A 55,839-nucleotide genomic window follows, 5' to 3' on the forward strand; every position below is an offset into this window, starting at 1 on the left:
AAACAGAAGAAGATATTATTCCTTTTTCGCCTTCGCTTATAACGAACTAATTACTATTTTTATAAAATTAAAGACATCGACTTAAAGACGATATCGTTTAATTAAAAGCGGAGAATATAATACTTTAATATTTTAACGTTTAAGTAAAAGATATTATAATATTACTCGAATGAAAGAGAGTCGTATTAATAAAAAAGGTCTTAAGACTTAAAAATAATTTTAGCGTAGTGAAAGATTTAATTTCTATATATAGAAGATTTAGATAATAACTAGTTTAGCTAATTAAATTATTAAAGCGTTTAAATTAAATTTTAATTCTATATTAATATCTAATAAAATTTATTTAATAGTTTTAAAATATTAATATATATTCTTATTAATATAGCTAATAATTAGAATATTAATTAAAAAGATATAATCTTTAATTCTAATATTTAAAATAATATAGCGATAAACGAGTAGTATTAAAGCGAATTAAGTATATATTATATTAAATAGAGAAGTATTAATAGCTAGATTAATTAGAATTTCAAATTAATAAAGTTAAATATTAATTCTATATTAATATTATTATATACTCTTAAATATATAACTACTAACTATAACGCTAATTAGAAAGAATTAATCTTTAATTTAAAATATCGAGAATAATATAATAATATATTATTAAAATAATATAAGTTATTAAAGTAATATAAGTTTCTATTATAGCGAGAAAATAGGATTTATATATTAAATATTAATTTCATTTTATTTCTAACATTTTATTCAATTACGTATCTCTTTCAATTTCTCTTTAAATATCTTAATCTTAAGATATTAACTAGACCTTTATCCAGCGTAAGCTCAGCTTTCTTAATCGACGATACTTAATATAAGATATTAATAAGTATATTTCAACGTAAAGATAGTAATAAACCTTACTTTCTTTTTAATATTAATAATAAAAAATAATAAATATAATAATAGATAAAGATAGTATAGGCTATATAAAATTAATTTAAATCTAATAACAATTATTAATCTATTTATTAAGACTTAGAAATTAGAAAATTCTAGAAGTAAATATAATTTAACGAATATACGCTTATCGGTTTCGAGGAGCTATATATTATTTATTATTACTACGATAAGATTCTAATTTACTTATTTATAGATTATAAAATAAGCGATATAATAATATATATTAAGTTTAAGGAATATATTAAGAAATCTAATTTAAGTAGTTTATAATAAACGAATCTAGTTAATAATTATAAAAATTAGATATATTTCTAAATTAGATAATATAAACTATTAATAAATAAAACGATAAATAGAATATCTAGCTTACTATTTACTCTAGAAAAAATAATATTAAGATTCTCTTATAATACTAGAAGATCGAAAGCTTATACGCGAAGACTTTTTAAAATAATTTTATTATTAGATTATAAATATCGATATTTTATTTATAATTATTAATAATTCTAAAATACTATAACTCTTACGCTATCTCGATTTTAATATATAATTAAAATTAATATTTATTATAAAGAATCGATTAATAAGAAAAGCTATAGAGCTAGAGATAGAATTATTAAAGAATTTACTAATCGATAATACTAAAGTCTCTCTAGCTCTAAATTATTAATTATCTTATAACTGTCAATTATTTATAATAATTCTAGCCTTTTTTATTAATATTAATTAATAATAATATAAGATTTTTATAGACTTTAAATATATCGAAGATAAATATATTAGCTAAAAACTTATAAGTATTATTAATTTAATTCTTATAAAATATAAGATTTAATTTTATATACTTAAACTTATAACTAATAACGCTAATAATAATAACACACTCTTTAATAATTTAATTATTTATCTTTCTATTTTCGTAGTAAAAAACCCGCTTAATATTAAAGAATTTAAGTCTCTAGATTATTTATAATATATTCTTTATATAACGTATATTATTTAATTAACCTTAAAAGAACTTCTAGATAATATTAAGATTACTTTAACGAATAAGAAATTCTAAAGAAGCTAAAATAATAAAGAAAATAAAAATTAAATTCGAGTAAATATAGTTAACCTATCGATAACTCTAGTAAAAATATAATATTTCTTATTATTATTCTAATTATTATATTATTAATTATATTAAAATTCGAAAAATTATTATATATATTAATACTAGCGGTTAGCGTAAAGAAATCTTTTTTATACTATAAGCTAAACGACTTTAAAATAAAAACGTTTTAATACTAGATAAATATTAATCTTCTAAAAAAAAGTAATATTATTAAAGACGCCCTCTTAAATTTTTTTAAAATATTAAGACTTATTAGAATTTAACTTATTAAATATTAATTTACGCTTTACTTCTTTATATTAATATTATATACTTTTTAAAGAATAAATTAGCTATCTATTTAAGATTAAATAATAAAAAATAATTATAAATAGAAACTATAGTCTAAATATCTAAATAATTTTTAATTAATTTCTAATAGATTTAATATTTAATTTAGCTTATTAGATCTTTTTATAAATTTATAAAATTAATAAATAGAGAAAAGAAGGCTATAATTTACTATATCTTTAATATTTATAATTATCTATTTAATCATATAGATAAAAAGCTCGAAAAATTAAAAAGAAAGAGAATTTCTTAAAAAAAAGAACTTTTTAAAACTCTTAAGGCGGCTTATAAGAAATTAACTATTTATTATAATTAAACTTAATTAGATTTAGACTATCTATATAAATAAGCTACGCTTCTATATCTAAATTATAATAATATAAAATTAAAGAAATTAAATTAAAAGATTAATACTAGAGAGAAACTATAAACGAAGATCTACTAAAAAGCGCTTAAAAGAATATTTTAAAATTATTAAAATATTAATATAAGTAGTTAATTGCAAAGAGTTAAGCGAATAAATTAATTAAATAAAAATATACTTAATTAAGCGATAGAATTCGAGATTAAAAATTTAGATAATAAGAATAAATATAATTAGCTTTAGTAATATAGATGAAATAATAAGTCTTCTAATTATTATTCTAATTATAATCTTATCTCTAATCTTTATAAAGCTTCTTTTAATAATTTAGCGAACCTTTCAATTCTAAAATAATAAAAGAAATTAAAGTCTAAATACGCTATAGTCGCTCGAATAACTCGTAATATTCTTTATTTTTTCGCGAGGGCTATTATATATAAGCGATGCTTCTTAATAGCTAAAAGATATTATAATACTTAAAAGTATTATTTACTAGCGATATTCTATATTCTAATAATAGTTCTTTATATAAAATATCGAGAAAATAAGCTTAAATAGACTAAACTTAATCTTAAAGAAGATCTTAGTATATTAAATTAAATTAAAAGAGTTAATAATACTTTATATAAAAATTTAGTTAATAATTATAATAATTATATTAATAAAGATAACGAGCTTACGAAAAATACTTCGATAAATTTAATATTTATAAATTTATTAAGATATATCGCTAATACTCTATAATATATAAAGAAATAATCGATAGACTTATAATTAGAGAGAGTTAGTAATAATAGATTTAGTCTTAATAAAGAGATCTAAGATAATTTAAAAAGCGAATTTATCTATAAATAATTAATAAGTTTAATTAGATAAAGATAAACTTAAGATATTTAAAAGAATTATAATAAAATAGAATAGAAGAGTAGCGGAGAATTTAAGAGAAGAATAAATATAAAGTCTATTAAGCTTATTTAACGCGTTAAGATAAATATATAAATAAAGATAATTATAGAATTTTATCCTTATAATATTTAAAGATTTAAAATTTAGAATATTCTTTTATATTATAATTTTAAGAAGAAGAATAGAGACGCTTATAGTTCTAATTATTATTCTAATTATTACTATTAATAAGAAGATAAATAGCTATATTAGATTACTCTTTATATTCCCTCTCTCTTAATAAAGAAGAATAAATATATTCTATATATCTTAATCGAATTATTCTATAAATATAGAAATCCCAATCGAAATATCTTATATATATATTATTTCATAGTATAATATTACAAATATATCATACCGTAGAATATCCCGCCAAGATCCCGAACCCATATTAGAAAAATGAAATGATATTCGACTCTACTTATATTATACCCGGATACGATATAATATCACTTAATATGAAATATCTCATAGAATATATTATATCTTTCCGGCTAGTAAATAGAAGAAAGAGAGAATAATACGTTATTTACTAGCCTAATTATCTATAATAGCTTTATTAATATAAGTATCGACGACTACTTAATAGATATCGATTCGAATAATCTTCTAATTTATTTTTAATTAATAAAGTTTATTATTTTCGATAGCTATATAGATATCGTAGATAAAATACTATAGTAGTCTATCGTAATAAAGAAAGCGATTAAACTTACTAAGATAACTCTATATTATATATCTATAAAAAGTTAGCGATTAATAGAATAGAAGAAATAAATAATATAGATCTATAATATAAGATAAATATTATTTATATAGAGTTATCTCGACTAATAGTTTATATAAAATTATCTTAATTAATAGTTCTATTAACTTATAAAGTAATTTTATTATTACTATATCGATAAATAAAAAAACTCTTACTTAATATAACGTCTATATTAGATATATTATTATATTATAACTATTTATTAAATAAGAAGATAATAGAATAATATAAGAATATATAGATTAAATACTAATATAAAATATTAAATCTCTTATTACTTCGAGTCTTTATTAAGATATTCTTAATCTTAGATAGATTTAATAGATTATTTATATTACTCTTTTAAGCGATAGCGATTTTATCTAAAATAAGATAATTATAAATACGCGAATTATAATATTATAAATTCTTATAAAATAATTTATAACTCTCTAATCTAAATTAATCTTTAGCTTTTTAGATATTAATTTAAAAATAATAATATATAAATTAATACTTTTAAGAACTATAGTTATTTTATAATAAAGCGTCTAATTAATACGATTATAGTAGTTATATCTAGTAAAGTTAATATAAAAAACGCGATTAAGAGAAAGTTATATCGTATTATAGATTAATTTTAAATACTATTTATAATATAGATTTAGCTAAAGATCGATTTTTCGCTCTCTAAAGACGTTAGAATAGATATATAAGTAGTAATCGCTTTCTAGATTTTATATATATATAAGATAATTAAATAATTAATAATAATCTACTATAAGACTATAGAGATTATATTATTATACTAAACGCTATAACGACGAAATTCTTTATAATTATTAGTAAAATTTAAGATCTCTAGCGTTAAAGAATAAAGAATTTAATTAATAATATACTCGCTAGAGTTAATTAAATTATTTATACTTATTTCGACGCCCTTATAATTCTATTCTATATCGTCTACTTCTTAATCGATATCTATTTTAAATATATCGACTTTAGTCTTTCCGCTATCGTAGTATTATCTAACGATCTTATCTTTTTATAACGCTATAAGTAAAGGCCCATAAATTAAATTCATGAAGTTGAATTTTTCATTTTTCTAAATCAAATGGAATTGGATTTTTCTAAGTCAAATCGAATTTTAGCCCTAGCCCTAAGTCAAATCGAACTCTAATCGCTTACTATGCGTTTTTAACCTACTTCTACCACTATAAAATTAATTTAATCTATGTGATATATAGGCATATATATGTGAAGAGAGGCGCGCTAAGGCCTAATTAGAAAGGTGTATTAAGTATAAAGAATTAATCCGTAATAATTGCCTATAAAAAAATCAGAGAAAGATTATATTTTTATAGCAAGAAGTATCGAAATATTAGAAAGAAATGAAGATAACGTATTAGTTAGTAATGTAAATCTCATAATATCTTCTATCGCAGTAAAATCTTTCGAATAATAAAATAGCTATAGACATTAAACGATTTCAATTCGTTTAAATATATATCGTTCGATATTCCTCCTATAGAGGCCTAATTAGCTGTGATCGTCGTAATAGATCCTTCTCTCGTAACGTTATTAATGTACTATATGAATATAGTAGAGATGATAGGCCAAGTTGTAGTAGAGATAATAGGCTAAGTTATAGTAGTGTTCTCCGCTTACTAAGTAATGATTTGATATGAAATCGTGAAGAGCATATAACGTGGGATCTTGGAGAGCTGAGCCGTGTTCTTGGTGCTAAGAGCCTTATTGCCGCTTGGTTTCTCCGCAGTATTCTCCGCATTCGCCTACTATCGTGACTTCTCTTACCCTAACTAAGTGAATTGGTGTAAGACCGTGGAGAGTAGGCCTATTATATCACTGCTACTGATGACTATCTCCGTAGTATTCTCCGTAGTGTTCTCCGCATTCGCCTGCTATCGTGCCTTCTCTTGCCCTAGCTAAGTGAATTAGTGTGGGATCTTGGAGAGCTAAGCCGTGTTTTTGACGATGGTGGCCTTGTTGCCGCTTGGTTTCTCCGCAGTATTCTCCGCATTTGTCTATTGTAGTTCCTCCTCTTACTCCTTAATGCAGTAGGGATGACAGGCTAAGTTGCAGTGGTGTTCTCCGCTTGCTAAGTGATGGTTTAATGTGGAACCGTAGAGAGCATATGACGTGGGATCTTGAAGAGTTAAGCCGTGTTCTTGACGATGGTAGCCTTATTGCCGCTTGGTTTCTTCGTAGTATTCTCCGCATTTGCCTGTTGTAGTTCCTCCTCTTACTCCTTAATATAGTGGGGATGATAGACTAAGTTATAGTAGTGTTCTTCGCTTGCTAAGTAATGATTTAATATGGAACCGTAGAGAGTATATAACGTGGGATCTTAGAGAGCTAAGCCGTGTTCTTAGTGCTGAGGACCTTGTTGCCGCTTGGTTTCTCCGCAGTATTCTCCGCATTCGCCTGCTGTAGCGACTTCTCTTACACTGGCTGAGTGGATTAGTATAAGATCATAAAGAGTAGACCTATTATATTACTACTGCTAATGACTATCTCCGTAGTATTCTCCGCATTCGCCTATTATAGATCCTTCTCTTATTCAACTGAGTGCGAGAATATCGACGCGTTTATAAGTAGTAGTAGATACCTATTAGACTCGCTTACGGCCTCGATTATCAGCAGTAGCGAATTCGCCGAGAGATAGCTTAGAAGCGTTAGTAGAGACTCTAAGAGGCGGGTAAAAGGGGTATATATGCCTAAACCGAACGCGTTTAATGTAACTATAATATTTGAATATCAGTTTAACCCACTTATCGCTAACTTAAGAGAAGTATATAGAGGAGAACATATTCGTTCGGGCTCTTTTTAAGGGTCTTTTAATGCGTTTATAAGTAGTAGTAGATAGCTATTAGACTCGCTTACGGCCTCGATTATCAGCAATAGCGGATTCGCCGAGGGATAACCTAAGGGCGTCAGTAAGGGGCTCTAATTAGGCGAGGGGTATCGAAGACGATTATATTCATATTAATGAAATTAATAGAATTAATAGAATTAGTAGAATTAATAGAATTAATAGAATAATAAAAGAATAACAAATAGGTGAAAGGATTATTATTCGATTTCGAACGCGTCTGGTATAACTACTATAACTATTATATTTAAATATTTATTTAATCCACCAATAGTAGACCAAACTTCATTATTTTTACAGCGTTAAAAAGCGCACACCGAGTTCTATAATTTACGAAATTATAAAGAAACAGCATCCGTAGAGAGCTGATTATTTCAGAGTATAAAACTTCTATATACAAATTTTTAATAAGGGAGCTCGAGAGGGCTAGCGGGCTAACTCAGTTAGTCTAGCCAAAAGGCGTAATAACCCCGAATTGATAATTGGCTACATATATAAATTTAAGATTTTCAAGCTTAGTTCTATCTTATTCTTTTATATATACTAATATCGTAATTATTATAAATCTAATTTATAGAATCTAAATTATATTATATAGATTTTATAGTATATAGATAATATATAATATAGCTAGTAAGCTTTATTAAAGATTTAATAAAATTTAAATAAAAATTAAAAGATAAACTAAAAGAACGTAGACTATCGAAAAGATTATTATTAAAAAAGTCTAATAATAGATCTCGTAATAGAGGATCTTCGATAGCGTCTTCCTCTTATTTAGAAGCTTCTTCTTAATTAAAATCTAATATATATTAAAAAGCTTTAAAATAAAATAAAAAAGAATAAGTAAGAGAGAAAGACGCGTTTTAAAAGATAGTATTATTAAATTAAAAGATATTATCGCTAGCTTAAGAGAAATCTATAAAGGAGAATATATCTATTTAAACTCTTTTTAAGAGTTTTTTAATACGTTTATAAATAGTAGTAGATAGCTATTAAGCTCGCTTACGGCCTTAATTATTAATAATAATAAATTCGTTAAGAAGCGATCTAAAGGCGTTAATAGAGGCTTAAAGAGAGAGAAAAAAGAGATATATATATCTTAGACGTTTAGTAATCTTTAGACGAGAGGTATCGAGAGTAAATATATTTATCTTAGTGAAATTAATAGAATTAATAGAGAGATAGAAGAATAATAATTATATAAATAGATAAAAGAATTATTTAATCTCGAACGCGTTTCGTATAACTATATTTAAATACTACTTCGCTTTACTAATAGTAAATTAAACTTTATAATTTTTATAGCGTTAGAAAGTATAAAGCGAGCTTTATAATTTAAGAAATTAAAAAATAATTATATATATCGTAAGCTAAGTATTAGAACTAATATAGATGTAATATTAATATAGATATATTAAATAAGATAACTAGATATCGAATAGCTATATAGATAGAAGGCATTAGATAGTAATAGATAACTCTATCAAGATACGCTAGGCCCTAATAGACTATAGAACTAAATAATGTATTAAGAAAGATATAGGGTACGGTTATAATACTACCCCCCCCCTCTTATAGAATTATGCCTTCATGATTAATAAGTGGAAGAGTAGTAAAAATAGTATACATACACGCTCGCTTGAAAATTAATGAAATAATAAAGAACTTTTAGTATTTAGAACTTTTAATATTACGATCTTCCTCGACGATAGTATGGATAGCGAGAGCTTACGTCTTAGTCTTCGCGTTAACGTCGTCGCTAGCTAGAGATATAGCGAGTATAGAAATCCTAGTCTAAAAGAAATCGATATAATAATAGACGAGTAGTAAACATAAGTATTTTAATAGATAATAGTAATTCCCGAGTTAATATTTTAGCGTAAAGGATATTAATAGAATAATGCGAGTTGATTAGTTGAGAGGTTCTAAATCAAACTAAGCCGTAGGCGCTAAACTTTAATTTAGCATTAAATTAGTTTAACATAAGCTTCTCCGTAATAAGCCACCTAGTCGACATTAATTATATCCAGCGACGGCGATAGTGAGGTTCGCGTATAATCTGATATGGTCTCGAAATATATTAAGGGTTATATTAATAAGGGGAGACGGCTTAGTAAGTCTAAAATGAGGTTGTTATAAAGTAATATAGGCCTAAGAAATCGGATTGCGAACGCGAAGAAAATAAAGCCGTTATAAAACATCGGACGATTTCAATTCATTCAAAAACGCGATGTCCGAGATATTGCCGAGCTTAGTAAACTGCTTGCGGGTACCGCTTATAGAAATCATCGATCATATCTTAACAATTTTCAAATTCGCCACCGTCCGAGTTATATTATTTAAGGTCCTTATCGAGGCCCTCTTATTTCACTTAGTACTTAAAGCGGTCGTTAATAAATTTAAAGGCGATAATCTCCTCCACCATCCATTCGATCCGGCCCTCGACAGTGACGTACTTCGGTAAAGAATTAATCTATCTAGATAAGAGGTCCATCGATACGAGGCTTAAGAGATTAAAGTAAAATACATTATAAATCTTCATACTCACTGAGAGCTCTAAGCGATATAAAGTTCCCACGAGACCTATCACTTTAAATAGACTATATCTCTTATTATTTAACTTCCATAACGATCGATTCGAAGTAATATTCTTACTGCTAAGAAAGACCATATTATCTACTTTAAAAGTAATCTTCTAGCGTCGCTTATTAGCCTAGATTACTATAGCCTTTTAAATATAATCTATATTACTCCGAATATAGTCGAGAACCTACTACATATACTCGATAATATCTTCCGCTCGAGTAACGTCGAGGCGCTTACGAGTAATATTATAGTTGATAATATTTAAACTAAAACTCATTCGAGGATAGAAGCCCTTATTTATAAAGAATAATAAGATACCCGTGGCTGCGGATATAGCATCATTATCGACGAACTCGATAATAGATAATCATCTAGACTAATCGTCCTATATATAATTATAGTATATTCGAAGATAGCGTTCTATATCCTAGTTAGCCCGTTTAATCTATTCGTCGATTTTAGAGTAAAAGGCTATTAATAACTTAGCCTCAATTCCAAGTCGTTCATAGAAAATCTTTCATATTATCGATATGAATTAGAGGCTCTTATTCGAAATTATCGATACCGATAAATCGTATAAGCGAAAGATCTTCTTAAGTAACATGTTAACCGTCTTTTCGACCGTAGTTCCTTCGTCTATATTAGAGCACGCGATATAGTATCGTTCCTTAATAAGTCGGTCTATCGCTACCCAGATAGCGTTATATTCATCAGATATGAGTAAACCCATCACGAAGTCTATCGAGATATTCTACTATCGCTTTTAAGAGATCAATAGAGGTTATAGCAGACTATATTCCCGATCGCGAGGGGCCTTAGATCTATAACAAGCGTAGTAATTCCGAACGTAGATAATAACGATAGCTTTCATATCTTATTAATAGTATTTCCGCTTAAGTAGCTTATAAGTACGGGCTACGTCGAGATATTCACATAAGGGTTAATTATATACTTCGCGAATAACGTCGATATATAGACCTTCTAATATTCATAAGCGATCCTTATAATAGAGTATTCTATTCTCTATAGAGTACTTATTAAGTATAACTCTATAGAGTTTATTCTTATCTTTTATAATTACCTTACGAATCTTATTATAAAACTCATCCGCCTTATTCTCTTAGACTATTCTATGAAAGATAGAATCGTCGATAGTATATATTCTAACGTCGCTATTATTAAGTTTTAAATAATTAGATATAAGTATTATCTGATACTACTATTTTAAGCGTTTATTCTTAGAGCTATTTAGCTTAAAACCGGCTATATATATAAATACGTCGGCCTTAACATTCTAAGGTCTTAGACGATAGATGATTTTAATATTAAATTCGAATAATATATTTAAATAGCGGGCCTAGCGATAACTTAGATCTCTTTCTTTAGTAAAGTATATTAAGCCTTTATAATCCGTAAAGATCTTAATAGAAATATCGATATATTCCAGCTTAGGACGCTAGTATTTTAAATAGCGAATAATAACTAGTAATTCCTTATTATAGATCTAATAGTTATACTTAGCTAAAGTAAGATTTTTACTATAGAAAGCTATCGAGTATAAGACTTCTTCGTTATTATACTGGAATAGAATATTATTATTAACGTAATTAGAGGAGTCTATTTCGAGTATAGCGTTTTTCGATCTATCGAAATAGTATAGAACCGAAGCTCTTATAACGGCTATCTTTAGTAAATAAAATACTTTCTAATAGGCCGGTGATTAATTAAATATCGCTTTCTTAATTATAAATTTTACTATTAGTTTTACGATCTTCGAGAAGTCTCTTATAAATCGATAATAGAAGTTATAAAAGTTAATAAAGATTTATATCTCCTTTAAATTAATAGAGATAGATTATTTAATAATAGCTTAAATTTTAATAGAGTTTATTCGAAGACTATTAATCGAAATAAGAAGATCTAAAAACTTCGTCTCTTAAATATGAAACTCGTATTTAAGGATATCTACCTATAATCCGGCCTCCCGTAGCTTTTAAAGAATCTTTCGAATATACGTAATATATTCCTTTCTCGATCAACTATAAATAAGAATATCGTTAAGATAGACTTAACAGAAGTCGTTTAGATACTCGAATAGAATATTATTTATATACTGCTAATAGGTGGCTAAGCCATTAATTAGATCGAAGAGGAGTACCCGATACTTATATACGCTTAGAAAGATAACGAATATAGTAAAATTCTTACTATCGGGGTGTATACGCAATTTATTAAATGCGGCTATAATATCTAATCGAGTAAGGTATTTATAACCCTAAATTCTTACAAGAACCTTATCTATCAATAAAATTAAATATCGATTCCTCTTAATAATAGTATTCAGCCATCAATAGTCCATATAAAAGCGTAAGCCCCCGTTTGATTTTTCGGTAAATAGAACAGAGGATACGAATAAAGCATAACTAGGTATTATAAACCCCTTTTTCAGATGCTCGTTCAAATACTTCTTAACCTATTTCAACTTATATTCTGATATAGAATAAACTCGACTCTTCGATAATCCGGCGGTACCGGCCTCTATAAATTTCAATTTATAATTATAAGGGCGGTGTGATAATAGTTCGTCTATCTTCGTTCTATCGAAAATATTCAAATAGTTATAATACTCGATAAGAAGTTTTCGTTTAATATCTTCAGGGCTAACGATCTCGATAACGCTAATTTAAATAAGGCAATTTAATCCATAACACCTCTTATACTTCTTTCCTAAGTTATAAAAATATAGCTTATTAATCGATATATGAGGATTACGTAGTTCCTTCGAAGGAAATAACTTTTTTTATAATAAGTTATAGATCTCGTTCATAATAAGAATAAATAGTCGATTTCCCTTATTACGCGCTAATTAATAGTATAATATAATATTAATTTCGACGATATTAATAGATTATAGATTCATATCTCGTTTTTATCTTACGTTTCGGGAAGTAGATATAGACCTCTTTTCATTAATTAGTTCGCTAGAGACATCTAAGTCGATAGTAGAGTTTAAGTCGTCGTCATATACGGGTTAGAAAGGAGGTTTTTTCTTCAAGATAACCTATAGGGTAGGGGGTTTCGGTTTCAAATCTGGTAAGATAGCGAGATCCTCCGCTATCGAGGTCTTATTACCATTATAATTACAGCGGTCTAGCACGAAAAGAATCTTATCTTTCATCATATCGAGAAGCACCCCATACTTATTCATCCATAATTTTCCCAAAATCATATTATATATAAGAGAGGCGATAAGTATAGAATATATCCTCTCTCGATAGCTATTTACTATTATTATTAAAAGTAGATAGTAGATAATAGGCTTCTTCGCGATTCGGCTATTATAATTCTTTAGAGGTTTAGGTTTCGATAGTAGAATCGGTTCTAATAGCAATTCTTCGCAAACTCTATAAATTAAGAACTTATTAATAACTATATATACTCTAATACACTTACTATCGATAAAGACGTTTTAAAGTAAGTATTTTCGTTCTTATAACGATAGCGTAACTTCTATTCTAAAAGAACGGCGTATTAAAGAATTATTAAGAGTATTTAGTAGGTATACGTTATAGATTTCCCTTACCGTGACTTTAATAGAGGCTATTCGTTTCCCGAATCCTTAGAGGCTTTATAAGCGTCGATTAGTAGATTTATTTTATATTCGTTATCGATAATAAATTCGTAGATTTCTGCTTTTTATAAGGCCTTTTTTCTAGCGTTAGTCTATTTCTATATTAGATAATCGCGTTTTATATAGCTCGTCTTTCTATAATTAAAATATATTAAGTCCCTTAAATCTACATTGATTATCGCTTTCGATATACTCTAAAAGGTACTCGGGGTATAAGCACTCGATTTAGTAGCGAAAGATATATAATTCTTAGTTATAGCGATAATCGTCTTTCTTATCCGAGTTACGATAGTTTTAAAAGTCGTTTTATCGACGATTAAAGCTAGACGTAGTTTATAGTTTACGCGCTATAAGTTATTATTATCTATAAGATATTCCTTAATATCCCTCAAGGATATAGACTTATAACCAGGAAGGGCTATGAAAACGAAGTAAAGTCGAGTATATGTTCGTAGCTTAATATTCAAATTATTCCTCAAATAGATTTCGTTATAGTTAAGTATAGAATCGAGTCTAACGAGTTCTATATAGAACCTATTAAAGAGTTAAGTTATCTATTAGAGGAAATCATATTCGCATCTTACCTTCTCACAACGATCCATCTCTTCATAAATCTCAGCCAGCTGATCCATAACCTCGCTAACTAACGTATAGAGATTTATAATACCTTTACGTCTCCTATTCAAAGTATAAAAGATCACTTCCCCACCTATACGTAACAGAAGATAGGTGATCCAAGACATCTCGATGAGATAGTAATCCTTATTACCCAATAACTTTTCCTCCATTTTAACTAACCAATCCTCCCATACGAGATCCTTATCATCGATAAAGAAGAGAGGATCCAATAGCTTAATAGACTTCTCTTTTCTATAGGTGGGGTATAGAACTTAGACGGGCTTTATTGAGGTTAACGCTTATATCTTAGAAATAGTTTATGAATCCCTAAGCATATCTAACCGCATTATCATTAGCTATTACCGAAGCTCCCTATTCTATTCTTATAGCTCCTCAGCCTTAATACTAACTTACTTTAAGCGTTATTAGACCTTATCCCATTAATTTACTACCTTATCCTTCTCAACCTTAAGATCGATATACCATTTAGCTATATCTCGAAACTGGTCTCGTTAATAGCGGAGATCGCGGAGTATAGTAAGAAATTAATTAGACTTCTCATCGGCCTAATTACATAATTAGTCGACGCTAATAACCTACTATAAGTTCGTAATAGCCGCGATATCCTCCGCTATATCGTCAGGTAGTAAGAACTATCATCGATCGAATATCTAAGTAAGAAGGTTACTAACTCGATTCATCTTACTTAGTTACATATTAGAAATAATGATTTTAAAATAAAGATAAGAGAGTTACGTTATTTCTCCCGATTCTTTAATATTATAGATACTAAGCGAAGGAGAGAAAAGAAAAACTTCTTACAACACCTTTTATAAGGCTTCACTGCAAATTCGAAAAATAATATTATATTTTGCGAAGACTTTTTTTTCCCTGGTTTACAGATCGTTTAGACTGCCGTGAAAACTATAGATAATCTAAATATCGTTCTTTTAAATGCTTTCACTTCGCTTAGAGGGTTAGTTATATAATTATTAAGTTAGATAGCGATTTCTTTAAATTTACTAGTCGTATAAATAAACTAGTTTAGTAATTACTTTATCCCTCTGACTAATTACGAGGCCATTACGCTATCTCGATAGATACTCTTTATAACGTATTACCTATATAATAGATTTACCTAGAAATACGATGACTTAACTTAATATCTTATCAAAGCCCCTATTAACAGATTTCTTAAATTCGTCTACTAATTCGAATATAGTAAGTAGGGTAACCTAGTTATAGTATTAGAATCGGTATAGATATAGTATTAATATAGATATATTAAATAAGATAACTAGATATCGAATAGCTATATAGATAGAAGGCATTAGGTAGTAGCAGATAGCTTTACCAAGATACGCTAGGCCCTAATAGGCCATAGGGCTAGATGGTATGTTAAGGAAGATGCAGGGTACGGTCGTAACACTAAGTACTTTAAAGTATAAAACTTCTATATATAAATTTTTAATAGGAAAAGCGCGAGAGAGCTATTAGATTAATTTAGTCGGTTTAATTAAAGAGCGTAGCGAATTTAAATTTATAATTAATTATATATATAAATTTAAGATTTTTAAGCTTAGCTCTATCTTATTCTATTATATATATTAATAGATTAGATAAATTAATATTATAAAAGAAATAATAAAGACTATACTATAACGCTAAGCTTTAATAATATTAAAGTATTTATTCTTATTAAATATATACTTATAAAAATTATATTATTAAAAATTAATAGTATTAATAATAAAGAAAACGCTTAAGATCTTTTAATAATAAATAAATAACTCTAGTTTAGTCTTTACTCGCTATTAATAGAGATATATATCTTATAAACTCTAAGTCTTTCGAATTAAGATATTTAAGATCTTCTTATTATTATTAATAATAAAATCTTATAACTTATAAAGATCTATATTACGATTAGCTAGACGTTTCTAAATTTATTTATTAATCTCTCTAAATTACGCTTTTATTATAATATTAAAAATTTATTAACGAAAGCGAGAATATTATATAAATCTAGTATTTTTATATCTTATTAAGTACTTAATATAATTTTTAAAATTAATATCTCTTATATAAATATTATAAAAAGAGACTATATTATTTAAAAATAGTATCGAAAACGCTATATAAGCGATATTTAACGAATAATTATATTTATTAATTATATTATATTTTAAAAAGTATAAAGAGATATTCGCTTTAATCGAAGATAAAAATATATAATTAAGTTATTCTTAAAGTATATAAAGCTTTATTAGATTTATTATAAGATTTAATATATATAACTTTTTAATAAAGACTTCTAAATTATTAATATAATTTAAAATTAAATAATTAAAGTTAATAAATTTATTATTTTAAAGACTCTTTAAAGACTCTCTAAAGGCTCTTCGAAGGTTTTTATTAAAGAGATCTTTTTATAAATTAAAAATTAAAAAATAAATAGAGAAGAATAAAAGAATTTTAAGAAGGAAAGAAAAACGAAGTTATAATATTTAAAAGATCCTCTAAAGACTCTTTAAGGGCTCTTCGAGAGCTTCTATTAAAGAAGTTATCTTTATAAACTCGAGAGAATAAGAGAAAGAGAGATAATTAGAAAATATTATAACTATATATCTACGTTTAAAACTTTTTTTTTAGAATTTAAATTCTTTTAAAATCTCTATACTCTTATATTTCTTTATATACTTACTATCTTTCTTCTTATTATTATCTAGAATATTTAATATATTATTAATAATATAATTATTTATTAATAATTAAGATAAGCGACTTTAATCGATATAAAATCCTCGATAATTAAGATAATATTTAATTAAGTAGATTAGCTAGATCTCGATATATTAATAATATATATAAAATCTTCGCTAATATTTATAATTAAATTCGCTTTCGCTTCTATTTAAAAAGAAGGATTTTATATTTAATATTTAGAGTTTTTAAAATTAGAAGAAAAGTCTTTAAATTACTTTTAAGATATTCTATATCTAACTAATTATATAATCTTTATATTTATATTAATATCTTTTAATATAAGATATATTTATCTAAATATATACTTTAATAATTAATATTTTTTTCGCTATTATTAATTATAATAAATAAAAAGATAAAGACTTTAAATTTATTATATTCTCGATTAAGTAAAGGGTAAAGTTATTTAAATAATTCTTTTAATATCTATTATAAATAATCTATAACTTAATAATTTAAAGTTTTATATTAAATTCGATTTTCTAATAAATGTTATATATTTCTTACTTTAATTTATCGAGCTTAATATAGAAATTAATAATTAAATTCTAATTCTTTATAAAATAAGCTAAGACTAATATTTTTTTATTTTAAATATAAAATTAAAGTATTTTTAGCGAGATATTATTTTTAATAAAAGCGAACGTAGTAGACTATTAATTTCGAGTTTATCTATTCGATAATCGCCGAGCCGAGGTAATATTTTAGCTTTAAAAATCGCGTCTTTCAAGAACGCGACTTTTTTATATTCTTCTTTACTATTTTATTAAATATAATTTAATATAGCTAAAATTGCTACCCTATCTTAGCCTAATAAGAACGAACTATATAAGACTTAGAAACGTTAAAAAAAAGAGGCTACGATCGAGGCAAGGAAGGAAAAACTCAAGTAACGTGATATTCTTCTCCGACGTATATCTATACTATCTAAGTATTAACCACTATAAATCGAGTATCGTATACCCGTTAGTTACTTTTCGAATAACTTTACAGTTCTCTTATATTTAGTATTTAGCCTTATATAGACTACTACTATCTAAGATATACTTTATAAAAGTATAAATTTATATACTTCTCGATAGAGTCCTTTAGATCCTTACTGGAAACTCACCCGTATTCCGGAGCTAAAAATCTTCGTCGCTATTACAATCTATATAGAAATCTATCGCTTTTCTACTATTTATAATTATTGAAGAATTAATAAGTAAGATTACTTAAGAAAGATAGAAAAGATAGATAATCTCGATAACCTTCCACTCTACTTTCTACTCTATCGAAACTAGTATAAGATAATTATAAATGATAAAACTTGAAGATCGTTCGATAGTATTTTATATATCGTTTAAATCGTTAGAAGAAAGAATTTCGGAGGTTTAGTAAAGAAATAAGTAGTAATAGTAAGGGAGTATAAAAGATTAGAGGGGGATACGCTGTCTATAAAATCTCTTTATATAAGAAAAGAACTTATATAAAATAATTCTACTATAGAAAGAATTAAATAAAGTCTATATAATAGATTATAATTATTTAATATAAATTATATAGTAGTTTTATAGTAGTAATATAAATAATAATACTAGAATTCTTAAATATTATCTTTCGACGATTATCGAATAAAGATAGTATATATAATATCGCGATTATTTCTTTCTATTATAAAAGAAATAGATATATAACGACTTATAATTTAAATCTTAATAAGATTAAGTCTTAATTTTATAGATATCGTAAATAAAGTTTAAATATAGTACTACGATCTTAAATAGTTTAAGAATATTATATATATTATAGCGAATAAATATAGACGTAGAACTTAATATAGACGTAAGAGAACTCGAAGAAGTTATTCTACGGCGTATTACTCTTACTATCTTATATATATAATTTTTTTTTAATCTCTTCGCTTATATAGTAGACGTTTCTAAGTAATCTCTATCTTTCTTAAATATCTTTCTTATTTTATCTCTTTTATATACTTTCGAGCTAGTTACTATTATCTCGAAATCGTTAATATCTTAATTCTCTTTTATTTAAAACTATTCTTTATAAGTATAATTAAAGAATTAAAAGGCTAGATAATTATAGTATTAAAATTAATTTTACTAAGTAATCTTCGTTTAAGAGATAAATATAAAGTATTAGAGATAAAGAGTAAGAATATAGAAAGATCTTAAAGATAATTTCGATTATTTCTATTATTAATACGCGATATAGCTATCTTAAATATAGTATATTAATTAATAATAAAAGTAAATTAATTAGAAAAGATTATATTAATATATTATAATAGATTAAATAGAAGAAATCGATTTATAAAGTCTTAAATATAAATTATTAAATCTTAATCGAGATTTTTAAAAAGTATTAAATTATCTACTATTTATATATATTAAAAACTATATAATTAAAATTTAATTTTATAGTATTATTAAAAAGCGTATAAATAGTTCTATAACTCTATAGATTTACTTTATTATTATATTATAAATAATATGAAAAAAATTAAAGAAAATAGATTTAAAAGTTTTAAAGTTCTTTTTCAACTTTCTCTTTTAGATATACCCGTATATACCCGCGTTTAAATTAAAAATAAAGAGATAAGATATATTTTAGACTAAAAATAGTAAAATTCGATGGTTTAATTAATTACTAGCCTCTTAGCGTAGAAGCTATTTAGAATTTTAACTCTTAAGTATTAAGAAAGTAAGCTTTCCAATAAGCGAATTACTATATTTCCCTAGTTTGGATTTCAATGAGATAAATCAAGGTCGTTTATCGGCAACTCGGGAGGTGTAACTAGAGAGAATCACCTCAACTTTTGGCTGTCAGGGCTTCACAGCGCGCCTCTTACCTCACTGTGGATAAACGTTTCCCCGAGTTACCGACTTTAGGGGCACCCGCGAATCCTTATACAACAACAACATTTAATCCTCATCACCAATCTTCTAGAAGCCTACATCACTATCTCATAATGTTACCGAAAAGTGAAAAATGGCTCGATAGTCATCGACCAACACACTGTGTTAAAGTTATTGTGCTCACTGTAAGCAGATGTGGTGGCAATGGTATTGGTGGAGCATTGAAAGCTTAATCCACTTATTGAGCAGGGAAGAAGAGATTTTCTCACTCGGCCCGTGGCGCCTTCTTACCACTAATTTACTCAAGTTGATTTCTTGGGTACGCTTTCAGGCTCTTGGCAAGCCTCATCGAACCTATATCGTCCTTGTCCATCATTGCCGTGTTCCTTTTCCGTTTCCCGTAATGTTCAAACCATCTGCAGGAAGCTTCTTATGGATTGTATTTCTGAAAATACGCACAGTTTGATCTCCGCCAACCTCCTCGATGTATGTCTTAGCTTCAGTCTCAGAGGCCACCCCTAAGCCATTGACCCCATCAATGTGTCATTGTGCACTGAGATAATATAACGGGACCATGGTCTCTCGACCTTTGGCTTCGGTATCCATCCGTCTACTTCCATCGCCACCTTGAGTGTATCGTACAGAGACATGCTGTCTCCCTGTGCGGAATTGAGAGCAGCGCAGACCCTGCCTTTTCCTGTCCTTTTCATTATACATTTGTCGCCGCTGCGTGTTGTTCTAGCAATAAGTCAATTGAACTGGAATGTTTGCTTCGCTATACTCAACAGTATCATTGCCGCCCGACGTGAGCCGCGGGTATCAATATGTTGCAGTGCAGTGGTCGCTAGTCTCTGTTGCGATAGTCGTAGTGCTCTTGCGGTTCAGTAGTCGAGGCATGCTCCGAAGGAAGATAGGAGTGGATGATTACACAATTTTGGCTGCTTTGGTATCATACACTAGCCCCTACAACGGATGCAGTCAGCGACCCTTTCGCTAATAGTGTCGAAGGCATGTGCCCTCATTCAAAGCGTCATCGCTATCTTCCAGGTCAAGAAGGGATTCGGTCGAAACATTCAATACTTAGATCCTACGCAAATCAAAGACATCACTCGAGATGTTTTTGTCACAATTTTGTTCAACATTATTGGCACTTCCTTTGTCAGGGTCTCCGTTTGTCTGTTTATCCTGCAGCTCCTGCCCTTCACAGAGAGGTTAATCCGTTGGTAGGTAGTCCTCGCATTTGGTACAGAATGTGACCTTTTGTCATTATGTATTGAAAGCCGAGAAGGTTGCTAACGGCTGGCAGGTGGACCTACGGGCTCATGGTATTCTTCGCCGTCACTGCGATGGCCACGTTTCTTTCCATGTGCTTTCAATGCATCCCAATCCGAGGAATTTGGGACGAAACCATCAATGCACATTGCATATCAACAGCTGCAACCACCAAGATCAACCAAGCGTCGGGCGGTATGTAATCCGCAACTGTCGGTTTTCTAGCCGTAGCTCACCTGATAACAGCATTTTCGGTTTTCATGGACGTCCTTTGCGTTCTGCTTCCTATCATGGTGTTCCGGAAACTCCAAATCAGTTGGCGAAATAAGTTGGCTGTGTTTGTTCTGCTAGGACTTGGCCTTTTGTAAGGCCATAAAGATCTTCTGGGGGATCGCCGGTGATTCTGATCCTTTCATAGTACCGCAGGAGCGGCTATTGCGAGGATAGTCTTGTACGATTTTGGGAGCGAAAACCTTACATGTAGGTTTACTCGGCTACCAGTACCATGTTCCGAGTGGCTGAACGTCTTGTAGGGGACCTCGTTCCGGATGCGATTTGGTCTTGGTGAGACTTCCTAGTGCAAAAACTTCTCTTATTCTTCCTGTCACCGAACTCATGAGGCCTTAGCGTCGAACAAAACATCGGCATAATCGTAGCCTCTATGCCAGCCCTTCGCCAGCTCTTCACCGTGTTCAAGCTACAACGCAACGTTCAGCACTCGCACTCCTCCGAGAAGCCCTTCGCTGGAGCTAACCACTTCATCACATCACCGCTGAGAACATCGTTTGAGGGAATGCAGTTCGACAAGACCCCGTCCCTTGACTCACCAGTCAACAATATTACAGAGCAGATGGAACTCAAACAAAAGGTGGACAGTGGAAACAAAGTGAGTCCTACTACAAGCATGACGTCACGGCTAGCGTGTTTGAGCTTGTCAGCAGAAAAGCTGCAAGGCGTTGAAGAAGATCATAATGCCAAAGCGAGGGAATGCACCGAGAAGTGGGAGGAAAGGCGTGAGAGTATGCCAACTTTGGGGAATCTAGCGGTGTTGAGGTACTCGTGCGGGATCGAGGGAGGATCCCCTAGGCTGGAAACTTAGGAAAGTTGTGAGGTAATAGAGACATGGAAATGAAGGCATGTCGGATAGGCACTGCTAGGATTCTGAGAAAAACCAAGAGCCGTAATCGAATCCTTGCCCAGCTCGAGATTGAATCGAGAAACACCCTCGCTGGTTTGCAAGATGCCGTCCCTCGCAAACATCATAAGTAGCCCGACCATTATGTTTATGCCTTTTTCCCCCGGCCCCATCGATCCTCTTGAGCGCCGATGACGATTGGTTTTGCGGGTAGGTAATTTGCTCCCGAGTTCAACATCTGACATCGAAGGTGGGACCACCTTTGAAACTCTTGACGCGATAAATCTGAGTGTATCTTTGATAGCCAGGTTAGAGTATGAAGACAGCGGGACGGACCTGGGTGAACCAATCGTCCTCATTTGCATCAGTGTGGTGAACAGATCCCAGACTCCGATACTGTCTGCACTTTTTGGAGACCGCTTTTCTGGCGGTGAGCCTTGAATCTTCCTCTCATGGTTTACAGTTGTGCGTATCCGATCATTCTCCGCTGATGTAGCTGCAGTTGACAGAACGTGCATCATCGACGTCTCCCTCTTCGCGTGGGGTGTATCTGGCCGTGTGACTTTGGGAGATATAAAGTCAGCAGTGCTCGCTGTGTCTCTGTATTGCGTGCGAAATAGGTTCCAAGGTGGGATCCTAGACAAACTGGATTGGTAGCCGTTCAAGACAATGGAGTCACGACGCAAAACCAAGCGTCCAACACTCCTCCAGGCCAGCAAGAGATCCACTCCCTCACTGCCTAGGATAAAGATCCATCAAACGTCCGCTGGTTGCCTTCGACGAGTCAGCTTCCAGCTTTGTACAACTGCCGACAGCTCCTAGACATTATGCCTGCCTCTGAGCTACTTCAGATATTTAGCGCCGATGGTACGTGAAACATCATTTTCACACTACTCTTAGAGTATTCAAGGAGGTGTGAACTGCTCCTAGGTTCTGTTTAGTCGCGGCAGTACTACCAGCGGATGGTCAATATATCAACGAGGTCAGAAAAGACGGCATCCAACTACTGCGAGATGATACGATATGTGGGGCAGCGCGGTGGCTGTTGTTGACATGTGCACGGTATGTAGAAATGAGAAAATGTCTGTTGATGAAGCTATGTATTAAATTATGCTTGGTCTTTTGATGCAGCATGCTCACTGTTTATGCGACTTCGATTTCGGGAGTAGACTTGCTGTCTCAGTGACGAGGGGGGCTCAGAGCCTGTTACTTGTGGTTTTGCCTTGATGTCTACCTGCACTACCGGGCTTTGAATGCCCACCGCTGGCTACATGCAATGTGGTTGGCCGATGTCAGCTCGCCTCTTATGGACAAAGCTATCGTAGTGAAGAGACAGGTGAACTTCATGGTTCACGCAAAGAAAGATACCCTAAGCTTGGCATGTTTTCGCATTCAGCGTTCTGAAATCGTCGCCGCTAGCATTCTCCTTCCAAGCTAACATGAATTTCACCTGCTTACCATGCTTTCTTGAACCCTGTAGCTTACTGCCGCCGTGCATGATCATTGACTCTGCTTGTCTTCAAGTCAGTAAAGTTCCGTAGGCACTCTCATCCATCCTCGGACACTACTCTTAAGTCTGTGATATGCATGTCGCCGTAAAATTTGCAATTCGTCTGATGGCAAGTCGGCACAGGGCAATGATGGCCAGCATAGCAGATTGGATCCCGGCAGGTATTCGACTGTCGGCACGGAAGGCCTCTTGCCAAGTACCGAAGTCCATTCAGTTGTTCACTATCAAGTCGTCCATCGTGGCGGGCGGTGCAACGACTATCTGGGCATTCCCCGCGGAGATAATGATAGTTGCAGTATTTTTTATGTCGAAGCCATGAGATGACCGATTCCATGGGTCTGATGGGAGGGTCGACTCTCTGACCAAGGGCGTTTCGATAGATGACTGGCTTCGGCCTCTTTACTTGGGGTCGATGCTCGATGTCACGGAATATGCCTTGAAACGAGCATTGCTGTAACTTGGGCAGTAACCGTGTCAAGCTTTGTGCGCCTCGTGAGTTCTTGAAGACCATCAATTTTTCTGTTGCTGTATTGTAGTCTTGCACGATCTTGGTGGCTCTCTCATCGATCACACCTCCAAAAAGAATCAGTTTGCAGTGTGGATCCAAGAGGTTGACTTTGAGGGTGTCCGTTAGGCCTGTCGTATAATTGTCAGCATCAAATGCCTATCCGCTGCATATTGTTTCGACTTACTGCGCCCTCGATAAGCGGGCATGCTTACTCTCTCTTCAGTGGGAACGAACTCAACCAATGACTCAACGCTGTTGAAACCTTGAAGAAACCATCCGAAATTCGCGCGGGTTGGTATCACATTCGCATCAAAATAGGCGTCGCCGAGCCATTCGTGATTGCCCGAAATGCGGACTGTCAAAGGCATCACTTCAAACTTCCATTCGAGCAGCCATTCACCGATAGCATGGGTCAGTGCTACGGCAGCTTCTCTGCCTCCATCTTGGTCACTGCAGACGTATTTGTCCAGAAACTAGAAAGACTCTTCGCATTAGCATCTACCCCAAACTCAAAGGATGCCTCGAAAGCTCTACCTGAAAGCAGTCTCCATCGATGAGAACAGAGACAAAGGCGTTTGGGTCGCCCTCCATGCGTTCATCGATCCTTGAGTGTTTGCCAAGAGATGACATCTTCTCAGCAGAGGTCAAGAATCGTATCTTCTGTCCGGACATTATATCTGTTGTATGTCTAGGCAGAGATATAGTAATCTAAGAAAGTGGCAGTTGGGGTGGTTCATTTGGATTGGGGCGAAGTAAGAAGTGTCATGCGGGGAAATGGAAGGTGTTGAGAGCTGTGGAAATATTAGAAGATTGGCAAATTTGTACGTCACTTCCAGCGCAAAGAAGGCACCTAGAAGGCTCCATGAATTCGTTGGTCATGTCTTGGTAATTGCAGAAGTCATCACTTCTGTCAGAAGCTAATTCGACATGCCAGCTTATAATGTTTCATCGAAGACCGAAGACCGTTTGACATCAACTCGCCTAGTCTAATTTGGGAAGTAGCTAGATTGTCTCAGACAGATAATCAAAGCACACAGAAAAGAATGCGAAGTGCGCAAATAATTGATCCCGGTAGTACGGTGATGAAGCACACTTCGTGTCACTCCCCCAGATTGCTTGATGACACCATGCCAATTCCTTCTACAGATTGCCCTACGAGCGAGGGAACAGATCTCTATCCAATGGAAAGTGTAAGCATAGAGGACCACGCCTATCCCCCCTTGTCTTGTCAAGTCTAAGCGTCTGAAACAAAGAAGCATGCAGGTAGCCGTTATTACGGGAATCAATCTGTGATCACGTGCTAATTCAAGTCAATCTGCACGTTCGCGAGAATCTATTCCCGTCTGACCCTTTTAGCAAGCAACACTTTGGGGACTGGGTGATCATGCAAGACGCCCTTATTGGGCAGATGGCAACTCGGAAGGCTAGTGCCGGCCCGCCTAGCCACATATAATGGGCCGATCCTCACCTGGGAGTGATGTTTGGCGCTCATACCGCCGCAGCCAGCCGATGGAGGGTGGTAGGGCGGGGAAGGATTCTCTTCTCCTTCAATCTCCCTCCTCACGTTGCTATTTCCGACATTCCTGGTATAGCTGGTGTCTCGGGATACACTCAACCAAAATTCGTTGTTTCACCAAGCACGTGCACAACGCTCTTTTACATCTAAGGCCAAGGGGAGTATTATCACAACACCATCAGAGTGGAAGATTTACTAAAGAGTAAGACATTGGAGGTCTTGTCCATTCGCTTTATAAATCTATGCTTTGCATGCAGTACTGCTAGAAGCTGAGACCATGACTTATGAATTCCCAGCTCTGATATTAATAGTAGACCCAAGATCCGCACTGGTATCTGCGGCCCCCTGTCTCTCGGCCCTATATAATCGTATGGCCGTAGGTGGAGTGGGCATCAGGGTGTAGCTTCGTTGGAACGTTGCATGATCTCGAGCGAGAGCAAGCGAGTTCCACCATGTTCTGTTCTTAGCACGTCAATCAAGAGGATCGGATGTGTTGAATCCAAGGTTCACAGCCCTACCTCTGTGGACATCGCGTTAATTCACTCAGAAGGAGGGTTCAGATTTATGACGAACTGTTCGGCCAATCCGCTTGCAAGATACTATAGAGATTGCGTCATTGCCCCATCCTGACACCCTTTACATCAGCAAGTAGACAGTTACTTTACTCATGCTTGCATAGGTGCAGCCAACTTTGAGTATCAATGGTCTTACTACTGCGGGTTGATCACCTTCTTTTTCATCATGCGAGTTCCTGCGCATTTTAGCAAACAAAAGGGGGCAGATGCAAGCATGCAAGAGAGGTATAGTGACATCGAGTTTTGTGGTTAGACTTTGGCCGCTGAAGTCCTTCAATGAGTTGTACCGGGTGCTTTTCTAAAGCCAGGCATGCTGAAACTTTGAATTGCAGCTGATATATAGGCTTTCATGTTACTATGCACGAATGACAATAGAAGACCGATGAGATGAGAGTCACGAGCATGTGGGAAGATTATTGGGGTTGCCTTATACACTCCAATATCATTTTCTGGTTAATCGGATCATTCGAGGCCATGCTATTGATGGAGAGGTCCGAATTAACACTCGACAAGCGGCTTGAGTCTCATGGCGATAACGAATATACTTTGATCGTCCATTTTCGGAGGCGGATAAAGCGCGCTCATGTAAGTCGGATTTGGTACTGTAAGCCTAAAGCCGTACTCTAAGCGGATCTAGAAGCCCGCCGTAAGTATATTAGGAGTTCGGAAGACGCCATATTCGAGGGATCTGGATACTAGAGCAGATCCTTTTGGTGGTCAGAACCGCAGGCAACTCTATTTTCGTCTTTGGATTCCGTTGAAAATAAGACACTCGCTTGCGATCCAAAGAGGGCGAATTACTAATTCATACCTCGAAAGTATGGTCCTTACCGAATCATACCCCTACACCAAATTCCACCCAAATATAGGGTATGATTCGATAAATTTCTATTACTTGGGGTATGATTCGGTGAGTTATTTGGTGTAGGGGTATGACTCGATAAGGATTCGTACTTTCGAGGTATGATTCGATAATTTACTCGATTCAAAGTGGCTATGATTCAAAGAGGCTATTACCTGAGACGGCTCGACGGCTAATTAAAGCGCTCTTTACGGGATCTTCACAGGGAATAGTAATAAGCTACAGCCTCGGTCCTTGAAACACGCGGCGAAGATTGCGATAACAATGAGTACGATGGCTTGTCACTTTCATTTCCATTCTCAGTTGCTGTATTAAGGGTTGATTTTTCGGCGCGGATGTCTTGGTAGTTCAAGAAGAAGTGATGCAAAAGTTAACCCTAATATTACCATCTCCGATGTCCAGCCTCGGGCAGGATCCAGATCGACCCAACTTACGTTATATGCCAACACCTACTGTGGCGAGGCATGACCTAAAAAACTTACAGCACGGATCTGGATCTTCCCACCGTATTACGCTCAGGCGCTCATCGCCCTGCTGTCCTTACATTATACCAAGAGTTCTTTCTCTTTGCATCTCCCATCTTTCTTTTGTATTTGTCCACTACAATTGTCTCATTTGCAGCATACGCGTGATCTTGGCTAGCGCAAGACAGCATCATTAATCTATGTATAACACCAATCGGAATATAAATCATCATGTCCACCCGCATCGTTATGATATCGGACACCCACTCACGAACCCCCCGTATCTCACAAATTCCAAACGGTGACGTCCTGATCCACGCTGGCGATTTACTTCAGGATCCTCAAGGCATCAAAACTTATCAAGATGAGATTAAACAATTGGACTGGATCAAAAACGCGTCTCACTCGTTCAAAGTCGTGATCGGAGGGAATCACGATTCGTTTCTCGGTCATCTGTATAACAATCCTCTAGCGCCTGACAGCGCGGCCAAGAAGGCGATCCAAGACGCCTTCAGTGACACCAACCGTGGTTTTCGATACTTGCAAGACGAGGCCTGTGAAATTGTCGTTCGTGGTCACACTTGGCGAGTTTTTGGCAGCCCAAAGAGTTTGAAAGGGAACACGTATGCTTTCCAACATGAACCCGGCACAGGTGGCTTCCACTCTTCTCTATTCGATCTCAATGTTCGATGTCGTTACTCAGCTAACATATCATGTGTACAGATCCCTGGATGACCGATGGGAAATGCATCATCCCGTACAACACCGACATCCTCATCGTCCACGGCCCGCCACTAGATCTCCCTCCCATCGGCTCCCAATTTCTCGATAGAGACCAAGCGAACCCTTCGGGTGGAGACGAGAAGCTGGCTTCCCACATACCTATCGCTTGCAAACTCGTCGTATGTGGTCATGTGCACAGCGGGGCAGGGATTGGCCTTCGCCACCACAAGGGCACTGGTAAAGAAGGCCGCTCATGGACGTTGGTGAACGCAGCGGGTGTGGTGTCACATTATCCCGCTGAACCCTATGAGGAAGATGAGATGCGGTCGTTTCGAGTGGTTGATTTGGATCATCTCACTGGATTGGCAAAAGAGGTCGTGTGGCAAGACTTGAAAATGGTGCAGCCGGATCTTATGGCTGGTAACGAAACGCCTGCGAAGAATAGTCCTGTAGTTCGAATGTCATGAAACTTGGCATGGGGGTAAGATTTGCGAGGGGTTCTTCTTCGACTAACTTGGTAATGCCAACTCTTGCCAACAGAAAACGGCTGGAGAAAGAACGCGACGAACGTGACCTTTTAAAAAAACTCCGTGGCCCAAGTTCTCATCATTGGAAGACACTGCACCTCTTGTCCTTCTCTAGGGACCAGTACATTTCCTCCCTGCATGTGTCTGCGTACAAATCCTCCCATACGGGATGGTTGTCCCATTGCCCAATTCTAGCGTGGCCGGATGGCTTCCAGCAATTCCATCCCAGCCAGGAGAGTCAGGATCGTGTATCACATTTCCCCTGCCGAGCGGTTGGTTAGCCAGGATATCCGTACAGCCGTCCGCCAGGGCCCCCTCCTGCATGTAGGTGTTCTGGTAATTGAAGTTTGCCGCGGCCCCAATGCTTCCAATATTCCGCCCCCAATCTCTGGACTATTAGTCGGACTGGTCCATGGATGGACGGACTATGCATAAACTAGTCCAGATGCCTAAACGAACTAGTCTAACTATTAGTCCAGATAAGAATTTGTGTAGGTGAATTTGGTGGTACATATCTAGATATGATGTGCGTATTTTTAGTAGTAATAGGGTCACGATTTTAGATCAAAGAGCTAGTCTTAAGATCGAGGTTATAGAGCTCTTAAAGTGTCTGAAGTTATGATTTTAATTGGGTCTCTTTTTGAAGGGAGATCTATATGCTATTGTCGATACTTTAAAGAAAGTACTTTAAAAGCTATAAAGGAGTAGTCGAACTAGTTTATAGATTAGTTTAAATTTACTTAATCGATTAAGATTTAAACGAACTATAAACTATATAAATAGCTTTATTTTAGATTAGTCTAGGCTTATAAATAAAGTAATTAAACTATTAAGAGTATTACGCGACTACTGGCCGGAAAGGTATCATATAATATGGATATTAACCGCCATACCATACTCTGATATGATATAAGTTATTGAGATTTGCATGATCCCATACCTGATATGATATGGATCTTGACGGGATATCCCACGGTATGATATATCTATAATATCTACCATGGAATGATATATGTATGGGATATCCCGTTGGGATTTCTATATTTGAAGTATAAGTAGCTATTCTAATCATCATTCTGGTAACGACTAATCGTATCTCCCCCATTCGAAATACTACCATGGCTGGCACTACCATAACTGACACTCCATGGCTGGCACTACCATGCCTGCCACTACCATGCCTGCCACTACCTGCCTGCCACTACCATGCCTGCCACTACCATGCCTGCCACCTGCCTGCCACTACCATGCTACCACTATCATGGCTACCACTTTTACTATTGAATAGCCTACTGTCATATGGTAGCCATGATAGTAGTGTTATGATAGTGGTAGCTTGGCGTACGCCATGTAGAAGTGGCCATGATAGTGGCCTGATAGTGACAGTTGATAGATGATAGTGGTAGCCTGATTAACCAGATGATGATCGAATAGCTACTTATACTTCTAAATATAGAAATCTCAGTGGGTTCCCATACATATCCATTCCATAGTATGATACCACAGATATACCTACCGTAGAATATCCCGCCAGATCCCGAACCCATACCAGAAAATAATATGTATCCGACCCTATCTACCTACCCGGGTACGATATAGTATCACTGATATGAAATATCTCATGAATATCCCTCCTTTGCCAGTATAATAACGCGACTACGAAAGTAGCGATTTTATTAAATAGATAAGATATAGAATTAATCTATCTATCGAGATAGAAATCTCGCTATATAAATATATATATTTCTACGTATAAAGAGATAATACTAGTTATATTAACTTCTAAATTTAGTTATTTTATTTCGAATATATTTATATAAATACGTTATTTTCTTTCGAATATATTTATACGAATATGATAAGATATAAAGAGTTCTTTATCTAATATTTTCTCTAGTTTAAAATATCTTACTAACTCTCTCTTAAGCAATATTCTTATTAGAAACTTTACTTATCTTAGAGAAATTAGAGATAAATAAACTACTATTAAGTCGTATAATATTTTCTAGAAATAATATCTTTAATAACGTCTTTATAAATAAATTTATTAAATTAATCTTCTCTAATATTCAATTAGAAATAATTTTCTCTTACTTTATATATTCGCGAATAAAATAATATCTAATATTAATATACTTAATTCTATTATAAAATTCGAGATTCTTAGTTAATTTTAGAGTAGATACGTTATCGATTACTAGAGAAATAGATTTCTACTTAAGATATTTTATATATAAGATAATCTTATTTTAGAAATTCTTTAGCTAAATTATCTCTTTATAAGCGTTAGATATCGTAATATATTTAATCTCTATCGACGAGCTAGAGATAATCTTTTATCTTTAAAACGATTATAATATTAAATACTTAATTAGAATAAAGACTTACTCGATTTTTAATTTTTTTATATTTATATTACTCTCTTAATTACTATTAATAAACCCGCGAAACGTTAACTCCCCATCTTTATTAAAAAATAGATCTCTCTTTAAAGTTTCTATAAAATATTTAAACTTCTATAGAATAGTATTTATTTAAGCTTAATTTAAATTTATTATATATCTTAAAACTAGTAATACTAGAAATATTAATTTCTATATCGTCTTTATTTATAGATAATTTAGAGATTTAATTATAAATATATACGCGACTCTAAATTTTAAGTCTTCGTTTTTCTATTTCTTTTAATAATTTTGAGTTAAATTTAATAGATGAGTTAATTTAGATTCTAGTAACTCGTTCTTTCTAACACTTATTAAATAAAATCGTTTTATATATTTAATTTATTATTTATTTATTAAGTTTATATTAGATACTTAGTCTGCTCGTTCTATTTTTAAAGAATCGTTCGATCTTTACTTAAATAAATTTTTTTCGTAGATTAAAATATTAATTTTTAATTATATGTTATATAAGTTATCTAATAGAATATATTATTTTTCTTTTATTATTATTAATAGTTTTTTCTTAATCGTAGAGATTATTTAAATTTATATAAGACTTTAAATAATCGAAGAACCTTATCTAAATATAAATACTCTTATAAAGAATATATATATATTTTCTTTAATACGTTCTTATTTAAAAATATAGTAGAAACGTTTATTTAATAATAAGTTTAATTATTTAAAATCATTAGTATAAAAAGAAGTCGATACGCGATAGCTTTAATTATACTCGAATATATCTCTATATAATTATATTCTTTTACTTACTAAAAATCTCTTATAACTATTCTAGCTTTATACTTAACGATCTTATTAAATAATTTAAATTTCTTCTTTAATATCTATTTAATTATTAATGCTTTTCGCCTCGATAGTAAAATAGTAACTCTTTATATATTATTTTTTATAAGACTATCGTACTCGACTTATATAATCTTTATCTATTTTTATAAATTCGAGCTCTTAATAGTCTCGAAATAAGATTATAAATTTAATCGAAGATCGATATCGATTAAGCTCTATAATATCGTAAGCGAGAATATTATTATAAAGACTTTCGATAATCTATAACTTATTAGTCTTTCTCTCGTAGCTACTCTAGAGTTCTCAGTTATAATTCTTATATATACTATCTTAAAGTCGCTATCGAATTTAAAAGCCGATATTAATATTTCCCTCGAATTCCTTTCATCTAGAAGCTCTCTTTTTATTTACTAGATTATTTATATACGTCTTATCGCGAACTATTTTTTTATCTTCTATCTTAAATATTCGCGTAGTAATTAATTTATACTTATTAGATATAAACTAATAACGATAATAATTAATATTATACGATTTTAATTTAAAATATTTATTATATAATAGATCTTTAAATTTAAAGTCGTAGTTTTATTCTTTATACTTATATAAGTATCGAGCGTATATAGATATCGCTTTTAGATTAAAATAGTTAATATTTATATTATTTCGTAATAATTATTACTCGAAGAATATTAAATTTATCTATATCGTAATTTAACGTATTTTATTCTTTAATTCGTATATATATCGCGAGTATAATTTTCTAAAATAGATATTATATAGCTTATCTCGATCGTATCGAGCATCTTTTAATTAATACTATAAATATACTAGTTTCTTTTATATCTTTATATACTATTTAATTAACTTATAAAAAGTATTCTTAGTTTTATAATTTATATATAGATTTCTATAATTAATTAATTACGTCGTATTATACTTTACGTATCTTCTATTATATCTATAATATCTTTAATTTAATATTAACTTATTATCTTAGTTTATTAATATACTACTATATTAACGCGTAAGTAATAATTTACTATTTAAATTAAGTTATAGTTCTTTATATTTATATTTACTCTTAAAGTATTAAATATATTTAAATTCGCTTATTTAATAGTTAATATCTTTATTAAAATATCTCTAATATCGTTATCTATTAAATACTCTATTTTTCTATTTTATTTCACGATTAGACTTATCTCTTTTCGCTCGAAGAGATATCTCGTTAAATTCTATATCCTCGATAATTAATTAATTTACTATTCGATATCTTAAATTTTATACTAGCATCGAAGATAGAATAATTTATAATTCTTTCTCAAATATAAGAGTAGAGTTTATAAAATGAATATATTTATTTTTATTAATATTCGATGTCTGAAAGTCGCTAAATTTTTCGTTATCGTATTCTAAAAGCTTAGAATCCTTTATCTTAAGATCTAGCGATATTCAAATTTATCTTAAAAAACGAAGACGATATTTTCTATTCTATAATAGTCTCTATTAAAAAAATATAAGTATCTCTATAGAGACTAATCGAGAATCTATTTTCTTCTAGTAAAGAACGGATTTTATTATTTAAAGTCTTATCTTTTCGTAATTTATCTCTCTATATTATTATTACTATCGATTAAGAAAAAAATCTTAATTATTATTCTTTCTTAATTAAGTTCTAATCGTTATCGCCGTTATTATCTTATTTATTATTATTTTATATAATATTCTCGTTTTCGATTAAACTCGAGTTACTCTTAATCTTATTATTAATTAATTATAATAGCTATCGTATAACTCTATTATTTATATTTTAGCTATTATAAATATTATTAAGTTCTTAATTATTCTTTATAATTATATATATAATACGCTTAATCTTCTTAATAGACGAGTTCTATACGTGATATATTAACTCGTTTTTATAACTAATAAAGTAGCTAAGCTAGTTATAAGAGTTATAAAGTTTATAATCTCTTTTCTCTTCGATATAGCTAATATATACTCGACTTTCTTATATTTATTCTCTTAAAAGATTAAATATATTATCTTCTTCTAATTCTTAGAGAGTCTTCTTAAATTTATACGCTTTAATAGATATTTTTATTATAGTTTTAATAATCTTACTTATATTATAGCTTAATTAGACTTAGCGTATTAAGATCTTTTAATCTTTCTATCTTACTATAAAACTTATATTTATAATAATTCTATATAGATAGTATTCTCTTTATACTATAATATAGAGTTATTATATATATTATTAAATTCTTAATATAATACTATCTATCTTTCTTTTAAAGCGATAATAATTTATTTACTAGTTATATTAAATATATAACTAAGAAGAAAGTATATTATTAAGAAGTTTATAGCTATTCGATAATCTTTCGAATCTAATATAATAAATCTATCTTACTCTCTTTATTATATTATTAAGATATTTACGAGATAATTATAACTAATAGAACTTAAAGAGTAGTCGTACGTATATTTAATATCGTATAGACATTAAGAGAAGAGATTTTAATAGAGAGATTAGTGGTAATAGTAATATTTTCCTAAGGACTAAGAGGGGGTATAGTATATATAAAGTCTTCTTATATCGTAAAGGGAACTATGTAAAGCGATTTCATAATAGAATAGTTACTATATAGTCTCTAGACTAGATATAAGCTATTTATAGTAGATTATATAATAAAAGTAGAGTAATAATAGAGATAATACGAGGAGTAGAAAAATAAATTTATTATATGTGAGGGTTATCGGATAGCTAAAGGAGCTTACTACTTAAAAAATTATTTAAAAGAAAGTCTTTTATTTATATAAAGGCTAATCTAGCTAGATTAAATAATAATTTAAAAAAAAAATCTTTAATATATTAAAAGAAATAGACTTTAAATTAAATCTCTTTTATACTTTTACTAGCTTAATATTAACTATAAAACTCTTAACTTTAAATTTAGATAATATTTAAAGTTAAATTATTATAGATAAGTTATAGATATATTATTATTTAGAAGAACTTAAGAACTTCGATAAGAAGATTTTAAATATTATTATATTATTTATATAATATAAAAAAAAGCGTTCTATTATTAAAAGATATATTATCGAATTTAATTTAAGTTATATCGAAGTATAATTTATAAATATTATCGAAGAAGAGTTAATTATAATCTTTATCTTTATTATTAACTCGTAGAATTTTATAAAAAGCGCTATTAATACTCTTAATACTTAATATAATAAATTAAAAACTTTAATAGAGAGTTTTCGAACTACTAGTCGTAATATTAAGATATTTTAATAATAAAATAAAGAACTTAACTAGAGTATCGCTTAAATTAAAATAAAGATATTAATAATTACGAGTAAAGATCTATAAATTAAATTCATAATTATTTTTTTAGATTAGGGCTGTCGAGTAAATTTAATAAGCGATCTTTAATAAGCGATATTTAAACTTCTTATCTTTAAATATTTATTAGACTAAATTTAATAATTTTTTTTTATCTAAAAGCCTATATTACGTTCTATAATTTAAAAGAAAAATTTTAAAATTTTAATAGAAAATAAAAAAGTTATTCTAAAATTAAATAATATATATCTATTTTTTAATTAGAGCTGCGAGTTATCTATTACGAGCGTATTCTTAATATATTACTTAACTCTATAACTAGCGAGCCTTAACGAAGATATTCTCTATTATATTATATCTTCTTTTTATATATATAATTCGATAGTCTTATTATTCTCGTTCTATCTTATCTATATTAATATCGTATCTATACTAGTTTTAATACTATCGACTATCGAGCGAACTTTAATAAGCGAACTTTAATAAGCGAACTTTAATAAGCGATATTTGAATTCCTTACGCTTTAATAATTATAAGACTAAATTTAGAAATTCTTTTTTTATCTAAAAGCTCATATTTCGTTCTATAATTTAAAAAAAAAATCTTAAAAATTTAATAGAAAATAAAAAAGTTATTCTATATATTAATAACGTATATCTATTTTTTAATAATTACGAACGCTAATTTATTTATTCGTAGTAAATTAGTCGATCTAATTAAAGAGCGTAGCGAACTCGAATTTATAATTAGCTATATATATAAATTTAAGATTTTTAAACTTAGCTCTATCTTATTCTTTTATATATATTAATTACTTAACTAAGTAATAGTAATAATTAATTATTTTATAAACGAGAAATTAATAATAGACTTTAAGATTTACGTAATAAATATCGTATTAATACTATAGAATTTATTAAAGAAAATAAGAAATTTAAGTAAGACTTAAAATATAAAGAGTAATAATTAAAGAAGTAATAATCTTATATATTAGCTAATTTAAAAAACTTCGATAAAAAAGATATAGAGATTATATCTCGTTAGTCGAGTATTTTTATTAATAATATTTATCGAAATTTATATTATATTTCTATTACGAATCGCGTAGAGAGTATAGAATTAAATAAATAATATCTCGATATTTTAGATTTTTATAATATTAATAATTAAGATAAGTAAGATAGCTAGCGTTAATATCTTAAAGCGAAGTTTAAATAAAGTGCTATAATAAAATTATTAAATTAAATATTAAGATATTTAATTTTAAATTTAATATAAAAGTAATAGATAAGAAGAAATCGTTTAAGAACTTCTACGTACGATTCTCTATAGCTATCGCTCTCTTAGAATTTACTAATATTTATAAGATATTTAATCTAAAACGATTAATCTTTATACGTCTAAAATATCGAATTTTAGAATAATCTTTTAATACTTTTTAAGAATTAATTATTTTTCTATAAATATTAAATATAAATCTTTAAGCTATTAATAATATATTAGATTTAAAAAGTAAGAAAGAAATTAATAAAATTAATAAGAATTTTATTCTCTTAAATAATTAGCGTAATACTTTCTTTACTAAAAGAAATAATAATATTATTATCGAAAATTTCTATATATAAGAATATAAGTATTCTAAATTATTAATAAATAGAATTTAAAAAGAAGATAGATATTTTAAGTATTTAAAGATTAAATATCGTTTTAGTAATAATAATATCTTATATAAGAATATAGACTTATTAATAAAAGAATAAGTTAATATAATTCTAAAAGCCGTCGACGTTAAAAAGAACGTTCTTATCGAATTATTATAAGAATTAAAAAATTAAACGTCTTTAATTAAGTCGTCGTTAGAGATCTAAAAGCTTTATATATTATTAGAATCGATATAGATATACTAGCCGAAAAGGTATGAAATATTCCATGAAATATTCTATATTAAGTGATATTACATCGTACCCGAGTATAATATAAATAGGGTCGAATACCATATCATTTTTCTAGTATAGATTCGAAATCTTAGCGGGATATTCCACGGTATAATATATCTGTAATATTATACTATGAAATAATATATATATGAGATATCCCGACTAGGATTTCTATATTTAGAAGTATAAGTAGCTATTCTAGTCATCATTCTAGTCAATTATAACTATCACTATTATCTATTATAACTGTTACTATTATGCCTACTACTATCACGCCTATCACTATCATATCTATTACTATTATACCTACTACTATTATATCTATTACTATTATAACTATCTCTATTATAACTACCTCTACTATAACTACCTCTATCATAATTACCTCTACTATGGCTACTACTATTATAACTGCCCCTATCATAGTTACCTCTATTATAGCTATTATATAATAATAGACTATTTAAATAATAAATAGTAGTAGTTATAATAGTAGTAGCCATGATAGTAATAGCTGTTAAAATATCAGATATATAATGTGTAGAACGAACGGATCAATTCTTTAGAACCTCTTCGAGGCTAGGTTCTAAATATAGTATAAAATTAGATAGCTAGAAAATATAATGGCTAAGATACGCGAGGGTTATATTTTAATAGTAGATATAATAGTAGCAGATATAATAGTGGCAGACATTGATAGTAATAGATATAATAGTAGTAGTTATAATAGATAGCTATAATAGTAATAGATATAATAGTAGTAGCTATTATATCGAATTTATCGAATAAATATATCTAAATATAGAAATTCCAGTCGAGATATCTCATATATATACCATTTCATAATATGATATTACAGATATATCATACCGTAGAATATCTCGCCAAGATCTCATATTATATCAGATATAGAATCATATAAATCTCAATAACCCATATTATATTAGAGTATAGTATGATAGATTAATATCCCATATCATATCATACCTTTTGGCTAGTATATAATAGATATAATATTAATATAGATATTTTAAATAAGATAACTAAGATATCGAATTATATATATAAAAGAGAGATATTAAATAATAGATATATATCTCTATTAAGATACGCTAGACTTAAATAAATAAGAGAATTAAGTAATATATTAAGAATATAGAATACGCTTATAATATTATTCTCTCTCTTTATAAAATTATATTCTATAATTAATAAGTAGAAAGATAGAAAAATAGATATATATATATACTTAACATCTGAAAAATAGTAAAAGTAATAAAGAAATAACCGTATCCGAGATTAATAGTATTATATCTTTCTTTATAAGAGATATTAAGAACGATAGTAGCTCTTTATATTTATATTATAACGATATTACTAGTCGAGATATAAACGTATATAGAGAGCCTAGCTAAGAGAAAATCGATATAATATAGTAAAAATAGTATTTATAGATATAGAGGTAAATAGTAATAATTTTCGAATTTATATTTAAGCGAATAAAAGGATTATAGAATAGCGCGATATAATTAATCGAGAGCTTTCGAATTAAATCGAATCGAATCGAGTTATAAGTATTAAAAACTCTAATTTAATATTAACGAGTTTCTTTATAGAATATTATATAATCGATATTAATAGAGACTATTAACGGCGATAGTAAGATTTATAGATAACGTATTATAGCTTTAAAAGACGCTTAGATATTCGTTAATAAGTAAAGTCTATTTAATAGATTTAATATAAAGTTATTATTAAGTAATATAGGCCTTCGCGAATATAAAAAAATAAGGCTATAGCGAAGATATCGGACGATTTTAATTTAATTAAAAACGGGGTATTCGAGATAGTTTCGATCTAGGGAATTTTTTACTATTAGAGATCTTTATCCTATTAATTAATCTTTTAAAAATAAGATATTTCGAGATATCTCTTATAAAAGTTATTTGTTAGATTTTAGTAATTCTCGAATTTATCGTCGTCTATATTATATTAGATAAGATTATTATTAAGATCTTTTTATTTAACTTTATACTTAAAATAACTATAAATTAATTTAAAGATAAGTATTTCTTTAATAACCTATTCGATTCGATCGTTAATAGTAATATATTCTAGCGAAAAATTTATTTATTCTAATAAGAGATTATTTATAGTAAAACTTAAGAGATTAAGATAAAAGATATTATAAATTCTTATACTTAGTAGAAGTTTTAGATAATATAAAATTTTTATAAAATCTATAATTTTAAATAGGCTGAGTCTCTTATAATTTAATTTATAAAAAGGGCGATTAAAGATAATATTCTTATTACTTAGAAAGATCTTATCGTCTATTTAAAAGATAATCTTTTATTAATATTTATTAATCTATATAATTATAGCCTTCTAAATATAATCTTTATTACTTCTAATATACTTAAAAATCTATTTTATATAATTTATAATATTCTCTATATTACGAGCGTATTCTTAACACACCCCTTAGCCCTATAACTAGCGGGCCTTGACGGAGACATCTTCTACTATATTATATCTTCTTCCCACCTATATAGTTCGATACCTTAATTATCTTATTTAACATACCTATATTAATATTATATCTATATCGATTCTAATACTATAACTAAGATTAACTCACTCATTTTATTCGTATTAGCGAACGAATTTAAAGAAACGCGCTAATAAGGGCTTTAATAAGAAATTAAGTTAAGCTATCGTATTTCTAGATAAGCCTATTAGATAGGTAATTCGATTTTAAAGCGAATCGAACTCGACAAATAGTGGTCGAGAGATAAACAAGGCATTAAACCATTTATACGACTAGCGAATCGAAAGAAATAGCCAATACCAATAAAATATTATTCAAATATCATTTATAAGCTACAACTTCTCTATGAGATAAGGGACCCCCTAGGCGAAGTAAGTACACTCGAAAGGCTACTGTTTAAAGCACTTACAGTCTTCTTAACGCCTCAAACGGTTAAGAAATAAGTGTATTAAACCCCCGCAAAGAAACAACCTTCCCTTAGACTTCACAGTGAAAAAATTTTATTCTCAACATCGAATAATTTCGACGCGCCTTGAAGAAACTTCACTATTCTCTAATACATCTGATGTTTCCAACACCTATTCTTTCGAAGTATTTAAACTCCTCTCCACTTTATTTTAAACCTTTCTTTCTTCTTTCTTATAACAAAGTCCAACATCGAAAGAATAGATTAAATCAAGGCTCTACTAGAGCAAATCAAGTTTCGACGAATATCAGTTCTATTAGATAATATCCCTAACGAGGCAAACTCGGCAGATACGCCTTAGAATATCGCTAATAGCCTATAACTACAACATTAAGCCAAGCACCAACCCGACGAATTCATAATTATATTAAATGAAATTCATTAGAAGAGAGACAATTTCCGAAAGATTACTACTCGATATCACACCGTCGTGATAGAAAAGAACCTGACTATAAACGATATCTATTAGGCCCATAGAATAACCGAGAACATAAACCAACTAGCCCGAGACTTCTAGAAGGATATAACTTCCCTATAGCGAAAAGTTAATAGCCTTAAGATATAGTTAATAAAAGACTTACGGCTATTATCGATTGAGGAAGAACATACGCCTAGACGTTTAAAAGAGAAATCAGTTAAGGTCTTAAACTCACCTCTATTCATTAACAGTAGCGACCCTATCTGAAACGACTGGTTTTTTAAAATAGAATAGAAATTCAAGGCTAATAGCGATCATTACCTTATCGAAGACTTTAAGATAGCCTACGTAGTCTTACGACTCGGCGGTAAGGCTATATAATATACGATATATAGAAGACTTCGGAACTCCACTAACCCGTACTAGTCTTTCACTAAGATCATAGATAAGTTAGTCAATATCTATGAGAACTTAGACCGACGTAATAATATATTACGTGATATACATACTCTATAGCAAGAAATCCGGCCATTCATCAACTTCTATTTAGACTTTATTCGACTAGGTACCATTCTTAACCTTAACGAAACCGTTATAATAGAGTATTACCTTTCAAACAAATTAAGAAGCAATTTAAGAAAGTTATAAAATATCGTAAAGGGGTTTACCACCTTAAAGGCTGTAAAGGAATACCTTCGAAAACTAAATAACTCACACCGTGCTAGAAGCAAAGATGCAGAGCTTAAGAAGGCCACCTTCAAGCCAATTACCACACGAACCACGGCCAATATACGCCTTATATCTATCACTAAGGCTACGAACATTACGCCCCTAGATATCAAGATCGATCTAAAACTAAGAGAATCAATATACTACAACTGCGATAAGAAAGGCTACTACCGAAACAACTATATAATACCTATCCAAATTAAGGTCGGCAAAAAGACCTTCGAGAAAGCACGACTCCACGCGTTAGAAATGGACGAAGAATTCGAAATTAACAACGTCGACACCACGGGTAGCGACGATTCTTCTTCGAAGTTAAGAAACGAATAGCCTCTTCCAAAGTCACGGTAAGAGATACTTATGAAGTATACCTAATAGACACCCCTAATAACGCCCTAACACGTCGTCCTTTCCGTATATAAGTCACGCTATCTTTATAAGAAAGAGAGTACTTACTTTAGAACTCCCTTATAGATAGTAAATATATCAAGGCTTATATAGTTATAAACGAGTCCTTAATCCCAGCAATATATAAAGCCTTACATCTAAAACTACTTCTACTATTACGACCTAAATCGCTAAGAGATTATAACGACTAGATCGTAAAACGACTAATTATACACTACTTACTCTCAACGATAATAGTAAAAAGCCATCGAGAAGAAACATACTTAATGCTAATTACACTATTGAAATACGATATAATAGTCGAGAAACCTTAAATGAACAAACACGAGGTAATTCTTAACATATTACGAGATAAGATACTCTTTCTATTCAATCGATATAACCATAATAATAATTAGATATCAATAATAAACGAACTCCCCTTTCTATCAACTCCGGAGCTCCGACCACCCATACCATCTACTCCCCCACCTATCATATTGAAATAATAAAGCCCTCCTCTACCCACTTATAACAACGAGGTTAATTCAGACACCTCCTCATCGAATAAGAACGAGAATAATAAAAAGCCTAAGTTTATTAACATCGCTAAGATTGATATAGCGACCTACTATCAGTTAGCCCGTAAAAAAGATAACAAGTTATTTATATTAACAGTGAATAAGATCTATAACAACTCGCCAATACTATATACACCTCCCATTAACCAAACACCTCGCGATTCCCGTATACCGGTCAATAAACCCTATCCCTATAACTTAGAAAAGAAATATAAAAGATATTACGATTCTAATTGCCCTATTTAGATCAATAGCACCGACGAGATTAGTTCTAAAAAGATGAAATATAAGCTACCTGCGGAGTATCACGACTATCTCGATATTTTCGACAGAACTAAGGCGAACATACTTCCCCTACACCGTCCTTATGACCACAAGCTAGAATTCAACGATAGCTTCGATAAAACGAAACTTTCTAAAAGCAGAATCTATTCAATATCAAGATATAAACTGAAATAGATAAAGAAGTATCTAAATGAATATTTGAAGAAGGGATTCATAACACTAAGCCATACACTATTCGCCTTACCTATCCTATTCGCGAAAAAGCCAAATAAAGGATTATGTTTTTATATGGACTATCGAAAGCTAAATACTATTACTAAAAGAAACCGATACTTAATTTCATTAATAGATAAGATTTTGGCAAGGATCTAGGGATGTAAATATCTAACTTGATTAAATATTATAGCCGCGTTTAATAAACTACGCATACATCCCGATAGCGAGAATTTTACTACTTTTATTACCTTTCTAAAAGCATATAAGTATTAGATCCTCCCCTTCGATCTAATTAACGGCCCGGCCATATATTAATAATATATAAATAACATTCTATTCGAATATCTAAACGACTTCTATCAAGTCTACCTCGATAATATACTTATCTATAATAAGATAAAGAAGAAACACGTCTAACACGTTAGACAAATTCTTCAGAAATTAAAAGACGCTAGCCTCTAGATAAACATTCTTAAGTATGAATTCCACATTTAGAAAACTAAATTTTTAGGCCTACTAATATCTATAGACGAGTTACAAATAGACCTTATTAAAATCCAAACTATTATCGAGTAAACTACACCTATCAACCTTAAAGAGATATAGGCCTTTATCGAATTTTGCAATTTTTACCAGCGGTTTATTAGAGATTTCTCTAAAATAGTTAAACTTATAATAAAACTCACGATAAAAGAGGCTATATTTAATTAGTCCTTAGCATATTAAGAGGCCTTTTATTTTCTAAAAGTCGCCGTTACTAAAGCTTTAGTTCTACGTTATTTTGATAAAATAAAAAACGTCGTCCTAGAGACTAACTCTTTCGACTACGTTAACGGAGATATTCTTTTCTAATACGATAATAAGAGAGTACTTTACCCGATAGTCTTCTATAGTAAGAATCTTACTTTAGCCGAGTGTAATTATTAGATCTACGATAAGAAGTTACTAGCTATTATTCGCTATCTTAAATACTAGCGTCCTAAACTAAAATACACTAATATCTCTATCAAAATCTTCACGGACTATAAGAGATTAATATACTTCGTCGAAGGAAGAGACCTTAGTCGTCGCTAGGCCCGCTATTTAAATATACTATCTGAATTTAATATAAAGATCATCTATTAGTTAGAACCTTAGAACGTTAAGGCGAATATACTTATACGAATAGCTAAGTATAGACTAACTAATTTCGAAGACGAACGATTACGCTAATAGTATTAAATAATCCTTATTTCTAATCGATTAAAGTTAGATAGCGAAAGTATCGACATATATATAATTAATAACTCTATCTACTACAAGATAGTAGAAGCTAACAAAAAGAACGACTATTATACGAAAATCTATAACGCTATCGCCGAAGGTAAGAATAAGTTTCGAGAAATCACTCTTAACAAATACTCTATATAGAATAGAGTGCTTTACCACAAGAACCGTTTATGGATATTCGATAACATATATATCGATATTATCCGAGAGGTATATAATTAACCATTCTACGATCATTCTAAGATAGCCTATACCTATAAACTACTTAAAAGAAAGTATTACTAGCGAGAAATAAGAGCGACAGTAGCCACCTATATTCGGAATTGCTATACCTATTAGAGGGCTAAGACGCCTCGCGATCGAGAGTATAGATTATTGCAATCTCTACTAATCTCATAGAAATAATAATAAGATATATCGATCGACTTCGTTATAGGCTTACTTATATTCGACGACTATAACGCTATTTAGATAATAATCGATCGACTTATTAAAGAATATTACTACGTAGTCTATTCTAATATCGATAAAAACACTATCGCTAAGAAGATAGTTAACTTACTACTTAAGAAAGTATTTCGCCTACACGGTCTACCGACCTTAATAATATCGGATTGAGGCCCTTAATTTATAGCTACTATATGAAAGTCTTTTTACGAGAGACTAGATATCACAGTTAAGCTATTAATAGCCTTTTACTCTAAAATCGATAAATAGATTAAACGAGCGAATTAGAATATAGAGCGTTATCTTCGAATATACTATAACTATATATAGAACGATTGGATAAGATAGTTATCTATTACCGAGTTCGCCGATAATAATACTATCTTATCGACTATTAATATCTTACCTTTCCTCGCGAATAAGAGATTCCATTCTCGAATAACTTTTAGCTCGAATACTATCGACTATGAGATTATATGTAAGCGTCTTAATGCTATTTAGGCGGAGAATATTATAAATTATATAGAATAAGTTTTTAAGTATATTCGAAGTAATATAGACCGCGCTTAGAAGGCTATAATTATATAAGTTAATAAGTATTAATAAAAGATTACTTTTTAAATAGGCGATAAGATCTTTCTAAATAGCAAGAATATTACCTTCAATCGCCTTTCCCGCAAACTAGACCATAAGAGACTTAGTTCATTCAAGATTACAGGCCTTATAAGAACCTCATATTATCTAAAACTTTCATCAAGTATAAAAATTCATAACGTCTTTCACCTTAATCTCTTAAGTCTTATAATAAATAATCTCTTACTAGAGTAGGTAAACCCTCCGCCGAAATATATTACTATCAACGATCGAACCGAATAGATTATTAAGGAAATACTTATCTTCAAATTAATTTATAGCTATCTCAAGTATAAGGTTAAGTAAGAAGATTTCGATAATAACCTCGTCTAATATAATGCGGATGGCGGTGAATTCGAAAATTGCCAGGATTTGATAGACGACTTCCATAAGCGATATCTCGAAGAGCCTCACCTATAAAGGATTAATTGATAAGATTTCGGAATTACCTCGGATACCCCGTTTTTAGTCGAATTAAAACCGTCCGATGTCTTCGCAATATCCTTATTTTTTCAGGGCCGAGAATCGATCCCCTAGGCCCATGTCGATCGGAAATCACATTATATAGGGCCTCCCGCGCACGGTCCCCTTACTGACAGATACCCAAACATCTTCCGGAGCCATGGCGCGTCACCTATGGACCTCAATGTCGCCGTCGGTAGCCTCCATTGGTATCGGTTATGTGGCATCCCATGGAGAAACTCACTTGATATTGAATTAGGGTTTTTAGCGCCTACGGCTCGGTTCGGTTCGAGAGCCCTCGATTAATCACGTCGTATTATTCCACCGATATTCCATCCGCTCAGATATGGATTCGGAAATCACCATTATTTACCCCTACGTCCATAAACTTTGTTTTCGCCACACCACATCGATTTCCTCCCGGCTAGGCTCTCTACATACGCCTAAACCACGGCTAACGACGTCGCTACAGCACGACTGAGAAGAGCTGCTACCGTTATTAATGCCGCCCTTGGAGAAAGATACCACACTGGAAGGTCCTAGACACGATTATTTCTTTGCTGCTTTTACTATTTTTCAGGCGTTAAGCGTGTATATATACTCATTTTTCTACCTTTCCACTTATTAATTATAGAATATAATTTAACGAAGGGGGGGGGTAGTATTACGAGCGTACCCTTAACACACCCCTCAGCTCTATGGCTAGCGGGCCTTGGCGGAGGTATCCCCTACTATATTATGTCTTCTTCTTATCTACATAGTTCGATACCTTAGTTATCTTATTAAACATACCTACATTAATATTATATCTATATCGATTCTAACACTCTATTTAAATAGTATTAAGATATTTATAAATAATCTTATAATTAATAATATCCGAGCTAAAACTTATTCGAGAATAAAATTTTTTATTTATAAGAAAAGATAGAATATTAATAGTTAATAAGATAGTATTATTATCGATAAACTTAATAATAGATAATTATCTTACTTAGTCGTTCTATATATAATTATAATATATTTAAAGATAACACTCTATATTCTAATTTACTCGCTTATTCGATTTATTTATTAATTTTAAAATAAAAGACTATTAATAGCTTAGCTATAATATCTAATTATTTATAAAAAAGATTTTATAGAATAGCTATAAATTAAAGATCTCGATTCGATATTATTAAAATCGATAAAATATATAAATAAAATACTTTCTTAAATAATAAGTTAACTATCTTTTTAGTAATAATACTTTTATTAATATCGAAATAGACTATATAGTAATATTTCTTAGTAAATTAATTAATTACTATTTAAATAGCGTTATAGTTATTAAATATAGATAAGTCTATAATAAAGTCAATTAATATATCTTATTATTATTTCTATAAAATTAATAGAGATTAAAGTAAATTATATTCTTAATTATAAAATATCTTAGTTCTCTATTAGATATAGCAATTTTAAATATAAGTAACTACTATCGCCCTTATTTCTTATTAATAATACTCCCTTTTAAGTAGTTTATAGATTTATATTACTTTTAAATAGTTATAGAATAATTAATTATATATCTCTCGAATAATATCGATATATATATTATTAAATATTTATAAACGATTCTTATAATAAAGTACTCTATCTTATACGAAGTACTTATTAAGAGTAATCTCTTAAAACTTATTCTTATCTTCGGCGATAGCGTTACGAATTTCTATATAATAATCGTTTTTTTATTAGCCTTTACTATCTTATAATAAATAAAGTTATTAATTATATATATATCGATATTTTTATTATTTAACTTTAATTAATTAAGAATAAGAATTATTTAATACTATTAATGTAATCATTCATTTTTAAAATTAATTAGTTTATACTTAGCTATTTATATAAATATATTTATCTTAATATTCTAAGATTTAGATCGATAGATAATCTTTATAATAAATTTAAATAATATATTTAAATAGCGAGCCTAGCGACGACTAAGGTCTCTTTCTTCGATAAAGTATATTAAGTCTTTATAATTTATAAAAATTTTAATAAAAATATCGATATACTTTAATTTAGAATACTAGTATTTTAGATAACGAATAATAATTAATAATTTCTTATCATAGATCTAATAATTATACTTAGTTAAAGTAAAATTTTTACTATAGAAGATTATCGAGTAAAGTACTCTCTTATCGTTATATTAGAAAAGAATATCTTTATTAACGTAGTTAAAAGAGTTAGTCTCTAAAATAATTTTCTTTATTTTATCGAAATAATATAAAACTAAAGCTTTAATAACGACGACTTTTAGAAAATAAAAGATCTTTTAATATACTAGAGATTAATTAAATATAATCTCTTTTATAATAAGTTTTATTATAAATTTAACTATTTTAAAGAAATCTCTAATAAACCATCGATAAAAATTATAAAATTCGATAAAGGCCTATATCTCTTTAAGATTAATAAATATAATTTACTCGATAATAGTTTAAATCTTAATAAAATTTATTTATAATTCGTCTATAGATATTAGTAAGTCTAGAAATTTAATTTTTTAAACGTAAAATTCGCATTTAAGAATATTTATCTAAAGATCGATATCTCTTAATTTCTAAAGAATTTATCTAATATATTAGATATATTTCTTTTTTATCTTATTATAAATAAGTATATTATCGAGATAAATCTAAGAGAAGTCGTTTAAATACTTAAATAGAATATTATTTATATACTATTAATATATAACTAAATCGTTAATTAAACTAAAGGAGAGAATTTAATACTTATATACTCTAAAGAAGATAATAAAAATAATAAAATTTTTACTATCGAGATATATATAGTTTATTAAATATAATTATAATATCTAATTAAGTAAGATATTTATATTTCTAAGTTCTTATTAAAATCTTATCTATTAATAAAATTAGATATCGATTTCTTTTAATAATAGCGTTTAGCTTTTAATAGTTTATATAAAAACGTAATCTTTTATTTAACTTTTTCGCGAATAGAATAAATAAGATAAATAATATATAGCTTAGTATTATAAATTCCTTCTTTAGATATTTATCTAGATACTTCTTTATCTATTTTAATTTATATTCTAATATTAAATAAATCTTATTTTTCGAAAATTTTATTTTATTAAAGCTATCGTTAAATTTTAATTTATAATTATAAAGATAATATAAGAAAAGTATATTTATCTTAGTTTTATTAAAAATATTAAGATAGTTATAATACTTCGTAGATAGCTTATATTTTATCTTTTTAGAATTAATTTTATTAATATTATTAATTTAAATAAAGTAATTAAAACTATAATATCTTTTATATTTCTTTTCTAAGTTATAAAGATAAGATTTATTAATTAATATATAAAAACCGCGAGATATTTAAGTAATAAGAGATATATATAATATTAATAAATTATTATAAATCTTATTTATTATTAATATAAATAATTTATTATCTTTTTTACGAGCTAGTTAATAATAAATTACTATATTAATCTTAGCGATATTAATAAACTTAGACTTCTTATTATTCTTATTCTTATTTAATAAAAAAATATTTAAATTAATTTTATTATTATAAATAAGTAAAGAAAAGCTTTATCGTTTTAATATAATAGATAAGAAGATAAATAATATAGATAGTCGAAGCTCTAGAGTTAATAGAAAAGGAAGTTCGTTTATTATTAATATCTAATTATTATTATAATTATATCGATTAAATAGAAAGAGTATCTTATTTTATAATATATTAAGAATTATCTTATATTTATTTATCTAAAGCTTTTTAACTATTATATTATATTTTAATAATATAATTAATATTAGATATATTTCTTCTTAATAATCTTTTACTATTATTATAAAGAGTAAATAATATATAATTAATTATTTTACGATTTAGTCGTTTTAATTTCTTAATAATTTAGATTATAATAATAAAAGTAATTTTAAATATAAGATCTTATATATTACTAGAATTAAGAACTTATTTATAACTATATAAGTATCGATATATCTACTATCTATAAGAGAATTCTAAAATAAATAAATTCTCTCTTATAAAGATAGCGTAATTTATATATAAAAAGAACGACGTATTAAAGCGTTATTAAGAGTATCTACTAGATATATTTTATAAGTATCTCTTATTATAACTTTAAAAAAGATTATTTATTTCTCGAATTTAATAAAGAATTATCGCTATTTATAATATCGATATTATTAATTTTAAATTCTTTATCTATATCTATCGCGTAAAGTTATACTTTTTTAAAGGCCTTTTTATTAATCTTAATTTAAATAATTATTATATAAATATTTTAATAATAATCTTTTTTATCGTAATTATAATATATAGATTCTTTTAATTTTAAATTAATTTTAATATTTAAAGATATAATAGTTATAATCTTAATAATAGATATAAGATATATATTAATCGTAATTTATATAGTAATCGACTTAATAATAGTCTTTATAAACTCTATATCTTTATATCTAATACGATATAAATTATTTAATTTTCGAAGATATTTCTTTATAATCTTTAAGATAATAAAATCTTTTATAATATTCTATAAATTTCTTAGATTCTTTCTTAATTTATTTAGAAGATAATACTTTATTATAACGATTTCGTTAATATTAAGAATAAGTATCTAATTAAATAAAGTCTAAATAGAAGTTAATAAAAAATCGAGTCTCTTATTATAAAGTATATATATTATATTATATATTATTATATTAATCTAAATTCTTATAAATATCAATTAATTTATTTATAATCTTATTAATAGACTAATATAAATTAATAAAATTTCGAAGTTTTTTATATATAGTATATTATATAATTTTATCGCCGAGTTATAAGATTATATAAATTATTTTAAAATCTTTAATAAGATAATAATCGCTATTAGTTTTAAATTTCTATTCTATTTTAAAGAATTAATCGTTTTAAATAAGATTATTATCGTCGATAAATAGAGATAAATCTAAGATCTTAATTAATTTCTCTTTTAAATATCTAAACGTATATTCCTCCTTAATCGAAGATAGTTATAAATCTTTTATCGACTATAAATTAAGATTATTAACTTTTCGCTATAGAGAAGTTATATTCTTTTAAAAAATTTAGACTAATTAATTTATCTTCTCGATTATTTTATAAATCTAATATAAATTATTTATAGCTAGATTCTTTTTTATTATAACGACGTAATATCGAGTAATAATCTTTTAGAAATCGTCTCGCTTCTAACGAATCTTATTTAATATAATTATAAATTTATTAAGTTAATACTTAATTTAATATTATAATTATAAACTATTAATAATATTTTAAAATATATCTATTAAGTCTATCTCGTTAGAGGTATTATCTAATAAAACTAATATTTATTAAAATTTAATTTACTCTAATAAGATCTTAATTTAATTTATTCTTTTAATATTAGACTTTATTATAAAAAAGAAGAAAGAAAAATTCGAAATAAAGTAAAAAGGAGTTTAAATACTTCGAGAGAATAGATATTAGAAATATTAGATATATTAGAGAATAATAAAGTCTCTCTAAAACGTATCGAAATTATTCGATATTAAGAATAAAAAATTTTACTATAAAGTTTAAGAGATATTTCTTTACGAGGGTTTAATATACTTATCTCTTAATTATTTAAAATATTAAGAAGACTATAAATACTTTAAATAGTATTCTTTTAAATATACTTACTTCGTCTAAAGAGTCTTTTATTTTATAAAGAAGTTATATATAAGAAAGTTTATAAATAATATTTTAATAGTATTAGCTATTTCTTTCGATTCGCTAGCCGTATAAATAATCTAATATCTTATTTATCTCTTAACTACTATTTATCGAGTTCGATTCGCTTTAAAATCGAATTATCTATTTAATAGACTTACTTAGAAATATAATAGCTTAATTTAATTTCTTATTAAAGCTCTTATTAGCGCGTTTCTTTAAATTTATTTACTAATATAAATAAAATAAGTAAATTAATCTTAATTATAATATTAGAATTAATATAGATATAATATTAATATAGATATTTTAAATAAGATAACTAAGATATCGAATTATATAAATAGAAGAGAGATATTAAATAGTAGATAAATATCTCTATTAAGATACGCTAGGCTCGAATGAGTAAGAGAGCTAAGTAATATATTAAGAATATAGAGTACGCTCGTAATATATATAAGAATTAAAGAGTTAGAAATAGAAAGAATACTCGCTTTTATCTCTCTATTTATATATACTATTACTATTAAAATCTCTTTATAAAATAAACGCTAATTAAACTTTTATAAAAAAAAATTATATTAATAGAATAGATTAAAATTAACTATCTCTCGAATATTAAAACTTTAATATTAAGCTTTATAAATATATTTTTTATTAAAATAAATAATCTAATTAAAGTAATATTAATATAATTCTATAGATTATAATTAATTAATAATAAATCTATCTTTATTCTTAATATTATATATATAATCTTAATAAAACTTATTTTAAAAGATTATATAAAAGAATTTTAATACTTAATTATCTTATTAGAATAATTTAATATTATTTTAAAAATATTATAACTAGAATAGTATAACTCTTATATATTCTTTAAATTTAGAATTATTATATTTAATTTAGATTATTATATATCTAACTATTTATTATATAATAAATCTATTACTATTTAGAATAATAATAAATTTTTAAAAAAGAATTTAAATTATATAATAAAAATTATATTTAAAAAAAAGAATATAATAGAGATTTTTATTTATATCTTTATTAAGATACTTAGAATTAAAGAATTAAATTATTATTATATAGTCTTAAGACTTCGAATAATTTTCTAACTCTATTAATAAGAAAGCGAAGTTTATTATTAATATCGCTACTATTACGATAGAAGATTATAAAAAATTCTTTTATAAACTAAGAAAAAAACCTTTAACTATAAAATAGTTATAAAAATAAGTTCTTATAATATATTACGAATAATTAGATATTTAAAATTCTATTAAAATTAATAAACTTCTCTTTTATCGCTTTATTAATTACGAAATATATCTTAAAAAAAAAATTACTCTACTATTAAAAAGGGCTTATAAGCTCTTTAGAGATTAGATATTAATTATAAAGAAATATATTAATAAGATATTAGAGAAAGACTATATTAGATTAAATACTTCTTTCTATATAGTACTTATTCTAATTATAAAGAAATTTAATAAAGAATTTAAATTATATATAGACTATAGAGCTTTTAATATACTTATTATTTCTAATTAAAATACTTCTTTATTAATTAAAGAGATTCTCGCTAAATTATACGCGGTAAGGATATATAGTAAATTTAATATTATAGCCGCTTTTAACGAAATTATAATAAAAAAGAATTATAAGAAAAAAATTATATTTCTTATTTAGTATAATCTATTTAAATATATAATAATATCTTTTAAATTATATAATATCTTTATTACTTTTTAGATATTTATTAACGATATCTTACGCGAATATCTAGATATATTCTATATTATCTATCTAGACGATATTCTTATCTATAGTAATATTAAAGATAAATATATTTAATATATAAAAAAGATATTAAAGAAACTTTAATAAGCTAGCCTCTATCTTAATATTAATAAATATAACTTTTATATTATTAAAGTTAAATATCTAGAAATAATTATTATAATAAAAGAAGTAAAAATAAATATAAAGAAAATTAAGACTATTACTTAATAAAAGAAATTTAAATATATTAAAGATATATAAGTATTTCTAAAATTCGCTAATTAGTATATATAAAAGAATAAGATAGAGTTAATTTAAAAAATCTTAAATTTATATATATAGTTAATTATAAATTTAAGATTATTACGCTCTTTAATTAAATCGATTAAATTATCGTAGATAAATAAATTAGCGTTCGTAACTATGAAAATCTTCTTCTTTCGCGTCTCTCTTATTAAAAATAGATATATATTATTTATAATAATAATAACTTTTTTATTTTCTATTAAAATTTTAAAATTATTATTTTAAATTTTAAAGCGCTATTTACGCTTTTCGAATTTTTAAGAATTTTAAAAATTTATCTTATAATTATTAAAGCGTACGGAATTCAAATATCGCTCATTAAAGTTCGCTTATCAAAGTTCGCTTATTAAAGATCGCTTATCTATTTACTCGATAGTTCTAATTAAAAAAAAAAATTATAAATTTAATTTATAAACCTTTACTCGTTTCTATTAAAAGTTTATTACGAGATATTCTAAAATCGTTATATCTCTAATAAATCTTATTTATACTTAATAGAAGAAAGACTTTATCTATTTATAAGCTTAAGAATATTTTAAATAACTCGCTTTTAAAATACTTAAGAAAGCTTTTACTACTATCTTTATATTTATTTATTTTAATTTAAATAAAAAGATTTAGCTAGAAACGAACGCGTTTAATTTTATAGTTATTATTATTCTATTATAAGAAGATAAAGATAAAATACTTAAATCTATAATATTTCTTTTTAAAAAGATATCTTCTATAAAATATAATTATAATATTTATAATAAGAAACTTATAGCTATAATATAAGTTTTTAAGAAATAATATTTTAAGCTAGCTAATACTCTTATCGAGAACTTTATTAAAATTATTTTAGATTATAAAAATTTATAATACTTTATATTTTCTAAATAACTTAACTTTCGCTAAATAAAATAAATAAAATTTCTTTTCGAATTTAATTTTTATATTATCTATCGCTTAAGAAAATAAAGTATTAAATTTAATAGTCTTACTTAATAAGTAGAAGATCTATTTAAAAATAAGAATAACGATTATATTTATTATTAATATTATATAATTTTTAAAAATAATAATTTTAACGAAGGTATTAAGAATATTATATATCTTATTATTATACTTTTAGATAATATAAAAAAAAAATTATCTCTTTAATTATAATATTATATAAATTTAATAAATAAAATAATATTAATAATAAGAAGTCTAATAAAGAATTATTATTAGAGATCTCGATAGAGATTTCTTAAAAGAAGTTCTTAGAAGAATCGAGAGAAGTCTCTATTATTAATATTTTTAAATTATTATATTAAATAAAAAACGCTTATAATTATAATAATATTACTTAAAAAATTATTTAATTAAAGATATCTAAATAGAGAAAGTTATTATTTAAAATAATTAAGAATAATCTTAAGCTAAAATTAAGTAATTATTATCTTTATAATAGATTATTATATATTAATAATAGATTATATATATTTAATATTCTCGAATTATAAATTAAAATTATTAGAGATATTTATAACTCTTTATTCGAAGATTACGTTAATAGATTATTAATCTATAATAGATTAAGTAGATATTACTATTAATTAAAAATAACGAATTCTATTACTTAATATATTAAGAGTTATTATATCTATAAGAGATTTAAAACTTATAAAAAAAGTAAATAAGATCTTTTTAAATCTCTTTTTATTTCTAAATAATATTAATAAGATATTTTTATTAACTTTATTATATTATTATCTATCTATTTTAAATATAAACGCTTTTATTAATATATTATAATAGTTATAAATAGACTTAATAAGAAGAAGAAATTCGTTCTTTTAAACTTCTTAAAAGTAAAGATAGTAATTTAAATTTTTATCGAATTTATATAGCGAGAGAAAGAATATCTATTTATTATTATCTCGAATTAAGATATTTAATTTACGATATATTTCTAAAGAAGATTATATAAAAGAATTAGAATTAAATCTAAACTCTTTATTACGTTTTATTTTAAAATTAATAAATAGATAGAGAATGTTAACGCTATTTTAAAGTAATATCTTAGA

General features: G+C 28.3%; 3 protein-coding genes across 3 annotated transcripts; 2 read left to right on the plus strand and 1 right to left on the minus strand.

Moving 5' to 3' along the window:
• Nucleotides 1-20,720: 20,720 nt before the first annotated feature.
• On the plus strand, nt 20,721-22,196 carry HO173_011824 (uncharacterized protein; the record flags this gene model as incomplete). The annotated part of the gene is made up of 7 exons (XM_037313702.1): nt 20,721-20,771; nt 20,834-21,048; nt 21,132-21,292; nt 21,344-21,461; nt 21,516-21,577; nt 21,631-21,661; nt 21,725-22,196. 7 exons carry the CDS (start codon nt 20,721-20,723, stop codon nt 22,194-22,196), a joined length of 1,110 nt encoding a protein of 369 aa, XP_037159404.1.
• A 1,583-nt stretch (nt 22,197-23,779) lies between these two features.
• HO173_011825 (uncharacterized protein) lies at nt 23,780-24,922 on the minus strand (the record flags this gene model as incomplete). The annotated part of the gene is made up of 3 exons (XM_037313703.1): nt 23,780-24,378; nt 24,435-24,723; nt 24,785-24,922. The coding sequence occupies 3 exons, from the start codon at nt 24,920-24,922 to the stop codon at nt 23,780-23,782; spliced, it is 1,026 nt and encodes a 341-aa protein (XP_037159405.1).
• Nucleotides 24,923-27,898: 2,976 nt separating this feature from the next.
• HO173_011826 (uncharacterized protein) lies at nt 27,899-28,857 on the plus strand (the record flags this gene model as incomplete). The annotated part of the gene is made up of 2 exons (XM_037313704.1): nt 27,899-28,319; nt 28,391-28,857. 2 exons carry the CDS (start codon nt 27,899-27,901, stop codon nt 28,855-28,857), a joined length of 888 nt encoding a protein of 295 aa, XP_037159406.1.
• Between the last annotated feature and the right edge of the window lie 26,982 nt (nt 28,858-55,839).

The sequence above is a fragment of the Letharia columbiana genome (assembly GCF_014066305.1).
Source record: "Letharia columbiana isolate WasteWater2 chromosome Unknown Sc0000068_s0, whole genome shotgun sequence".
NCBI lineage: Eukaryota > Fungi > Ascomycota > Lecanoromycetes > Lecanorales > Parmeliaceae > Letharia > Letharia columbiana.